Below are 72,089 nucleotides of genomic sequence, written 5' to 3' on the forward strand. Positions count from 1 at the left end.
GATCACCACATTGCAGACCGTGAGATCTCGCTGCTGCCAGCAGGAAGAATGTACAGGAGACGTTTAATTCTCAGCGCTTCGTTCAGGGACAGTTATTATCCTTCAGCCATCAGTTCTGGAACCGATGGTGATAACTTCACTCAACTTCACTTGCCCCGTCACTGAAAGGTTCCCACAACCTATAGATTCATCTTCAAGGACTCGCGATCTTCTGTTATCGACATTTCTTGCTTATTTATCAGTTATTTTAATTCTTTCATGTTGTATTTGCACAGTGTGTTGTCTCTTGCACACTGATCGAATATCCAGTTAGTGCCGTCTTCCATTGAGACTTTTATGGTTAATAATCTATTCTGGATATTTTGAGCATGCCCACGGGAAATTGAGTCACAGGATTGTTTATGGAGAGTTATATATCCTTATATTTGATTATACATTTACTTGGAATATTGAATTCACTTGCTTATACCATGGAGGCATAAATTAATCAGTAGACAAGAAAATTATTACCGACTGAATATTGTATTTACCAATCCTAATGTCTAAACATAATGTCTGTTGTATTTATTTGTCATTTTACAAACATTTTTCCCATTCATCCCCTTCCCGACCCCTAATTGTCCATGCTGTGTCCCTACTGCACACTGCGCATGCGTAGTTTCTGTCGCGCACAAATAGTAACGGCCCGGGTCAGCACCATGGTTTTTTCCCGGAACCGCCAAACCTCAAACAAATACACTATGTTGGCTATGAGTGCTCTAGAAACAACAAACGTAACACAAATAAACTTTTATGCATTAAATTTAATAAACTTAAATACTATTCATTCTCTAAATTGTTTATATGTGTTACTGGCGTATTGGTTATGGCAAATGCGTATATATGAGGTGAGTGTGTCTGTGTGTATGGATGGTGTATGTTCTGTGTTACAGGTATGCACCCCGACACCGTCCAGCAAAATGTGGTATCAAATGGGAAGAGATGTAACACGGTAAGTGTATTTTAATTCGAGGTTGTGAAATTATAGCAGTGTGGCCCAAGTCCAGTGACAGAGACTTCTAACACATTTATGGCCATGTTGCCCTTCTTCACTCCAAGAAAAACAAAAATATCCTACCTTGGCTGTCTTTATAACTGAAACACTCCATCCAGGCAATATTCCAGTTAAATGTCGGCAGAAAGGGATTGAACCTATGTCGGCCATGGTTGAATAGCTGAACAGACTCTTTGGGACGAATAGCCTTATTCTGCTCCTAAAATTATGGTCTGACTTTCCCTGCACCGGCTCCAGCACTATGACATATCTCAGCAACATGGTGATCAGAAACACAGGTCAGCTCTGACCATTCCTTTATGTAACCCCCTCACCGGGCTCGTCAGCTAATTCTAACAGCCACGGGAATCAATGGAGAGAAGGCCACCTTTCATAAACAGTATACGCCTATAGTCGGTATGATTTGGAGTTCAACCAAACAGGAACGTCGTGAATGAAACCTTGTTTTGAACGAATGCTGTGTAAATACTGCCCAAAAAACAAATATAGGTTGTGAAGAAATAACAGAACGTACAATGAATGAAATTATAAAGGAAGTACATTTACTAATTTCAACTTTATCAAACAATATTTAAAAGAAAGAAAAGAAAAAAAATGTAAAGGAGACCATTTCAGTTAGACCAGTCTAAATGTGCACACAACCATTGTAGCTCGTCTCTTCCAAAGCTTGGCATAACGATTTCTCTCGGCACCGAACCTACGATCTGCCTGGAAACACGCACCACATTCCGAACAAACTAGCTCTCTCTCCTTGGCCCTTCTTCTTTGAGCCCGTCATCTGCACAAAGCACCTCTTACAAAGAGTACACTCCCGCCCATGGAATTCTACGGAATCTCCTCTTCTCTTCCGCTCTGCAGCTCCAGCCAAAAGACCCCAAACCAGACTACCGTCAGTCATAAAACTCTCTCCGACCCAGCCAGTCTAGAACCTTCTGCAGATCCCACCATCCTGATCGGCTGACAGAACATTCCTAAGTTGAACACCAAGGCATCTTATCTTTAGCAGAAATCTAAACATTCCACCTGCAAGAAACACTGCTTTTGCAGAAAACTGCTAAAATGAAATACCCACGCATAACAGTAGAAATCCTAACCAGGACATTACATTGATAAATTTAGTGCATAACCACTTTGTTCTAATATTTAACAACCGATTGGCTACTTTAACAATGTGTCTACCTGAGCAACCACCTCCAAGAATCTTTGCACTTGCACGCATTGTCCTCGTCTTTCCTACAATTTCCTAAAACCCTATTATTAAAAATATCTTCTCTAACCTCTGTAATATTCCAAAATGCAAAGTGTCTTCTTCTAACCCTATCACCCATTTCTCATTCCATTTCCCCAACAATCAGGCTGTAACACAACAGCACCCTCCACGTCGCAATCAACAACTCCAACATCCTTCACGATATCTCCGAATTTACTGATTTTACCCCTACATCCACATCCAAATCATTGCAAATGATAAAGTCTGCATGTAGTAATACTGATTACTGGCATCCAATCACGAAAACCTGGATCCACCTCCTCTTATTTTGAAGCAATGATTTTATACAACATACAGGTTGTCCTGGTCAAGATGGATCACACTGCTTTGTGCAGAATGCAGTGACACGATCAATACTTTATTGCCTTTCCAAATAATCTATTTGATTGTGCAGGGCAAATCTTAAACCTGACAAAGGTCTATTGGTTATTTCTGATCAGTCCACGCTTTTCCAGATGATCCGTAATCCTCTCCCTCTAATCAATAGACAACCTGACATGAGTATCACTGATGTCCAGGTGGTTCAATCCTGAATGGAGAGCCAGTAATATAGCATCTGCTATACATCTGTGGGCAAATTGCAGCAGGACCAGGTCTTCGCTGAGCCAGGAGTCAATTCTAGTATTCATTAACCGTTCCAAGCTATTCACCAGAGTAGATGTGAGTGAAAGTGAGTGATGGTCGTTGAGGCGGCTCATTCTTTTATTTTTGGGCACCAGTATGAATGAGGCCTTTTTGAAGCGGTTGGGAACCTCTGATTACAGCAGTGAGAGATTGAAGATGTGCTTGACACTCCATCTGTTGGTTGACACAGATTTTGGGCGCCCTACCAGGTACAGCAAAGATGTTCTGACATCAGCTTCAGAGACAGATATCACAGGATTGCCGGGGGCTGGAAAATTTGGCAAGACTGTGTGAGCCAATTATGGAACGCCACTGGTTTTGTTAGCGGGTCAGAGTCAGCACGAACCATATTCCGTACCTCAGCTGAGGTCCAGGGCTTTAGAATTGGGGTTTCTCCCACCATAGTTCGGGGAAATGGACCGATATCTCCCCAGTAGAGCTATCTGTTGCCTCAGCTCTTATTCCCTTTGATTTTGTTGTCTGTTGCCTTCGAAAAGACGTTAATTCGGGGAACCATTCTGTTCCGGACCCTCGGTGTGCAAACAATAGGCAACGCAGAATAGGTGGGTGGTTGCGGCTACTTCAATGACCTGAGAGGTCCTGAGGTGGATCACACGGAGGAGGGGGAGGAGCAGAAGCAGCCGGTAACTGTGGGTGCAGACTGTTGGCGGGTCCTGGAGCCGCGGCCGTCGGTGTCCTGGGTTTTTTTGTCAGAAGTAGTTTCTTTCTTACGTTTTGTTTTAGGTTGTTGGTGCTGTTTGGCCACTTGTTCCCATTTATTAAAACACCACATCATATAATCAAGGTACCATGTAGGATCTGCGCTAGCTGAATCAGTCGTCTCCTTCCAATATTTTAATTTTTTCCGGTCAAAAGACCCTCTATAAGGCTAATCCCCCTAATCCCAACCGTAGAAATCACTAGAAAATGTAACCGAGGCCCTGCTGTCCACTGTTTCCAAAAAAACCTTATCTGCGGGTGATCCCAGGGGGAACCAGCGGTCACCCAGCAATTTCTTTGTCTTCTTGTACTTTTCGATTTTCTTCATTGTGGTGTCATTTACTGGTATTTTCATTTTCGGACCACACAGGTATCACTTCTGAGGCACTGTTCTCAGGAGCGATTAAATTAGATTAGATTAGATTATGAGGACAGTCAGTCCTCGTTTATCGTCATTTAGAAATGCATGCATTAAGAAATGATACAATGTTCCTCCAGTATGATATCACAGAAACGCAAGACATACCAGGACTAAAACTGACCAGATAATTATAACATGTAGTTACAACAGTAATACCGTAATTTGAATACGGTATAAAACTACCGTAAATAGCACTGAATAAAAGTACCTTTTCACAACAAGCCCTGCGGCTGGAGGAGGGTGGTTAGCAATTTGCTCGCGTCTTGCTGTTATGTTTTAATAATACTTGGTTTTCCACACTCCCTTTTATCTTTTCCACATTTTCTGTTCTCTTCTACCAGAACGACCCAGCTGGTGACGTAGCGGCGGCAGCGTCGGACTTGGGGACCTAGCTCCAGCCGGCTCCCCTGCACGCTTTCCATCCGTGCTGGGCTACGAGCTGGTGATCTCTTTGGAGACTCACCCGGCAGAAGGCAATGGCAAACCTCTGCTGTGACTTGCTTCGCACGCGGTTCCCCTCTACCTCAGAGAGGCGTGGAGGGAAATTGTCCACTAACCGGAGAAACTCCGAATGTAACTTGCCTTTCCTTTTTCTACCAGAACATTCAGCGGTCACACATTTTCATTAACCCTCAAAATTTCCTCTCACCCATTTTCCAGTGTTGCCTTCAGCTGTTCCTTTCGATTTCTCCTCCCATAATCCCAGCTCAACAAGACAGCTCCTCTCTGTGTCCGATCTCAGGAGTGTGTGGGACAGTGCAGAATGAACAAGGATCTGTGTTTTACTCGTAACTTCTTCCGGTTAAGATGGTGCTGGTGAACCTCTGCGATCTCTGGTTGGCAGCTAACGAAACAATGACAGCGACTAAATACTTTGTTAACCACACTTTTAGCAAACGATCATCGCAGTAGTCTGTAACTTCCCTTTGGGATTGGAGGCATTTCGATGTGGCGGAACCGAGGCAAGGCGAGGCGGCAGACCCGTTGCCGAGAGCGTGGGAAATCAAGAAAATTCAGGCACGGGCCGAATCGAAACTGCATGGTCCAAGCACCAGACATGACTGAGCACGATCTGCGGACGGAGATTTACAGACCGAATCAATGCCGTGGGGTCAGGCACCAGACACAACTAAGCATGATCTTTGGATGGAGATTTACAGGAGAATTGAAGTGGTGAGTCCAGCGTATCCAAGAGACAGAGCCGGTTGTTCAGATGGCGATTTAACCACTGGGCCAGATAGAAAAGGTCAGGTTGTTGAGGCCGGAGGCAAGGCTTGGGCTGCCTCAGATCGCTGCTCAAAGCGGCAGAACCCGATGTTGGGATGGAGAGTTACGCACCGAGGGTGTCAGAAAGGTCTGGGTGACGGGGACCGAGGTGAGGTACGGGCTGATTAAGATCGCTGCTCCACAATGTTTACATGGCTCTACACTAAAGTATGGGACTCTCTTGCAGACCTCAGTTCAAAAACACGACTGGCTTGCAGTTACTGTTTACATGATGGATTGTTTCTATTGCACATTGAGTATTCAACGGTCTTTTTTCATATTGGTGTGTTTGTTTTTGTGTTTCTTTGTCTCGTGGCTGCCTGTCAGGAGATGAATCTGGAGGTTCTATAATGTATGCACATTTTGATAAACTGTACTTTGTACTTTGAACTTTAATTGGGGATAGAGTCAGGGATACAGGGTGATGGGGAGAGGGGTTTCTGTGGGAAGGTGTGAGGGAGTTGGATTAACATCAATTGAGATACAGTCAGCGATACAGGGCACTGTGGGAGTGTGGTTACCAAGTGACAGTGTGAAGGAACTTGTTTAACATCAGTGGAGATACAGCTGGTGACATTGTTGGCTGTGATTTAAGGGGAGTGATGTGAGGATGATTGGAACTGCAAGTGTGGGAATGGGATTAATTCTGTAATCCTTTCTCTCCATCCCCCTCCCCCTTTATGATGGGGAGTTTTATCTGGCCTGTGGTGAGAGGGAGTGGATCCATCGATTCCTTGTCACTGGGAGTGTGAGGATGGGATTAATCACAGAATCGTTTCTCCTCCTCAGATTCAGATCAGAAATCATCACCCAAACTTTGGATGATTGCCACCGGGATACTCAATGTGTTCCCTTTCCTATATATTCTATATTCGCAAACGCTGGGACAAATACAAGGGAAAGAATTCCGGAACGTGTACGTCTGACGGTCGGTGTCTCCCCACACCCCCAGAAACAGATTAAGTACTGTCACACACTGGCTGTATAATTGCCGTTGTGACACTCAGTCTGATCGTTGTGTGCCTTGTGCCGTATATACATCTTCACCGTATAATCTGCGGAAAGGCATCAAGAAGGGATACTTATGGTGATAGGGAGGAGGAGGGAAGGGGCGGTGGGAATGGGGAGGGGGAAGGGCTGAGGGAGCAGGGAGGGAGAGGCTGTGAGCGCTGGGAGGAGGAGGGGCGGGGAGAGATAATCGGCCCCGCTAAGGACAGGTACCAGACAGTAGATCTGTAGCACAGTGGTAGGCTGGCAGCGGTGGCAGAATTGAGGCCTTTCCCTTACTGAAGACCTCTGCCAAATCCTTGTAGCCGGAAGAGATTTCTACCAGTTTGGGAGCTGCAATTGCCCCCGAACCTTTCTCCGAAGGTGATCTTGAGACTCTGTCGGTGTGAGGGTGATTTGCCAGACCCCAGGGTTTCACCCATAGGTTCACAAGAGTCTCTAATGAAAATAGCGGCCGATGCACCTTCTAAATCCTCTTCCATCTCCTCAGACATCGGCAACGAGGCGCGCCAAATGGTCCTTGTGCTCCTGGGACTGGGCTCCAAGGGTCTCCGTTTTGAAGCCTTCCCCTTAGACGGGACCTGGCAACTGGAGCCCTTTGGCTTAACCGATAGAGTTCCATACTGCTTGGGCAACTCATTGTTTGCTCCTGAACTAGAGATCTCAATGATAGAGAAACTAATGTCCTCCGCATGATCCGCTATCTTCATCCGCAAGACCATCTGCAAGTCTGCTGCCGGATCTGCCCGGAACGAAGCGGACGGTCGTCCAAGACAGTTGCGATCATGGGCTGACTCAACACAAGCAGCTGTACGCTGAGCCGATGGGCTATGCGCAAGTCCAGGAAATTTCCCGCTGCTCCAGAGTCCAAAATAAAACATTCACCTCTCGTTGGTTCATACCCCAGGAGATCTCCGCCGTCAGCGTGACTCCAAAATCGGTGAGTTGGCAGGCAGTGGTTGCTACTGCCCCCGTCCTCCCGACATTGGGCGGTCTGAACAGCTCTTCTGACAGCTGTTGTCTCGGACATTCGGCCCGCAGGCGATCTGCTTCCCCTCAGTAATGGCAGCAGCCTCGACTCCATCACCGGAACGTCTCTTCGGTGGAGACTATTATGCGGCCGATTTGCATGAGCTGGACTGGATCCTGAGCAGGAGACGGGCTGGTAACGCTCCGAGATCGGGGGATGGAACAACGATGCATTGAGTCCGGGCTTGAGCTAGCCCTCTTCGACCTGCTGATGTTGTCCCACTTACCCTCTGCCAGACGATTGAATTGCTCGATTCGAATCTCTAAGTCCTGGACTGGTTCTCCCACGGCAAGGGCATCCATCAGTTCATCTTGGAGTCCCTGTCGGTACAGCCTGGTCAAGGCCTTCCCGTTCCAGCCTCTCCCTTGGGCCAAGGTCCGAAATTCAATCGCGTAGTCGCCTGCTGAGCTGTTGAGATTAAGCCGCCTGGGACTGTACTCGCTGGAATTCAGAAGAACGAGAGGAGATCTTATAGAAACATACAGAATTATGAAAGGGGTAGGTAAGATTAGAGGCCAGAAAGTTGTTTTCACTGGTAGGTGAGACTAGAACTAGGGGATATAGCCTCAAGATTCGGGGGGGGGGCGGGCGAAGTAGATTTAGGACCCAGTTCAGGGGGAACTGCTTTTCCCAGAAGGTGGTGAATCTGTGGAATTCTCTGCCCAGTGAAGCAGTGGGGGCTGCCTCAGTAAATACACTTCAGACAAGGCTGGAAAGATTTTTGGATAGTAGGGGAATTAAGGGTTCAGGGGAAAAGGCAGGTAGGTGGAGATGAGTCCATTGCCAGAGCAGCCATGATCTTATTGAATGGCGGAGTAATCTCCACGGGTCAGGTGGTCTACTACAGTTCCTATTTATTCTGTTCTTATGTTCTTCTACCTTGTCCAATCTTCATCAGGTGCTCCAAGGCCGAGCTGGCTCCGGGGAAGTGTTGAGCACCTAAACCTTGCAGATAATCAACCCTGATGCACCGCAAGGATGTGTGCTTAGCCATTACACTACCCTCCATGACTCTGTGGGTAGGCACAACTCAAACGACATCTATAAATTTGCCGACAACACTGCTATTGTAGGTAAATTTCAGATGGTGACGAGGAGGTGTACAGGAGCAAGACATCCGCAGGTTGAGTGGTGTCACAGAAATAAGGTCGCACTCTACTTCAATAAGACCAAGGACTTGATAGTGGAATTCAGAAAGGGGAACACATACCATTCTCATCGAGGGATTAGCAGTGGGAAGAGTGAGCAGTTTCAGATTCCTGAGCGGCAACCTCTCTGAGGCCCAAATTATTGATGCAGTTACAAAGAAGGCATGACGGCGGCTTTATTTCATCAGGAGATGCTTTGCTGCGGCGTAGACACGGGAGGGGGAGTTGGGGGGGGAGGCTTTGGGGTTCTAACATTTAACTGTCATTCATTCTTTGGGGCATTGCTGTGTTTTTGTGGATGGTTCCGAAGAAAAAGTTTTTCAGGATGTATATTGTATATATTTCTCTGACATTTAATGTACCTTTGAAACCTTTGAGTTTGAGGAAATTTGGTATACCAGCAAAGACACCTGCCAATTTCTGTAGACATACCTCGGAAAGCATTTCAACTGGTTATATCACCATCTGATATGGAGATTCCGCTGCACAGGATGGGAAAAAGCGGCGGCGAGTTGTAAACTCATCCAGCTCCATTATGGACACTCACCTCCACAGCATCTACGACATCTGGCAAAGGCAGCGTCCATTACTGTCGACCCCTCCACTCGGGACATACCCTCTTCTCGTTGCTACCATGAAGCAGGATGTGCAGGGGTCTGAAGACACGCCCTCAACGTTTCAGGAACAGATTCTTACCCTCCGCCATCAGATTTCTGACTGGACAAGAATCTTACGAACTCTTCCTTCAGTTAGTCCTGACGAAGGGTCTCGGCCTGAAACGTCGACTGTACCTCTTCCTAGAGATGCTGCCTGGCCTGCTGCGTTCACCAGCAACTTTGATGGGTGTTGTTGTTTGCGTTTTAAAATCCAGGAACTCACTATTTTCCCCTCTTTTTCGCGAGTGATTTAATAATTATTGTAATTAGTTTTATAACGTATTGCATTGTACTGCTGCCGCAAAACTACAAATTACGCAATGATATTAAAACTGATTCTGATTGTATGTCTGTAGGTCCGGTCCCTGACCGCGGATTTCCTGCAAACCCGACCGCCACACGGAGCTGGTCCTCAGACTGCTGGACGACGATTGTGGTGGAGTGAGGGTTGAGATAGGAGTGAGGGCGACAAAGCGGGTGGAAATAGTTTGAGCAAACAGGCGGGTAGAGAGATTTAAAAAGTCTGTGGGTAAAGATACAACGGGTCGATGTGTCAAACAGACAGAGTGTCGTCTCACTGAATTCCTATATTTTCCCTTTCGGAAGTGGCGGGCCGGGTGTAACCGGAAATTTCTTCCTGTTTTTCCCCGAGATTCTCCGAAACTCCAGATCCACAAAACGCCCTCACGATGTGGATGGTCTCGTCCCTGCTCTGTGTTGTCGCCTGGGTCGCTCGTGTGAGTACGGTCAGATTGTGGTGATCGATAGTGATTAGAGAACAGGGAGATCTTCCAGCTTCTCCCTTCTCCCGTGTGTTCAGAGTTCTGTCTCTCGCTCTCCTCTCTCCCTCTGTGTTCAGAGTTCTGTCCCTCCCTCATCACTCCCCCCTCTCCTCTGTGTTCAGAGTTCTGTCTCTCCCTCTCCTCTCTCCCTCTGTGATGAGAACTCTGTTTATCTCTTTCCGCTCACCACTGTCGCCTCTCCCTTCTCCCCTCTCCCCTCTATTCTTAGCTCTGTCTATCCCACTCCACTCACCGCTCTCCTCTCTATCAGAGCTGTACCACTTTCCCCTTGCCCCTCTCCCCTCTCCCCTCGCCCCTCTCCCCTTGCCCCTCGCCCCTCTCCCTTCTCCTCTGTGTTCAGAGCTCTATCACTTTCCTCTTGCCCCTCTCCCCTCTCCCCTCTCCCGTCTCCCCTCTCCCCTCTCCACTCGCCCCTCGCCCCTCGCCCCCTCCCCTCGCCCCTCTGCCCTGTGTTCAGAGCTCTGACTATTACTCACCACTCTGCCCTCTGCTCTCTCCCTTCTCCCTCTCCCCAGTGTTCAGTACTCCGTCTGTCCATTTCCTTCTCCCCTCTATTCAGAACCCCGTCTCCCCCTCCCTGTCTCCCTTTCCCCACTCCCCTCTCCCTCTATCGTGTTTACAGAACCGTCTATCCCTATCTCTCCCGTGTTCAGTGCTCCCCCTCTGCACCCTCCCCCGTCTCCACCTCCCCTCCACCTCCTCTTCCCTCTCCCCTTCCCCTCTCCCCTTCCCCTCTCCCTCTCCCCTCCCCGCTCTCCTTCCCCCTCCCCTTCCCCTCCCCTTCCCCTCTCCCACTCCCCCTCCCCTTCCCCCTCTCCTTCCCCCTCCCCTCTTCTCCCCTCCCCTTCCCCTACCCTTCTCACCCACCCTTCTACCACAACCCCCACTCCCCTTTTCACTCTTCCCTCCCCTCTCTCCCACCCTCACTACCCCACCTCTCTCCCCTTCCCCTCTCCTCCTCTCCATCTCCAACCCCCTTTCCCCCTCCATACCACCTCTCCCTCCCCTTCCCCCTCTTCCCCTCCCCTTCTCACCTTCCCCTACCCTCACCTCACTCCCCTTTTCACTTTTCCCTCCTCTCTCTCCCACCCCCACTACCCCACCTCTCTCCCCTTCCCCTCTCCTCTCCTCCTCCCCATCTCCAACCCCCTTTTCCCCTCCATACCACCTCTCCCTCCCCTTTTCCCTCTTCCCCATCTTCTTCCCCCACTTCCCCCTCCCCTTCCCCTCTCCCCTCCCTTCTTCTCCCCTCCCCCTCCCCTCTTCCCCCTCCCCTTCTCACCCTCCCCTCTACCCCCACCCCACTCCCATTTTCACTCTTCCCTCTCCTCTCCCCCACCCCCACTACCCTACCTCTCTCCCCTTCCCCTCTCCTCTCCTCCTCCCCCTACAACCTCACTGTCCCCCTCCACACCCCCTCTTCCCCGTCCTCTCTGGTTAGATCTCTGTTTATCCCGCTCCCTATTCCCTGTGTTCAGAGCTCTGTCTACCTCTCTTCATAACTCAGAGCCTACCTTTACCTTTCGCTCTCTCTCCCTTTGTCCATGTAGACAGAAATGATTTTGATCAAACTCTAGAGTTGGAGGGAAGTTTTCCACATGGTGCAAACGCTGTGAGAATAATTGTGCTGTGAATGTCACAGCGCTTCCTTCCTGATTGTGTTCTGTTTGTCAAGAGGCCAAGCATACAGTTGCAGACGGAGGTGTTGTGTCTCATTTCTAGGAGTTTGGAGATGATTTTCCTTGGAATTGTGGAATAGAGGATGGATCTGTGTTTGTTAAACAATTGCCTAAGATAGGTGTCTTTACTACACATGGAGGCCACTGTGGGGACAGGGTGAAGACTCCCTCTGGATGGTACAAACATTGTTTCTGTGAACTGCAGTGAGGCGGAGAACTCCATGCCACAGTGAGAAGGAGATGATCTGTCCAGCTGGCTGGAGATGGTTTGTCCAGCTGGCCAGGGAGGCTATGGGATGTGGAGGGGAACCTGCAGTTGGTGGTGTTCTCCTGTGCTGCTGCTCTTATCCGTCCTGGTGGGAGAGGTGACAGGTTTGCAAGGTCCTGTCACAGTAGCTTGGGTGAGTGACTACAGTAGATTTTGCAGATGGTGCACACTGCACAGGATTGTGATATTATGGTTACCTGGCTGACTGGCAGCTCAGTGTTCTGGGGTACAGATGCTACTGGTATGACCATGGTAGAGGTAAGAGAGGAACGAGAGATGTAATATCGATTAGGGAGAACATCACAAAACTGCATAAGCTTCAGGAGCAGAATTAGGCCATTTGGTCTGTTGAGTCTGCTCTGTCATTCAATCACATTTCTCCTGTCTTCACACTGAAACTCGTAACCCCTTACCAATCAAGAACCAATTGATCTCTCACTTAAATACACTCAATAACTTCACCACCACAGACCTCCCTGGCAACAAATTCCACAGATTGACCACCATCTGTGAATAAGGAGATTCGTCCATCATTTCCTCATTCTCCTTTGCTTCTTTTCTCGTGTCATATTCCAGTAGTCCAATATCCTCTCTTGCCTAGTTCTTAACCTTTTTATGCCCCATAAAACGTTTGGAATCTTCTTTTATTGTCTACTGTGGTATTTCATCTTCTCCTCTTGTACAGCTATTTAGGTTGTTGACTGTTGGGTTTTACCCTTTTCCCAAACCTCTGACTTAACACAAATCTTTGCCATATTGTAATGCCTTCTCTTTTGCTGTTATGCCGCCTGTGACTTCCCTTGTCAGCCACCATTTCCTCATCCTCCCCTTTGTGTTCTTCTTCTTACTTGGGATGAAATTCTGCTTTCTCCCAGAAACTCCTGCCTTTGCTGCTTCGTTCTTTTTCGTGCTGGGACCCATCAGACCATAAGATATAGAAGCAGAAGGAGGCCATTCGGCCCATTGAGTCTGTTCTGCTATTCAATCATGGGCTGATCCAATTCCTCCAGTTTCCACATTCCTCTACCTTCTCCCCATACCCTTTGATGTCCTGGCTAATCAAGATCCTATCTGTCTCTGCCTTCAATGCACCCAATGACTTGGCTTCCACAGCCACTTGTGGCAACAAATTCCAAAGATTTACCACCCTCTGACTAAAGTTATTTCTCCACACCTCTGTTCTAAATGGGTGTCCTTTAGTCCTGAAGTCATGCAATCTTTTCCTAGACTCCCCTACCATGGGAAATCATATCTGATCTGTTCAGGCCTTTTAACATTCAAAATGTTTCTATGAGATTCCCCCTCATTCTCTTGAACTCCAGGGAATACAGCCCAAGAGCTGCCAGATGTTTCTCATACAATAACACTTTCATTCCTGGAATCATTCTTGTGAATCTTCTCTGAACCCTCTCCAATGTCAGTATATCCTTCCTAAAATATGGAGCGCAAAACTGCAACCAATACTCCAAGTCCTTTCCTGCCTATCACTTCCCTGCTTCCCCTCCCCCACCCTTTTATCTTTCCCCTTACTGGTTTGTCACCTGGAACCTACCAGCCTTCACCTTCCCATCCTCCCCCCACCTTCTTTATAGGGCCTCTGCTCCTTCCCTCTTCAGTCCTGATGAAGGGTTCCAGCCCAAAACATTGACTGATCGTTTCCATGGATGCTGCCCGACCTGCTGAGTTCCTCCAGCGTGTTGTGAGTGAATACTTGAAGTGTGGTCTCATGAGTGCCTTATGGAGCTTCAACATCACATCCCTGCTCTTATATTCTATAACTCTAGAAATGAATGTCAACATTGCATTCGCCTTCTTCACCACTGAATCAACCTGGAGGTTAAACTTTAGGGTATCCTGCACAAGGACTCCCAAGTCCCTTTGCATCTCTGCATTTAGAGTTCACTTCCCACTTAAATAATAGTCTCCCTGTTTATTTCTTCCACCAAGTGATTGTATTTCATTTGCTGCTTCTTTGCCCATTTCCCTAAATTATCTACTTCTCTCTGCAGGCTCTCTGTTTCCTCAACACTACCCGCTCCTCCATCTATCTTTGTATCATCAATTCCCTCCAATCGACTCTGGCCAGCTCCTCTCTCATGCCTCTGTAGTTATCCTTGCTCATCACAAGGAGATGTTGGCCAGGTTAGAACTTTATTCAGATCATAGGAGACTGAGACATGATCTTTTAGAGAGCTATGAAATCGTGGGGCACTGATAGGGTGTATATATTCTGCTTTTCTATCTCTTGGGAGAAAAAGCACATGAGAAAGGCAGTGTTTCTCACATGCCTTTTGTACCCTCATGCTGATTGCTATTCTGCAGCCTGTACATGTCCCTTCAGGGTCTTGTGACCTTTGAAGTTCATCAACTCCATCCACAAACGTTCTTAATCTATGGATCCTCTCATCAATCTGTTTTATGGGTTTATTTCATTCTTTTTACCAAATCATCCCTCTGCCCAGCAACCTGCCTTTTTGATGGGATGAATATCATTGGATGTTTAGCTCCCAGCTCTGACCCTCTTTCAGCCACATCTCCATAGTGCCCACAAGCTCGTAGCCACCAGTTTTGATCATGGTAATACTTGGAGAGTCCATTTCTGGAGGGTCAGCCAGTGAGGCTATACATATACAACTTAGAAATAATAGTGGATGATCACTTTGAGGGATGTACTGTGCTGTAGGTGCCAGTAATCAGTGGGAATTAGAGAAGTTACAGATAGCTGTAGGAATAATAGGGTTATTACAGGTCCCTGATGGAGACTTGGACTGCAATAGTACCAGGGTATTGAATGGGATGGAATTAGTTGCGTGTCCAGTAAGGCCCTCTGAAGAAATATGCAGATGATCCTCAAGGTTCAAAGTAAATTTATCATCTCAGTACATATATGTCACCAGACACAATCCTGAGATTTGTTTTCATGCAGGGAAGCTCAGTAAATCCAAGAAACATAACAGAATCAATGAAAGATCACACTCAACAGGATGGACAAACAATAAATGTGCAAAAGACAACAAAGTGCAAAAAATGAAATAAAATAATAAATAAATAAATAGCAATAAATATCAGAAGTACAAGGTGAAGAGTCCTTGAAAGTGAGCCCTTAGTTTGTGGGACAAGTTCAGTGATGGAGCGAGTAAACTTCAATGAAGTTATCAGCTCTGTTTCAAGAGCCTGGTGGTTGAAGGTAATAACTTTACCTGAACCTGGCTGTGTGGGTCCTGAGTCTCCTGAACCTGGAATATGCCTTGAGGACTACAGGGCATGTAGGAGTGCACTTACAAAGCTGATTAGGAGTGCAAAATGACATGGAGTCATAGAGAAATACTGCACAGAAATCGGCCCTTTGGCCCATCTATTCGATTGCACTATTTAAACTGCCCGCTCCCATCAACCTGTTCTGGGATCAGAGACCTCCTTACCACTCCCATCCAAACTTCATTTAAATGTTGAAATCAAACTTGCACACACCAGCTCATTCAAGACTCTCACAACCCTCTGAATGAAGAAGTTTCCCCTCATGTTAGAACCATAGAACCATAGAAACTACAGCACAGAAACAGGCCCTTTGGCCCTTCTTGGCTGTGCCGAACCATTTTCTGCCTAGTCCCACTGACCATATGTTCACCATACACTTTCCACCTTTCCCCCTCAACCTATGACCTCTGGTTGTGGTCCCACCCAAACTCAGTGGAAAACACCTGCTTTCATTTACTCTATCCCTTATAACTCTGTTTACCTTGATCAAATTTCCTCGGCATCATCTACATTCCAAGGAATAAATTCCTAATTTTATTTGATCTTTCCATGTAACTCAGATCCTCCAGAACTGGCAACAACCTTGTAAATTTTCTCTGTACTCTCTCAGCCTTTTTCATCTTTCCTGTAGGTTAGTGACCAGAACTGCACACTATACTCCAAATTAGGCCTCACCAACGTCCTATACAACTTCAACATAACATCTCATCTCCTGTACTTAATATTTTGATTTATGAAGGCCAATGTGCCAAAAGCTTTCTTCATGATCCTATCAATGTGTGAGGCCACTTTCAATGAATTATGGGCCTGTATTCCCAGATCCCTTGGTTCCACCACACCCCTCAGCGCCCAACTGTTCACAGTGTAAGAGCTACCCTGGTTGCTCCTACTAAAATGCAACACCTTGATCTTGTCTGCATTAATTTCCATCAGCTGTTTTTCATCCTATTTTTCCAGCTGGTCCAGATCTCACTGAAAGCCATGATAGTCTTTCTCACTGTCCGCAACACCCCCAATCTTGGTGTCATCTGTAAATCTGCTGATCCAGTTAAGCACATTGTTATCCATGGACCCAGCACTGTTCTCTGTGGTACTCCACTAGTCACTGGTCTCCAGTCAGAGACACAACTATCTGCTACCACTATCTGGCTTCTTCGGCAAAACCGATGTCTAATCCAATTTACTACCTCAAATTGATGCTTAAAAACCGAACCTTCTTGACCATGCTGCCATGTGGGACCTTGTCAAATGCTTTGCTGAAGTCCATGTGGAGAACATCCACTGCCTTGCCTTCATCCACGTTCCTGGCAACTTCCTCAAAAAACCCTATAAGATTTTTTTCGACATGACCTGCCATGCAAGAGACAAAGCAGTCTATCCTTAATTAGTTCATGTCTTTCCAAATACTCATATATGCAGTCCCTTAGAATATCTTCCAGTCACTTTCCCACTGACGTCAGACTCACCAGCCTATAATCTCCTGGTTTATTTTTAGAGCCTTTCTTAAATTACGTGACTCCCTCACCCTAGGAAGCATCCTCTCCACATCCTGTGGTTGTGGAGTCTAAAACCGGAGGACACAGCATTTCAGCTGAATTCCAGTGAGTGGAGGCCCAGAGCCATCAAACACTTCAGTTACGACAAGCGCTTCAAAACTGCTCACAATACTCCAAGTGAGGCCTCAGCAGTGTTTTATAAAGCCTCAACATTATATCCTTGTTTTTATATTCGGGTCCTCGGCAATGAGTGCTAACATTACACTTGCCTTCCTCACCCACTGACTCAACCTGCAAATTAACCTGCCAATGCACTCTCAAGTCCCTTTGCACCTCAGAATTTTCAAATTTACTCTCCATTCAGAAAATAATCTGCACTTTTATTTTTTGTACCAAAGTGCATAGCCATACATTTTCCAACACTGTATTCCATTTGCCACTCCTTTGCCCATTCTCACAATCTGTCTGTCACTCTGTAGCTTCTTTGCTTCCTCTAAACTACCCGCCCTTCGACCTACCTTCATATCGTCTGCAAACTTTGCAACAAAGCCTTCAATTCCATCATCCAAATCATTGACATATAATGGAAAAGAATCAGTCTCAACATAGACCACTGTAGAACATCACTAGTCACTGGCAACCAACCAGAAAAGACTCCTTTTATTCCCACTCTTTGCCTCCTGCCAGACAACCATTTCCCTGTAATACTATGGGCTCGGAGCTTGTTAAGCAGCCTCACGTGTGACACCATCTGAAATTCCAAGTACACAACAGCGCCCAATTCTTCTTTACTTTTATCTATTTTGCTTGTTATTTCTTCAAAGAACTCTTTAGCAATTGTTAGAAAAGATTTCCCCTTGAGGAAACCATGCTGACTGCTGCCTATTTTATCATGTCCCTCCAAATACCCCAAAATGACATCCTTAACAATCAACTCAAACATCTTCCCAGCCACTGAGGTCAGACTAACTAGCCCATAATTTCCTTTCTACTACCTCCCTCCCTTCTTGAAGAGTGGAGTGACATTTGCAATTTTCCAGTCCCCCTGAACAATGCCAGAATCTCTTGATTCTTGAAAGATTGTTACCAACATCTTCACAATCCAGGTGACTTACCAATCTTCAAACCTTTCAGTTTCCCAAGAACCTTGTCCTTAGGAATGGCAACTTCATACAATACAGCTTCCCAACATTCTTGAACTGCCAGCATTCTGCTAGTGTATTCCACAGTAAAGGCTGATGCAAAATAGTTATTCCATTCATCTGCCATTTCCTTGTCAACACATTACTACCTGTCCCGCATTATTTTGCAGTGGTCCAATTTCTACTCGCACCTCAATTTTGCACTTTGAATATCTAAAGAAACTTTTGGTCTTTAATATTGTTGGCTGGCTTACATTCATATTCCCTCTTTTCCTTCTTTATGAATTTTTGTTTGCCTTCTGTTAGTTTTAAAAATCTTCCCAATCCACTAACTCTTTATATGTCATGGTCCGGATCAGGGTCCCTTTAAATTTAGTTTGTTTATGTTATGATCCAGACCATTGGTTCCCTGTTTTCCCGTGTCCCTTGACTTTGGTGATTAAAGGCAATTAACACTCGGCTGAACTGGTAGTTTACATTCTCTGGATTTCAGCCATTCGGTGCGGGAGCATCTGCAAAGTCATCCAAGGAACGGTGTACCAATGTCACCTGGCTGGAACAAGCCTAGTCTCTGCCGAAGCGAGTGCCGGTAATTCGCCTCTCCTCACTGGAGCAACCCTGTCCAGTTACCTCACTAAAGCGAGCCTGCAAAGTTTCCTCACCGAGGTGGGTCCGTCAGTTAACCCGCCGGAGGGAATCAAGAACCACTATCTACTGTTTCTGGGTCGAGTCGAGAGCTCGCCACTACCCGCAGGCTCCAAGTCATGTCCTGGCTCCGGGGGCATTCAAGCACCAAGTCAAGAGCTGGTCCTGGCGGCATTCAAGCACCAAATCAAGTCCTGTCCCTGGCGGCATCCCAGTTTTCAGTCAAGTCCTGGCCCTGGCCGTCTGTGATTCCTGTCCTCCCCCCTTGTTTGAATCCCTTCTGTGCCCCTCTCGCCTCTAGCCCTCATATGCAGCCCCCACCATCACTTCGGTCTAGTTCCATCACCGGAGCTAGATAGGTACTGTCTGGTGCTCAATTGTGTTGGTCTTGTCTTGTCTGGTCCTCACCTCCGTGGGGGTAAGTCAGGCCATCTTGCCGTTGTCCCGCGGAGGGTCATTAGTCCCGGCGCTATGTCCTGTGCCCAAGGAGGGGTCCCGTCTCTCTGTTCTGTGTGCGAGTCCCGGCCCTACGTCCTGTACCCAAGGAGGGGTCCCGGCTCTCTGTTCTGTATGTGTCCATGGTTCTATGTACCTGCTCTCCCAAGACCGAGGCTCTGTTTTCCATGTTCCTCCTCTCCCTAGCCCATGTCATGTCCATGTCTGGTTCTGGGGTGTGAGCCCGAGGCAAGACCCAGGTACTGGGTCCTTGCCCAGTCTCGGGCTCGGAGTCTATACCCTAGCCTCTTCATGTCTCCTCTACTTCTGGGAGCCGATTCCAAGTCCAAGCCCAGACCCTGTTTCCCAGCCCAGTCATTGTCCTGAGTCCTTGTCCTGTTCGCTACTCCTGCTCCTGCCTAGCGCTCCTGGTATCAAACAATAAACTAAATCTAAGTAACCTCACAAGATGTGTCTTGCACTTGGGTCCACCCATGCTCCCAATCCCCCGCCATTGTGACAGAATGCTCCCGCCAAACATGTACCCAGCAGACACAAACTGTTTTTCCAAACTCTTGTCAGCCTGAAAGTCAAGATGTTGTTCTGTTTTGCCCGCCGGCCAAACACCCTCCACCCACCCGGGTCATCGATAATACAGGCAAATCTGTTGGTCGCCTGGAGGCTCCCATTGGGAGGTGGGTACTGTCATGGTCCGGATCGGGGTCCCTTTAAATTTAGCTTGTTTATGTTACGATCTGGACTGATAATTCCCTGTTTTCCCGTGTCCCTCGACTTTGGTGATTAGAGGCAATTAACACTCGGCTGAACCGGTAGTTTATAGTCTCCGGATTTCAGCCGTTTGGTGCCGGAGCATCTGCAATGTCATCCGGGGTATGATCTGCCGATGTCATCTGGCTGGAGCAAGCCTAGTCTCTGCCGAAGCGAGTGCCGGTAATTTGCCTCTCCTCACTGGAGCATCCCTGTCCAGTTACCTCACCAAAGCGAGCCTGTAAAGTTTCCTCACCAAGGTGGGTCTGTCAGTTAACCTGCGGGAGGGAATCAAGAACCGTTGTCTACTGTTCCCAGGTCGAGTCAAGAGCTCGCCACTACCCGCAGGCTCCAAGTCAAGTCCTGGCTCTGGGGGCATTCAAGCACCAAGTCAAGTCCTGTACCTAGCAGCATTCAAGCACCAAGTCAAGTCCTGGCCCTGGCGGCTTCCCAGTTCTGAGTCAAGTCCTGGTCCTGGTGGTCTGTGATTCCTGTCCTACCCCTTGTCTGAATCCCTTCTGTGCCCCTCTCGCCTCTAGCCCTCGTATGCAGCCCCCGCCTGCACTTCAGTCTAGTTCCATCACCGGAGCTAGATAGGTACTGCCTGGTGTTCATTCGTATTGGTCTTGTCTTGTCCTCGCCTCCGTGGGGTAAGTCAGGCCGTCTTGCCTTTGCCCCACGGGGAGTCATGTCTTGTCTTGTCCTCACCTCCGTGGGGGTAAGTCAGGCGGTCTTGCTGTTGCCCCGTGGAGGGTCATTAGTCCCGGCACTATGTCCTGTAACCAAGGAGGGGTCCCGGCTCTCTGTTCTGTGTATGTGTCCATGGTTCCATGTACCTGCCCTCCCAAGACCGAGGCTCTGTTTTCCATGTTCCTCCTCTCCCTAGCCCATGTCATGTCCATGCCTGGTTCTGGGGTGCAAGCCCGAGGCAAGACCCAGTTACTGGGTCCTTGCCCAGTCTCAGGCTCAGAGTCCATACCCTAGCCTCTTCATGTCTCCTCTAGTTCTGGGAGCCGATTTCGAGTCCAAGCCCAGACCCTTGGTCCCAGCCTAGTCGTAGTCCTGAGTCCTTGTCCTGTTCACTACTCCTGCTCCTGCCTAGCTCTCCTGGTATCGAACAATAAACTAAATCTAAGTAACCTCACAAGATGTGTCTAGCATTTGGGTCCACCCTTGCTCCCAATCCCCCGCCATTGTGACATTATAATTTTTACTTCTTCGTTGGGATGTATATATCCTGCACCTTACAAATTGCTCCAGAAATTCCAGTCATTGCTGCTCTACAATAATTGCTGGTAGCATTCAATTTTGGTCAGCTCTTTTCCCATGCCTCTGTAATTCCCTTTACTCCACTGTGATGACAATACAGCAATCTTTATCTCTTCCTGCTCAAATTACATGGTGAATTCTATCATATATGGTCACTTGTCCCAAAGTGTTCCTTTACCTTAAGCCCTCTTTTCAGTACTGGTTCATTGCACAGCATCCAATCCAGAATAGCTGATCCCCTCGTGGGCTCAACCATGAGCTGCCCTAAAACCAGATCTCATACTTATTCCAGAAACTCCCCCTCTTGGGATCCAGCAGCAACTTGATTTTCCCAATCTACCTGCACATTGAAATCCTCCATGACAATTGTAATGCTGCCCTTTTGACATGCATTTTCTGGCTGCTGTTGTACTTTGTCAACAACATCTTTACTTCTGTTTGGGATTCTGTCGATAACTCCCATCACTATCTTTTTACCCTTGTAGTTCCTTAATTCAACCCAAAACGATTTTACACATTCTGATCCTATGTCATCTCTTTCTAATGATTTGATTTTATTTTTTACCAACAGAGCTACACCACCCCTCTGCCTGTCTGCTTTCATTTTGATACCTGAACAGCCACACTCTGATTGAGGAACAGTTCCTTCCCCTCCACCATCAGATTTCTGAACCATGAACCCAGTAACAATACCTTGCTATTCCTCTTTGTCATGGTTTATTATTTGTAATTTAGTGTAATTGTTGTTTCGTGGCAACCTTGCACTGGACAACAGATTTCACAACATTGGTCAGTGATAATAAACCGGATTCGTGGCGGATGTTCGATTGAGCAGCTGGTGCATATCACAAATCCTGCTTATGGAACCACTGACACAAGGCAGACAATCTCTAAAGAGGATTAATAATAGTTGGGTGACAAATCTTGTGAAGACACTGCAAAAAGGTGGCAATGGCAAACAAGTTTAGTAGAAAATTTGTCTAGAGTAGTCATTGTCAAGACCACGATTGTCCATGTTAGATGAAACAGAACATAATGAATGAATGAATAAACCTGAATTTGATTCTGACCACAGTGTGCACCACTTGCCACCCGAGGTCCCTCCACGGAGAGACCTTCACTGAGAGTCTCATCTCCCACCAGATGGCACAGCAGATCATCAGGCAGGAATGGTTTGCAGACAAGGATAAGGAATGGTAGCGTCTGTAGGAGCAGACCGTACCAAATCTACTTCCACACACCACAGAATGGTAAAGAGGCGACTTGTGTTTTATTTGGGATCTCTCCTACGGAGAAGGTATGACATGTACAAAAGGGATGGGTTACACCTGAAGCTGAAGGGGACCAATATCTTTTCAGGTTTGTTGTCTGGGAATTAAGCTAATTTGGCAGGGGGATGGGAGCCAGAGTGATAGCACTGAGGATGGGGAGGTTGGTTTACAAATGGAGGCAGTGAGTAGTGAGACTACTAGCAAGGAGAGGCTGATGATTGGACAAAATTGTAGTCAACGGGTTGAGTTGCAAATCCTGGGAAGTTCCACACCCTGGGCCTCTGTACCTCCATTTGCAACTGGATCCTCAGCTTTCTAACAAGAAGACACGATGTGTGCAGATTGGAAATAACATCTCTACTTCGCTGACAATCAACACTGGCACATCTCAGCGATGCGTGCTTACTCTGCACCAATGACCATGTAGCTAGGCACAGCTCAACTGTCATCTATCAATTTGCTGATGATACAACCATTGTTCGTCGAAACTCAGGTGGTGATGAGCGGGCGTAGTGGAGCATCTAGTTGAGTGATGTTGCCATAACTAACTTGCACTCAACATGAGTAAGACCAAGGAACTGATTGTGGACTTTAGCAAGGGCAAGGCGAGGGAATAAATACTCCTCAGGAAGTGATCACAAGTGAAAACAGTGAGTAATTTTAAGTTCCTGGGTGTCAATATCACTGAGGACCGAACCTGGACATAAAATATTGACACAGCTATAATGACCGACTCAGGTTGGAGGAACCACTCCTTCTATTCCACCTGGGTAGTCTCCAACCTGATGGCATGAACATTGACTTCTCTAACTTCTGTTAATGCCCCACCTCCCCCTCGTACCCCAGCCCTTATTTATTTATTTATTTTCCCTCTTTTTGTTTTCCCACCTCTCTTTTTTCTCCCTCTGTCCCTCTCACTGTAACTCCTTGCCCATCCTCTGGGTACCCCTTCCCCTTTCTTTCTCCCTAGGCCTCCTCTCCCATGATCCTCTCCCTTCGCCAGCCTCTTATCCCTTATGCCAATCACCTGTCCAGCTCTTGGCTCTATCCCTCCCCCTCCTGTCTTCTCCTATCATTTTGAACCTCCCTCTCCCAGTCCCACTCCCACTTTCAAATCTCTTACTAACTCTTCTTTCAGTTAGTCCTGACGAAGGGTCTCGGCCCGAAACGTCAACTGAACCTCTTCCTAGAGATGCTGCCTGGCCTGCTACGTTCACCAGCATTTTTTGTGTGTGTTGCGATAATGAACAACAGCTATATTTCATTATGAGTTTGAGAATATTTGTTTTGTCTGCGAAAAGAGTTGAAAATTTCTACAGATGTCCCATGGGAAGCTTCGTATACATATTATACATTCTATATTTATATTTAATGCAATTTAGTTTCTTTTTCTCTATCATCATGTATTGCATTGTCCTGCTAACTCAAACTTATCAAATTTCACGACCCATGCCGGTGATAATAAACCTGATTCTGATTCTGAATATTAAAAGACCTAAACCGATGGACTTGGAGAGGATGTTTCATATAGGGGCTGTGTCTTCGACCACAGGGCACAGCCTCAAAACACAATGATGCCCCTTTGAAACAGAAATGCCCCTGTGAAACAGAAATGCCCCTCCTCTTCCCTTTCTCCCATTGCCCTCTCTTCTCTCTGATCAGATACCTTCTTCCCCAGCCTGTTTCCTTCAGAAACATAGAAACATTGAAAATAGGTGCAGGAGTAGGCCATTTGGCCCTTCGAGCCTGCACCGCCATTCAGTATGATCATGGCTGATCATCCAACTCTGAACCATGTGCCTGCCTTCTCTCCATACCCACTGATCCCTTTACCTACAAGGGCCATATCTAACTCCCTCTTAAATATAGGCAATGAACTGGCCTCAACTGTTTCCTGTGGCAGAGAATTCCACAGATTCACCACTCTCTGTGTGAAGACGTTTTTCCTCATCTCGGTCTTAAAAGGCTTCCCCTTTATCCTCAAACTGTGATCCCTCGTTCTGGACTTCCCCAACATCGGGAACAATCTTCCTACATCTAGCCTGTCCAATCCCTTTAGAATTCTATACGTTTCAATAAGATCCCCCCTCAATCTTATAAATTCCAGAGAGTATAAGCCTAGTTGATCTAGTCTTTCATCAAATGAAAGTCCTGCCGTCCCAGGAATCAATCTGGTGAACCTTCATTGTACTCCCTCTATGGCAAGAATGTCTTTCCTCAGATTAGGGGACAAAAACTGCACACAATACTACAGGTGCGGTCTCACCAAGGCCTTGTACAACTGCTGTAGTACCTCCCTGCTCCTGTACTCGAATCCTCTTGCTATGAATGCCAGCGTACCAGTCGCCTTTTTCACCGCCTGCTGTACCTGCATGCCCACTTTCAATGACTGGTGTATAATGACACCCAGGTCTCGTTGCATCTCCCCTTTTCCTAATCGGCCACCATTCAGATAATAATCTGTTTTCCTGTTCTTGCCTTCAAAGTGGATAACCTCACATTTATCCACATTAAATTGCATCTGTCATGAATTTGCCCACTCACCTAACCTATCCAAGTCACCCTGCATCCTCTTAGCATCCTCCTTGCAGCTAACACTGCCGCCCAACTTCATGTCATCCACAAACTTGGAGATGCTGCATTTAATTCCCTCGTCTAAGTCATCAATATAGGTTGTAAACAACTGGGATCCCAGCACCGAGCCTTGCGGTACCCAACTAGTCACTGCCTGCCATTCTGAAAAGGTCCCGTTTATTCCCAGTCTTTGCTTCCTGTTTGCCAACCAATTCTCTATCCACATCAATACCTTACTCCCAATACCATGTGCTTTAAGTTTGCACACTGATCTCCTGTGTGGGACCTTGCCAAAAGCCTTTTGAAAATTCAAATATACCACATCCACTCATGAAGGGTCTCAGCCCAAAACAATGACTATTCACTCTTTTTCCGTAGATACTGCCTGGCCTGTTGAGTTCCTCCAGCATTTTGTGAATGTTGTTTGGATTTCCAGCATCTGCAGATTTTCTCAGCTTTACCTTTCCCCACCCACGTGACTTCATCCACCATCTTCCAGCCAGATCTCCTTCCCCTCCCCCCACAGGAAGCTAGAACCAAAGATACTACATTTACTAAAAGTTGACAAACAGGTGATAATTCAAACAGAATCTCAAAAGGAAAGCTAAAAGAACAAGGAAAAGGACAATTAAAAAACAAAAGTTGTCGAGCTTAATCCGACAACGTCACTGTGAAGAACCAATGGTCAGGGTCAGCCGAGAGGACCAGTGCCACGGTTGACCTCTGCAGAAGCACAGTGTGGACGAGCTTCATTCTGTACATGACCTGTGCACTGGGAGTGGGTGAAGGGACAGTGTAGTCGGTGATTTCCCGTATTCCCTCATTGTTTTCACTCTCTCCAAACACTACAAACCTTTTCTCCAGACTGGAGCCCATTTGCCATGTCTCTGCCTCCCTGTCATGACAATCGATATCTGGCTGCAGGCTGCAACTCCCTTCCTCAGGGCCGGGTGTGGAGTGTCTTCACTCTGTTCCCCCGGTGGGCTCACTGTGTGATGTAGGAACTGTGTGCCAGGTTTCTCTCAGGGTCAGGAGCCAGATGATGGGCCGCATGGCCTGCTCCTGTAACTGTGATCCTCCTGGCTCTGATTCTACAGTTACTGAATTCACCTGCTGACTGTCTCCTCTTGTCTACTCAGCTGGGACTGGGGATTCCCCGACCACTGTGAACGGAACTTGGGGACAGTCGGTCTCTTTACATCCTGGGATCCCAGTCGGACCAGACATTGCTGAGCTTGTGTGGAGATGGTTGTCACCCAGGGTGAAGATAGTGACATATTCAAACAAGATCAGTGACTATTACGGATCTGAGGAATACAAGTGACGGATAACTCTTCATCCCGGGGACTTCAGTCTGGAAATCCGTGATCTACGGAGAGAGGACGCTGGTGATTATGAGGTGACTGTTACAGCAAGTTCAGGAGCACAGACTCAGAACAAAATGCGACTGGAGGTGTACGGTGAGTGAGACGCTGCGGAGGGTCCCGGGCTTCATCAGTTCCTGAAACACCCCCAATTAATAATCCTGTGTGTTCCCCTGTTTACTGAACCCCACTGACTGCCGGTGTCCAGAGCTGGGCTCACGGTCCCAGTGTAGTGGGGTTGAGACAGTGTGAATCTGGAGGACACACTCACCACATCCCCGGAGACTGGACCAGAGGCTGTGAAGCATCAAACTGCCAATGGGGAATCTCGTGACTCTGAGGCTGGAGGAGATGAGCAGATGGTGTGGGGGAACAGGAGATAGGACCTCTACTGTTTGTGATTTTTATTAACGACCTGGATGTGGGTGTAGAAGGATGGGTTGGCAAGTTTGCAGACGACACAAAGGTTGTTGGTGTTGTAGATAGCGTAGAGGATTGTCAAAGATTGCAGAGAGACATTGATAGGATGCAGAAGTGGGCTGGGAAGTGGCAGGTGGAGTTCAACCCAGAGAAGTGTGAGGTGGTACACTTTGGAAGGACAAACTCCAAGGGTGAGTACAAAGTAAATGGCAGGATACTTGGTAGTGTGGAGGAGCAGAGGGATCTTGGGGTACATATCCACAGATCCCTGAAAGTTGCCTCACAGGTGGATAGGGTAGTTAAGAAAGCTTATGGGGTGTTCGCTTTCATAAGTCGAGGGATAGAGTTTAAGCGTCGCGATGTAATGATGCAGCTCTATAAAACTCTGGTTAGGCCACACTTGGAGTATTGTGTCCAGTTCTGGTCACCTCACTATAGGAAGGATGTGGAAGCATTGGATAGGGTACAGAGGAGATTTACCAGGATGCTGCCTGGTTTAGAAAGTATGCATTATCATCAGAGATTAAGGGAGCTAGGGCTTTACTCTTTGGAGAGAAGGAGGATGAGAGGAGACATGATAGAGGTGTACAAGATAATAAGAGGAATAGATAGAGTGGATAGCCAGAGCCTCTTCCCCAGGGCACCACTGCTCAATACAAGAGGACATGGCTTTAAGGTAAGGGGTGGGAAGTTCAAGGGGGATATTAGAGGAAGGTATTTTACTCAGAGAGTGGTTGGTGTGTGGAATGCACTGCCTGAGTCAGTGGTGGAGGCATATGCACTAGTGAAGTTTACTAGACAGGTATATGGAGGAATCTAAGGTGGGGGCTTATATGGGAGGCAGGGTTTGAGGGTTGGCACAACATTGTGGGCTGAAGGGACTGTACTGTGCTGTACTATTCTATGTTCTATGTTCTAGGCCTAAGGTGTGGGAGGAACTTATGGATGGGCTGAACGGTCTATATCTGTGGGTCAGTTAAACAGATCCCTCTATATCCCCAGGTCAAAGGCCTGGTCTGTGATGTTCAGGGATCCCATTTTCAGAGGCACTGCTTGTTAATTCCCCAGACTGAGGTCTGAGCTCAGCAAGGTGTTTATTCCTCAGCCTTCATGCTGTGCTGTGCTGAGTGAGACCCTGTGTGTTCATTACACTGAATATAGTGTCCCAGTGAGTGACACAGTACATGGACACAACAGCACACTCACACACAGCAATATGGTTCCTGACTCACTCAAACAGTAATATCACATTCACAATAATCTCACTCAGCAACGTTTGTCTGAGAAATCTCCTCCACCCCAGGTTTAACGGGTCCCATTGGAGGGGGGAGAATGTCAGAACGTGGGGAATGGAACATCACAGGAACAGCTCCTCAGCTCATGATGTGCTGCCAAACTCATTGCTAATGGAACCCAGTTAAGCTAATCCCTTCTGACTGTTCGTGTTCCATATGCCTTTATTCTCTACACATTCATGCTTTTGCCTCTGCCACCACTCCAGACAGCCCATTTCAGGCTCCCACCACTCTGTGTGTGAAGAAAAACTTGTCCTGCACATCTCCTTTGAATTTACCCCTGTCACTGTAAATGCACAATCTCTGGTATTGGACACTTTTAATTGATTTTTAAAAATTTTATTGAGAAACACCAGGGAATAGTCCCTTCTGGGATTTGAACCACACTGCCCAGCAATCCCCTGATTGTAACCCGGCCTAATCACAGGACAATTTATAATGACCGATTAACCATCCAATCGGTACGTGTTTGGACTGTGGGAGGAAACCAGAGCATGCAGAGGAATCCCACGTGGACACAGGGAGAACGTACAAACTCCTTACGGGCAGCGGAAATTCAATCTGTTTCACTGATATTTTAAAGTGTTGTGCTAACCACAACGCTATCATGCCACCCCTGGGGAAAATTCCTGGCTTTACAGTACCAGTCAGAAGTGATTAGCTTCCACTTTATCTTGTCCTTAAAAATGCTATAAGCTTGTATCAGGTCTATCCTCAACCCCTGACACTGTGAGGAAACAACCAAAATTTGTCCAAACTTTTCCTCCAGCACATGCCCTGTAATCCAGGCACAAAGATGGTAAATGTTTGTTCCCTCTCCAAAGCCTCCACATTCTTCCTTTAACGGGGTGGCTGGAAATGAATGCAATACTCCAGATGCAGCCTTTTCAGAGTTTTTAAAGATGTAGCATAAGTTCCTGACTTTTGAACTCAGTGCCTCGACTGATGAGGACAAGCATGTAAAATCCCTTCTTTACCCCCCCCCCCCCGATCAACATGCAGCCACGTTTCCCCACCCACGTCTGCATCTGATCCATGTCCAGTTGCACATATTGGCACTCCCCTGCACCATCCACAACACCGACAGTCTTTATCTCATCTACAAACATCCTAACCCTCCCATCTGTATTTCTATCCAAGGAACAGTGAGTGGCCTTTCACCCACCTCGAGCTGACTCCCCACTCACTGAATTCGGGGTTGGTCTGACCCTGATCTCAGCTCCACTTCCCTGCCTCTTTCAAAGGTTCAGAATTTCAATTTAATGACAGAGAAATGTATACAATATATATCCTGAAATGCTTTTTCTTCGCAAAACATCCACAAAATCAGAGAAGTGTCCCAAGAAATGAACGACAGTTAAACATGAGAATCACTAAGATCCACCCCTCCAGCTCCCCATTCCAGCATGTAAGTGGTGGTGAGCAACAATCCCCCTATCCCTGACTCCTCTTCAGATTAAAATGCAAGAGAGAACCAGTAAATAAAACCCAAGCTGGGTTCACAGAAAACAAGTCATTACCAAGATGTAGTGATATCTAATTCCCAGTAAACACTCTCAATTTAATCCATGCAATTCCAGGCATACAGATGACAGGCAATGATGTTTAAAGATATCACTACCCTCAGTATTATATCCCTCTCAGCTTTGAACACAGTGAATCAGCACCTCTCTGGGGGAGAAAATTCCATAGGTTCCTGATCCTTGGAGAGGGGAAATCATTCCTCATCTCTGTCAGAAATTATGGTCTCTTATTCTAACCTGTACCCTTGTTCTAGATCCCACAGGAGGGGGAAACACCCTCCCAACACCCCCCTCACTCTGATTCCTGCTCCAGTCACTGAACTCACCTGCTGACTGCCTCCTCTTGTCTCCTCAGAATGGATGGGAACTGTGAAAGGAGCATGGGGAGAGATAGTGTCCTTAACTGCTGGGATCAATGTCGGGCCGGGCGTTTCTCGGGTGGTGTGGAGCTCAAAAGGAACCAGAAAAGCCGAATACAGAAGTGGAAACATTTCCTACTTCGGTGCTGATGAGTACAAGTGACGGATAACTCTTCATCCCAGGAAATTCAGTCTGGAAATCTGTGATCTACAGAGAGAGGATGCCGGTGATTATGATGTGGTAATTGCTGTGGGTTCTGGAGCTGAACTTAAGGCGAGAGTGCGACTGGAAGTGAATGGTGAGTGAGACACGGCGAGGGGCCTGGGTTATACCAGTTCCTGAAACATCCTAATTAATGGGTGACGGCAGATCCTGGCCATTCCAGTCTTTACTGAACCCCACTGCCTGATTGTCCATGTCCACGACTTCCTTTGGGATAGAGGTGGAGAGTTTGGGAGTAGGCTGAGTATCTGCAGTAACATTGACAGGTACACACAGCGGCCACTGTGTACCAGTGGTGGAGCTGAAATTCCCCCAGATGATAAGATAATTGCCACTGTCGATGGAGATGAAAAGAGTGGTCTCCTTGCAAAAGAATCATGGTTGCATCACCCTGATCTACAGAGGGGTTTGTATCCCAGGAATCTCCCCAGTCCCTCCTCTTCGGGATGGTGTCCTCCTTTGGACTGTGGCCATGACAGGGGAAGAAGGCGGCACCCTCCCGTAGTCAACTCCTCCCACACAGTGTGGTCCTTGGCACCCTGAAGGAGCCAACTTCCCCACCACATGGACCCTGCACCTCAGGGCAACCTCCACCTGGGAGGAAGGTCACCTCCTCCTCCTTCATTGAGGGATGCAGAGATTCCATCAAAGATGAAGTATCCACCTCTATCCCTTCTTACTCCTGTCCAGCTCCCCCAAGTCTCAGAGCAGGTGGTCTCTCTGAGATCAGCCCAGGGTTGAGGATAGGACCGGACCTGAGAAAACCACATTATCGGTGGATGCCAATGATGTACCTGTACGGTGAGAGGTGATTGGAAAGGGGACTGACGGTAATGGGTGTGTGTGAGAGGTGATTGGAAAGGGGACTGACGGTAATGGGTGTGTGAGAGTGGTGATTGGAAAGGGGACTGACGGTAATGGGTGTGTGAGAGTGGTGTTTGGAAAGGGGACTGACGGTAATGGGTGTGTGAGAGGTGATTGGAAAGGGGACTGATGGTAATGGGTGTGTGAGAGTGGTGTTTGGAAAGGGGACTGACGGTAATGGGTGTGTGAGAGTGGTGTTTGGAAAGGGGACTGACGGTAATGGGTGTGTGTGAGAGGTGATTAGAAAGGGGACTGATGGTAATGGGTGTGTCAGAGAGGCTTGCAAAGGGGACTGACGGTAATGTGGGTGTGTGAGAGGTGATTGGAAAGGGGACTGACAGTAATGGGTGTGTGAGAGGTGATTGGAAAGGGGACTGACGGTAATGGGTGTGTGAGAGTGGTGATTGGAAAGGGGACTGACGGTAATGGGTGTGTGAGAGTGGTGTTTGGAAAGGGGACTGACGGTAATGGGTGTGTGAGAGGTGATTGGAAAGGGGACTGATGGTAATGGGTGTGTGAGAGGTGATTGGAAAGGGGACTGATGGTAATGGGTGTGTGAGAGGTGATTGGAAAGGGGACTGACGGTAATGGGTGTGTGAGAGTGGTGTTTGGAAAGGGGACTGACGGTAATGGGTGTGTGAGAGGTGATTGGAAAGGGGACTGACGGTAATGGGTGTGTGAGAGTGGTGTTTGGAAAGGGGACTGACGGTAATGGGTGTGTGAGAGTGGTGTTTGGAAAGGGGACTGATGGTAATGGGTGTGTGTGAAAGGTGATTAGAAAGGGGACTGATGGTAATGGGTGTGTCAGAGAGGTTTGCAAAGGGGACTGACGGTAATGTGGGTGTGTGAGAGGTGATTGGAAAGGGGACTGACGGTAATGGGTGTGTGAGAGTGGTGTTTGGAAAGGGGACTGACGGTAATGGGTGTGTGAGAGTGGTGTTTGGAAAGGGGACTGACGGTAATGGGTGTGTGTGAGAGGTGATTAGAAAGGGGACTGATGGTAATGGGTGTGTGTGAGAGGTGATTAGAAAGGGGACTGATGGTAATGGGTGTGTCAAAGAGGTTTGCAAAGGGGACTGACGGTAATGTGGGTGTGTGAGAGGTGATTGGAAAGGGGACTGACGGTAATGGGTGTGTGAGAGGTGATTGGAAAGGGGACTGACGGTAATGGGTGTGTGAGAGGTGATTGGAAAGAGGACTGACGGTAATGGGTGTGTGAGAGGTGATTGGAAAGGGGACTGACGGTAATGGGTGTGTGAGAGTGGTGTTTGGAAAGGGGACTGACGGTAATGGGTGTGTGAGAGGTGATTGGAAAGGGGACTGACGGTAATGGGTGTGTGAGAGTGGTGTTTGGAAAGGGGACTGACGGTAATGGGTGTGTGAGAGTGGTGTTTGGAAAGGGGACTGATGGTAATGGGTGTGTGTGAGAGGTGATTGGAAAGGGGACTGATGGTAATGGGTGTGTGAGACGTTTGGAAAGGGGACTGATGGTAATGTATAAAGTATAAAAAATTGTACTCTGTGAAGAAACCAGAAGCCGAGAGAAGACGTACAGAGACTCCTTACAGAATGGTGCTGGAATTGAACTCTGAACAGCAGACGCACCCAAGGTGTTACAAGTGGCAGTGTGTGAATCTGACTTGCAAAGGCAGTGAACTGAACTCCACCCAAACCAGGTTCTGGTCTGAGCTCAACACTGGCCAGGTGGAGGCCACTGAGACTGGAGGTGTGTACTTGTTGTACATATAGATGGACAGTCAGACCCTGCTCCTCTTCCAGATCTCCAGGTGAAGGTGCTGAGTCAGGAAGAACATTTCACCAGATGTCCACAAAGTCCAAGGAGCCGACCAGTTCCCTCAACTTCTTCACAGATGTCTGGCCACAATGGAGACCGGAGCTATCCCCCTTTGGGGGTATAGTTGAAATTCCCCCTGATGATGATGCACTTGTTATGGTTGATAGATTCATTCCAAAATCTCGTGACCCTCTGAGTGAAGAAGTTTCCCTTCATTTTTGCCTTAAACTTCTAACCTTTCAACCTTAACCAATGATCTCTGGTGGGAGTCCTACCCAACGTCAGTGGAAAAAGCCTTTGTATTTACCCTATTATACCCTCATAATTTTGTATAGCTTTATTGTATCTCCTCCCAATTGTCTATGGTCTAAAGAAAACAGTTGTGATCTATTCAATCTTTCCTTATAACCCAGGTCCTCCCAACCCGGCAACAGCCTTGTAAATTTTCTCTTCACTCTTTCAACCCTGTTTACATCCTTCCTAGAGGTAGGTGACCAAAAGTCCATACAATACTCCAAATTAGGCCTCACCAATGTTTTATACAACTTCAACAGAACATCTCATCTTATGAAGGCCAATGTGCCAAAAGCCTTCTTTATGACCCATCTGTCTATGATGTCATTTTCAATGAATTACGTATCTGTATTCCCAGATCCCTTTGTTCTACCACAGTCCTCAGTGCCCTACCATTCACTGCGTAAGACCTGCTCTGATTGGTCCTACTGAAATGCCAAACCTCGTAGTTGTCTGCCTTAAGTTCCATCTACCATTTTTCGGTCCATTTTCCAGCTGATACAGATCCATGATATCTTTCCTCACTGTGCAATCCATGATATCTTTCCTCACTGTCCACTACACCCCCAAACTGTGTCATCCATGAATTTGCTGATCTAGTTATCCACATGATCATTTAGATCATTGATACAGATGGCAAACAACAAAGGACCCAGCATTGACACCACTAGTTACAGGCCTCTAGTCCGAGAGGCAACCCTCTTCTACCACTTTTTGGCTTCTTCCACAAAGCCAATGTCTAATCCAATTTACTCTCTCATCCTGAACACCAAGCAACAGAACCTTCTTGACCAAACTCCCATGTGAGACCTTGTCAGATGCCTTTCTAAAATCTATGTAGACAACATCCACTACCGTGCCTTCATCCACTTTCTTGGTAACTTCCTCGATAAAAACTTTACAAGATTAATTAGACATGACCTGCCACGAACAAAGCCATGCAGACTATCCTTAATCAGTCTATATCTATCCAATTACTGATATATCTGGTCCCTCAGAGCCTTTTTTAAACAGTGAAACACCATTGGCTATCCTCCAATCCTTTGGTATCTCTCCTATCGCTGAGGGTGATTTAAATATCTCTGCTAGACCCCTGGAAATTTCTGCACTTGGCTTCCACAGGATCCGAGGGAACACCTTGTCAGGTCCTGTGGATTTATCCACGCTGATTTGTCTCAGGGTGGCAAACACCTCCTGCTCTGTAATCTGTGGAGGATCCATGAAGTTGCCACTATGGCTCACTTCTGTAGACTCTGTATCCACCCCCCGAATAAATACAGATGCAAAGAATACACTTACGTGTCTATGCCCACCTGGACAAGCCAGCAAGCACTATGAGGGTCGTGTTTTTTGACTTTTCCAGTGCCTTCAGCACCATCCGCCCTGCTCTGCTGGGGGAGAAGCTGACAGCGATGCAGGTGGATGCTTCCCTTGTATCATGGATTCTTGATTACCTGACTGGCAGACCACAGTACGTGTGCTTGCAACACTATGTGTCTGACAGAGTGATCAGCAGCACTGGGGCTCCACAGGGGACTGTCTTGTCTCCTTTTCTCTTCACCATTTACACCTCGGACTTCAACTACTGCACAGAGTCTTGTCATCTTCAGAAGTTTTCTGATGACTCTGCCATAGTTGGATGCATCAGCAAGGGAGATGAGGTTGAGTTCAGGGCTACGGTAGGAAACTTTCTCACATGGTGTGAGCAGAATCATCTGCAGCTTAATGTGAAAAAGACTAAAGAGCTGGTGGTAGACCTGAGGAGAGCTAAGGTACTGGTGACCCCTGTTTCCATCCAGGGGGTCAGTGTGGACGTGGTGGAGGATTACAAATACCTGGGGATACGAATTGACAATAAACTGGACTGGTCAAAGAACACTGAGGCTATCTACAAGAAAGGTCAGAGCCGTCTCTATTTCCTGAGGAGACTGAGGTCCTTTAACATCTGCCGGACGATGCTGAAGGTGTTCTATGAGTCTGTGGTGGCTAGTGCTATCATGTTTGCTGTTGTGTGCTGGGGCAGTAGGCTGAGGGTAGCAGACACCAACAGAATCAACAAACTCATTTGTAAGGCCAGTGATGTTGTGGGGATGCAACTGGACTCTCTTACGGTGGTGTCTGAAAAGAGGATGCTGTCTAAGTTGCATGCCATCTTGGTCAATGTCTCCTATCCACTACATAAAGTACTGGGTGGGCACAGGAGTACATTCAGCCAGAGACTCATTCCACCGAGATGCAGCACAGAGTGTCATAGGAAGTCATTCCTGCCTGTGGCCAACAAACTTTACAACTCCTCCCTTGGAGGGTCAGACACCCTGAGCCAAGAGGCTGGTCCTGGACTTATTTCATAATTTACTGGCATGATTTACATATTACTATTTAACTATTTATGGTTCTATTACTATTTATTATTTATGGTGCAACTGTAATGAAAACCAATTTCCGCCGGGATCAATACAGTATGACTATGACTATGATTTCAGATCTCCCCCATCTGTTCTGGCTCCACATATGGACTACCATTCAGGTCTTCCAGCAGACCAATTTTGTCCCTAGCAATCTTTTTGCTCTTAACATACCTGTAGAATCCTTTAGGATTCTCCTTCACCTTGTCCGCTAGAGCAAATTCATACCTTCTTTTAGTCTTTCTAATTTCTTTCTTAAGTCTTCCCTTGCATTCCTTGTACTTCATAAGCACCTCATTTGTTCATACTTGCCTATGCCTGCTATATACCCCCTTTTATCTCTGAAACAGGGGCTCAAGATCTCTTGTAAACCAAAGTTCCCTACACGTGTTATCTTTACCTTTTATTCTCACAGGCACATAAAATCCCCGTATTCTCAAAATTTCATTTTTGAAGGCCTTCTACTTTCCAAGTACACCTTTGTCAGAAACAGCCTGTCCCAAACCACACTTGCCAGATAATTTCTGATACCATCAAAATTGGCCTTTCTCCAATTTAGGATTTCAACTCGCAGACCAGATCTATCTCTTGGTATCATACACAAAATGCTGGAGGAACTCAACAGGTCAGGCAGCACCTAAAGAAAACAGTACTGTCGACCCTGAGGGTCTCGGCCTGAAATGTCAACTGTACTCTTTTCCATAGATGCTGCCTGGCCGGCTAAGTTCCTCTAGCATTTTGTGGGTGTTGCTTGGATTTCCAGCATCAGCAGATTTTTTCTTGTTTGTGATTGGACTACCTCTTTGTATATTCACTTTGAAACGAGTGGCATTGTTGTCAATAGATGCAAAGTGTTCCTCTGCATAAACTTCTGTCATCTGCAGTGGCAGTACCAGAGGTTTTTTCTTGCTGGTGCTACGGAGGGGCTGAACGATTCACTGATGGTGCTGAGGGATGCACTGTATGGTAATATGTATTCGCAAGGCCAGACGCGTGGCGTTAAAAAGTCAGTTTCAAGCATTATGTGCCTACTATAAATGCCTCTGTTGATTCACAAGCGACAGCAATTGATAGATCTAATATAGAAGTGAACTGTGACAGTGTCAACAGCATCAGAGACAACCCAGGCTACACAGAGCATAAACAAACAAACCAACAGAGCATCCAACCCATGTGAATCACGCACCAATCCCGAAATCAGCCTCAAATGCGTGCTTTTCAACTGAAAAACACAAAACGAACCCACTGCTATTCGCATTACATAGACAGCAATGCTAGAAGATACACCGCTGGTAAAGTCAAATAAGGCAAACAACAGATGCAAGGCTTTACCAGGAGTTGGACAAATCGTACTCTGACCATGCAATACCTCAATTAATTCGGCTATTGAATTTAAACAAAAATCAGCGGAATCACCGCTTGAATGTCTAAGCAAAACCAGTAGGCTTAATAGCAGTAAGTGTAATATTTTAGGATTTACAGGAAACATAAGGACTATGGGGTATCCACCACAAAATAATAACAATAATCAGCATTAGTCTTGGCCCAAATTTTTAAAAATCAACGACACTCACCATTAATGTTTTCAGAGAAGTGAAATCCGTCTGTTGTTGTGATTGGTGGCGAAAGCATCAATGATTTTCTGGATGTCAAGTGTTTTGGTCCTCCGGCTGCTTATGGCCAACAGAGCCAAGTTGCTGTTCCGAGCATCGCTGTTGCTGTTCCTTAAGTAGTTTTTGAGGGGACTGGGGCAAGAGAAACTCCGTTTGCATGAGGCAGATGTCACAGGTAGAGTCAGTGATATGCAGATTAGTTTGTATAAATCTATGAATGCATTGCGGTAGGGTCTCATTAGAGCTAGAAACTCCACTGTGTCATTCACTGTCTGTCCTTGCTTTTGTTTTGTTTCCAGCAGACGCTGAACCTGATGTAGCTCTGAAGTCAGGTTCACTTCAGTCACTCCATAGTATTGGGCCATTGGCCAAAGACAATTTTTGTCTAGGAAGGACTTGGGACTCAATGCTGAGACTCCAGTCAGAACATTCCCAGTCTCAACTGAGAACTGTCTTTTCATTTCAGTCAGAAGTCTGTCTATAACTGGATAGAAACAGTGATTGCGAAGGTCATCAGAGGATGTGACAGGTGTGCGTTCAGTTTGGGACTCAACAACAAAATCATGTAGGTGGCGGGGTGGCTGGGCCTGTCTCCTTTCATGTGGTCTGCTCTGTATACCGGCCTTGACGCACAGGTCCCTAGATCTTGTCTGAATTTCACTCCATGATTCCTCTCCCCGTTTTGCTGAGAGTGCATCGATGGCAGACTGAGCCAAGTCCACAGCGGATGAAAGCTCCAAACTGGGAGATTGTAGCTGGTCTGACATGAACTTGGTGACTCGGAATAAATCCTCAAACAGAGTGAGAAGTAAAGCAAACTGCTCGCCAATCAGTCCATTTACAGCTCTGGTCTCCAGTTTCCTCCGTGCATTTGGTTGACCCATAATATCCTGTAGTGTAGCTAGAACGGCAGGGAGTGATTTCCTTATAGCCCACAAAGCTGTATACTGCCATGCCCAGCGTGTATCTGACAATTTCTTCAACTCCACGGGCTGTGCAGTTGATTCCAGTTCTCTCTGTATTTTCATGAAAAGATCGTGGGCAACAGAGTTTGAAAAGAAGTTGTAAAGCAGCTGCACAGTTTCAAAAAACTCGCCCGCCCGCTTGTGGTACATTGCTCACAACATCCACTAAAACAAGGTTAAGGCTGTGAGCATGGCAGTGTGTATATAATGCTTGCGGGACCTCTTTCCTGAACCTCTCTTGTACCCCTTTACTGCACCCGGACATCACTGCCACCCCGTCATAAAACTGACCTATACACATGTTCTAATCAATAACACACTGGGCGAGTGTCTGTTCAATGCTTTTAAGAAGCGACTCTGCGTCCAACCCTTCTGCTGGAGTGAAATGCAAGAATTCTTCAAGCACTGTTTTGTTATTCAAATACCGCACCACCACTGATACTTGCTCCTGTTTACTCAAGTCTTTACTTTCATCCATCATGTTGGCAAAATGTCCAGCCTCCTTGATTTCTGCACTTACTTGACAGCTGACCATATCTGCCACAATACTCATAATTTCATTTTGGATATCGTGATAGGTGTTTTTTCCATTTCCAGGATTGTCCTCTATATTTTTTTTTTGCTACGGTCTTATCAAACTTCCCAATTACACTGAGCAACTCAACACAGTTTCCCCTATTGCCAGATCCATCATTCTCCCAGTGTCCTTGCTGGGCAATGCCTTGGCACACAGTATAGCGTAGAGACTCAACCACTGCTCTCATGTACTCACGATTTTCTTGGACAATCTTTGCATATCCTTTATCAAGCATATTTCCCAATCTTGAACCGTCATATTTTCTCAATCTGAATTCGGCCCATGCCTCCATCGCAAACTTATGAGCTGCACTTACATGGTGGGTTTTGAAAGCTGTTGTAGCTTTCCGCCTGTTGCGGTAATCGGTGACAGTGAAGGTAGACTCAGAATGGAACCCATGTCCTCCACTCAGGAAACGCCTGCATGCAAAGTAGAATGTAACATGTTTTGTGATTGAATATTCCAGTCAGGAGTACAGGTCAAACCAGCCACGAATAAAACTTCTTTGCTGATTGCCGGACTGTTGCAAAGGGTACTTTTTCAATGCTGGCCAATGGGGCCCTTCCTCAGGCTGCTGGCTGACATCGCTAACAGTATTCCCACTCGCACCAAGAGCAGCTTCATCCACGTTCTCTTCTGAATCCCGCTCCATTTCTTGTTCCTCTACTTTGCCCTCACACTCCTTCGATGAACTGCTGTCGTCCTCATCCCCACTTACTTCTTTCTGCATGTCACTTTCAATTAAGACATGCTCAGGCTGAGACATCACTGATTCCTCTGGATGAGGTCGTTTTCTCACTAAAACTGGATCCATTTTTCACGTCGGCCAAAATAATGCACGTGCTAGGCCCAAGCTCGCTTGTAAAAGCACAATGTATGCGCGTGTCATCCGTTAGTCTTGCGAGACCACGGATCTGCGCCTGGATGTATACTATCAATCTCTCACATGAGTGAGAGTGAGTGATATCACCACCTTAAGTGATCTTAGATCAGCTTAACTGATCTGAGGACAGCAACAGCAAGACATTGACAACGAACGAATAAGCAGAAGTGTGGAGTGGACCTGACAGAGTTTATAACTTTATTGTTGCATGGGTGCTCTGGTAATTGGGGACGCTGTTTCACTAGATCAACTGGAGAAACAAGTTGTATTCAAAACTATACAGAGAAAGCAAAGCAGCTGCAGTTAATTTCTTGGTGGTGCTATGGTGGGGCTATTGCAATTTCTGCTGGGGCTATAGCCCCAGCTAGCACCACCTTAGCACTGCCCCTGGTTATCTGCCCTGTCTCATTTCCTAATAGCAGACTAAGTATCAACAACTCTCGTTGGGACTTCTACACACTGATGAAGGAACCTTTCCTGAACACATTTGACAAACTCTATCCCATCTCGTCCTTTTACAGTATGGGATTCCCAACCATTATGTGGAAAGTTAAAATCACCTACTACAAGAACCTTACGTTTCTGACAACAGTCTGCAAGCTCTCTATAAATTTGTTCCTCTAAATCCCACGGACTGTTGGCCATTCTGTAATTTAGCCCCATTAACATGGTCATTCCTTTTTGATTTCTCAGTTCGCCCATAAGGCCTCACAAGTCAAGTTCCCCAGTCAATCCTGATGGAGCTCTGCGGTGATATTCTCTCTGACTAGTAACGCCAGTCCTCCTCCTTTAATCCCTCCCACTCTGTCACATCTAAAACAATGGAACCCCGTAATATTGAGCTGCCAGTCTTGCCCCTCCTGCAATCATGTCTTCCTAATGGCTACAATGTCCTAATTACAGGTGTTCCACTGAGGGCCAGCAACATAATCCACTCGATTGTCAGGCTGAGCTTGGTCTAACCCTACTTTTCCAATGCTGTGACAGTTGCAAAAGAGACAACAACCTCAACCATTCCCTTTAAACAGACTTTGAGGTTCATGTTGGTGTGACCATAGTTTGTCTCCACACTCTTCCATAGCAGTTTGAACAGCGACTGTGCAATACGAATGAATGAAGCTGCAATGTCACTGGGTGTCCGATAATCACTCACTGGAGAAAGTGAGGTATCCATTGCATCCACAGTGGTGTAACTGTGGGAACGTCCCACCACCAGAAAGAATGATCTGTCCACCAGGTCCACAGTAGTATAACTGTGAGATCGTCCCACCATCAGAGAGAATGATCTGTCCCCCAGGCCCACAGTGGTCTAAGAATGGAATGGTACCACCACCGGTAAGAGATGTCCATCAGGTCCACAGTGGTAATTGTGGGAGGGTCTCACTACCAGAGAGAATGAGCTGTTTGCCAGGTCCATAGTGATGTAACTATGGAAACATCCCACCATCGGTGAGAATGGGATGACCATCAGGTCCACAGTGATGTAACTGTGGGAGTGTCCCACCACTGGTGAGAATGCGATGACCATTAGGTCCACAGTGGTAACTGTGGAAACATCCCACCACCAGTGAGAATGCGATGACCATTAGGCCCGCGGTGGTAACTGTGGATGGGTCCCACCAGTGGTGAGAATGCGATGACCATCAGGTCCACAGGCCTTAGGAGAGGCAACCACAGTACAATCCAGTAACACCAGTACAGGGGAGGAGAGATAAATTATGGTGGGGCAGGGAGTGGAAGTGTGGGTTGGGGGATCTGTTCCTGCTCTCCTGTGCTGGGTCTTTGACGTTGTGCGGCCTCTTCACCCAGGATTGTTGAGGCCTCACAAAAGCCCCTGATATAAAACTCAATTTTCTTCATGCAGAGAGGCCCGGCTGACTTGGGCTGTGCACTTTACCATCACACTCTTTCAGGGTCACACCCAGGTGATCTTCCAGCCTCTACCAACAGTATTTCATTCCACAGTCACCAATTTTAGAGTGTAAGGAACATTGTCATCTCCACCTACTACCCCCTCCCATCTTTCTCACCAGCATCAGTCAAAGGGAGACAGATCACCTCCCTCCATCTCCGCAGCAGATGCATATACCAACTGAGCGCAGATTCCTGCAACTAACTCAGGCTCTGCGAGTGGGTGATGGGTCAGTGTGAACGAAGCTTGCCTCTGTGTCTAATTTCTGTCCTGTGAGTGTGGGAGGACTGTGTCACCGTTTCACACTAGAAGCAGCCAGTCAGTCAGAGTGTGCTGGGGGAGAGGGGTTACTGAGGGTCTGAGTGAGGGTGCTGGACTAACATCATTGAGGATACAGTCAGAGACATTGGAGGCTACAATTGGAAGGGGCGATATGGAGTAGAGTGATGTGGGGCTGTTTGGAGCCGATGGAGATATTCAAGGGGAGCGGGGTGGTGGAGCAGAGTGTTGTGGGGTTGTTTAAAGAGGACTGAGGCACAGTGTTGCAGTGACAGGGAGTTTTCTCTGGCCTGTGGTGGGATGGGCTGGATCCATCGATTCCTTGTCACTGAGAGTGTGAGGATGGGATTAATGACAGAATCTTTTATCCTCCCCAGATCCAGATCTCAGAATATCATACAATGGTTGGAAGGTCGCCACCGTGATCCTCATCGTGATCGTCGTGATCCTCATTCTGTATCTGGTTTATAATAAATACTGCATAAAGCTGCGTGATTCTCGCTCACGTGGGAACAAAAGTAAGGGAAAGAAATCCGGTACAGCTGATGGTAGGTGTCTCCCCCACCCCCAAAAAATAACCCGGCACCAGAAACTCTGGCCAGGAACAGCAGCAGGAGGGGTTGGGTCTGCAGGCAAGTGTCTCCCATTCCGACCCTGAGGACATGGGATCCCACCTCAGAAATAAGGAGTCAGGCTGGGGCAAGAGTGTGAGGTTTGGGAGGAGGAGTTGAACTGGGTAGAGGGCTGTGGAGAGGAGTTGGGGGAAAGGAGTTAGCCACTGCACTCTGTCCCATCCACTCGGTAGGGACATCAGGGCTGAACAGTGGATCAGTCTGGGTTCTGGTATCCCCCCCCCCCCCCGAGGGAGACACCAAGCACAGACTCCTTTGAAAGAGACACAGATGCCAGCATCGCAGGAGGGTGTCCCCAGCTCACATGTAACCACTGAGGAAGACTGCAACACAAGCCACATCCTTCACCTGGACAGCTAGTACCTCTCCACAGACCCAGTTATTGGGTAATGGAGCCCACACCCAATGCAGAGTGAGGAGGTTGGGAGTGGGTTTCCATCCCAGTGGAACTTCTGTTCTTGTTCCACAGTCCCAGTGGGGTTGGACCCTCACTCTATCGAGAGGACAAGGAATCAGGTGCAGCATAGAAGCAAAGCAAAGGAGGCTTACAATATGGTGAAGTTTAATAGGAAGGTTTTAAGACCTAGTGGAGAACAATTTTAAAACCACTAAGGCAAAAAAGATGAAAGACAAGGGTAAATTATCCAATAATGTAAAAGAAAATTTCAACATCTCTAGCGAACTGCCTGCAAGGATATTGGTTCCCCTTGGATTCGGGTGCAACCCATCCCTTTGGAACAGGTCATAGATTCCCCAGCAGAGATCCCTTTGATCCAGAAATCTGATACCCTGCCCCCTGCACCATTTCTCAGGTGCACAGTTCTCTGCCCAATGATCCTATTTTGTACCAAGACTTCTGGATGCTGACCCTCTCCCTTTAGAATGCCATGGACTCAATCTGACATGTCTCTCACCATGGCACCTGGAGGCAACATATCATCCGGGTGTCTATTACGTCCACAGAAAACCTTCTGTACTTCTTTAACTTTGGAATCCCCTATCACTACTGCAGTCTCCTCCATTCCCTTCTGGGCCATAGCTCCAGAGACTAGAGACCTGGTCATGGTGGTACCTCCCCTGCCACTCCTCCCCCCCCCCCCCACTCCGGTAGGTCATCCCCTTCAACAGCATCCAACAAGGTATCATCATTATTGAGGGGAATGGCCACAGGGGTACTTTGTACTGGCTGCGCATTTCCCTGTCTTCTGACAGTCACCCAGTAACCTGCCTCCTGCAACTTGGGGGTTACCACCTCACTGTAGCTCCTATCATCACCTCTTCTGATTTCTGGATCATTGGGATCTCATCTGGGGAAGGATGACCTGTACAATAGGGGTGAATAACACATGAACCTTAGTAGATGGTTCGCTTGACCTAGGCAATTGGGAAGGTTTTAAAATCGATTAGAAAAGATAAAATTTCAGGATACTTGGAAGCAGGCGATGGAATAGGGTGAAGTTCGCACAATTTTGTTCTAATTCTTTGAGAAGGTAACAGGCCAGCTGAGAAAGGAGAGTAAGCTCCAGCAATTTACAAGTACTTTCACAAGGTATTTGACAAAATTACACTCATGAGGCTATTAAACAAGATAATACAAAATTTTGAAAGGGATAGATAAGATAGAAGTAGGAAAGTTGTTTCCATTGCTAGGTGAGATGAGAACTAGGGGATATTACCTCAAGATTCAGGGGAGAAGATTTAGGATGGAGATGAGGAGAAACTGTTTTTCCCAGGGAGTGGTGAATCTGTGGAATTCTCTGCCCAGGGAAGCAGTTGAGGCTTCCTCACAAGATATATTTAAGAAACAGTTAAATAGGTTTTTACACAGTAAGGGAATTAAGGGTTATGGGGAAAAGGCAGGTAGATGGAGATGAGTTTATGGACAGATCAGCCATGATCTTATTGAATGGTGGGGCAGGCTCGATGGGCTGGATGGCCGACTCCTGTTCCTATTTCTTATGTTCTTATGTTTTGAAGAGCCCATGGCATCATTGGTAAGGTACAGCATGGATAGAAGATTGTCTGACTGGCAGAAGTTAGAGAGAGTGGGGATATAAATGCTCTTTTTTGAACACCTGCCACAGACCAATGGAGCATCAAAGGGTTCTGGGCTGGGACGGCACCTTTTCACATTACACATGAATGGTCTCGATGAAGGAGCAGATGGCATTGTGGATATATCAGGATCAAGATAGCCGGAGGTGTCATACAGGCACAGAGTCGAGTCTGCTGCAGGACTTGGAGAGGTTGGGAGAATGGGCAAAGAAGACAATTTTTAGAAATGAGGGTTTATGCACTCTGAGAGGAAGAATAAAATTGTAGCCTGGAATGAAATGGACATACAATTCACGCTGAGTCAGTATTAAAGAAGGGGAATATATTGTCAGTACTTAGTTTGGAAAGGGTGTGGATATAATAGCAAGAACGAACTGCTGAGGCTTTATAAGGAGTTGCTTAGTCCCCATATGGAATATTGTGAACAATTTGGGTGCTGTATCTAAGGAAATATGTGCTGCCTCTGGAGAGGGTCCAGATAATGTTCACAAGAATAATTACAGGAGTGGAAGTCTTCAGGTATGAGGAGTGTTTGGCTGCTTTGGGCCTGAAAAGGATGGACCTCAGAAGGGTGATGGAAAGGATTCACTAAATTATAACAGATACCTAAACGCCTGGATGACATGAAGGTGCAGAGGATGTTTGTCAGTGGGAGAGTCCAGGACACAAGGGCACAGACTCAGAATAAAGAGATGTGCTTTTGGAACTGAGGTGAGAAGGGGTTTTTTTTCAGCCAGAGGCCAGGAATCTGGAATTTAAGGATGAGATTAAAAGGTTTTCAATTGGTAGAGTAGTTCAGGGTTACAGAGAAAAGGCAGGAGAGTGGGGCTGCATAAGGAACCAACCACAAATAAATGATGGAACAGGCTCAAAGGGCTAAATGTCTTAAAGTTCCTCTTATATTTTATGGTCTTACGGATCTGCAGTAAATTGTGCTGACCACACTCCTCGATCTTTTGACTCTCCATTTCCTGTTCCTTATCCTGCACACACCCGGTCACTGGGGTACACTGCCCTCACACCTGGTCACTCGGGTACACTGCCCCCAAACTCCCGGTCACTGGGGTACCCTATCCTCCCACACACCCCATCACTGGGTCACACTGTCCCCGCACACCCAGTCACTGGGTCGCACTGTCTCCACACACCCAGTCACTGGGTCGCACTGTCTCCACACACCCAGTCAGTCACTGGGTCACACTGTCCCCACACACCCAGTCACTGGGTCACACTGTCTCCACACACCCAGTCATTGTCCAACACAGACAGTCACTGGGTCACACTGTCCCCACACACCCAGTCATTGTCCCCCACACACAGTCACTGGGTCACACTGTCTCCACACACCCAATCACTAGGTCACACTGTCTCCACACACCCAGTCAGTCACTGGGTCACACTGTCCCCACACACCCAGTTACTAGGTCACACTGTCTCCGCACACCCAGTCAGTCACTGGATCACACTGTCCCCACACACCCAGTCACTGGGTCACACTGTCCCCACACTCCCAGTCATTGTCCAACACAGACAGTCACTGGGTCACACTGTCCCCACACACCCAGTCATTTTCCCACACACACAGTCACTGGGTTACACTGTCCCCACACATATAATTCATCGTCGTTGTCACTATCTCTCAAGGTCGAGGATGATGGTCTTTGTTCCATAAATAGTGAAGACGCCTGTGCGTGTATTTGTTTAACGTGTACTTGATGCTGCACTCCAAGAAGCACACGATACTTCACAAATCAACCAACTGATTCCAATGGCATGGAAACCACGACGGTTGGAGCTGATGGGTTTATTGCAGCCTTCATCCGCCTTCACAGCGGCTGAGTTCGAAGTAACTTCATCTGCCTGTTCCACTGTTGAGGTCTTAGTTGGAGTACTGGAGTACTCAGTAACACAGGGTTACTGGAGGACCCTGTACCCCTCATAACTGGTTACTGGTGTACAATGTTCCCTACACACCCACTCACCGGGATTTACTGTCCTCCACACACCCAATTGTGAGATGTGGTGGGGAGACTTTGACTTGTGTGGGTGTGATGTTTTGCGGGATATTGACCAGTGTGAGAGATAGAAGCAGAGTAACTAAAGTGAAGTTTATAGGACATGTCAGTGGAGATGGGAATGAGGAAGGGAGTCGGGGTGTTGTGATTTGTGGCAGTCGAGGTGACATTGCAGAGGATGTGTAGGGACCAGATGAGCATATCTTAGGTTGAGGGTCACTGGGAGATTCTGTGGAGAGAAGGCCAGGTATCAGTATCACGACTGGAAGCCCTTAACTCTGCTCTCTATCCCACAGGCCAAGGGGAGGGCCAGCCTTTGAAAGATCAAAAGAAGGAGCCTGCAACTAATGCCCCGGAATAGAACCCAGCTCACAGATACCCCCTCCATCGGGACAGCGAGTACCTCTCCAAACTCAATCACTGGGAAACGTTGCCCACACCCTCCTGGGTGTGTTAGGGGTTAGTCCTCCCCTCTACTGGAACCCCTGCCTTTGTTCAACAATTCCAAATTGCTTTATATACTGTGGGTTCTGCAGTGACTGGTGATAACCCCACTCCTGGATCTGGGATCCTCTCTACTGCACACAGGCCCGTGTCCACTACTCGTCCACCTGACTCTCCCTCCTTTTCCTCCCTGCTGCTCAGATCTAACACTGCCCACCTTTCCTCCTGACTCTAGTCCTCAGAATTTACAACTTTCTTGTCCTCTCCTGTGTCCCCACCCAAAGCCCTGTGCCTACATCATTCCCCAACATCCCCACACGTCCCCAGGTAGTCCCCACACTCTGTTATCACAGAATAACCCGTTCATGTTCTCACGTTTTATTTTCTCTTCCTCTAACCTACCTGGGTAAAATCAATAAGACCACAAGACGTTGGTGCAGAATCAGGCCATTCAGCCCATCGAGTCAGCTCCAATATTTGATCAAGGCTGGTCCATTTCCCTCTCAATCCCATTCTTCTGCCTTCTCCACATAATCTTCCATGCCCTGACTTATCAAGAATCCATCAACCTCAGCCTTGAATATACTCAATGATCTGGCCTCCAAAGCCACCAGTGGTAACAAATTCCACAGAAGGAATACCCTCTGGCTAAACAAATTCCTCCTCATCTCCTTTTCAAATAGACATCTCTGTATTCTGACATTGTGACCTCTAGTCCTGTACTCTCCCACAATCAGAAACATCCTCTCCACATCCAGTCTATCTAGTACTTTCAACATTCAATAGGTTAGAATGAGGTCCTCCCTCATTCTTCTAAATTTCAGTGAGTACTGTTCCAGAGCTATTGAATGCTGCTCATATGATCAGACTCTCAAGTCCAGAAACATTTTCTGAGCCTCCTCTGAACCCCCTCCAACATCAGCACATCTTTTCTTAGAAAAGTGCCTCCAACTGTTGACAATACTGCAAATGAGGCAAACCAGCCTCAGCTTTACATCCTTGTTTTTATATTCTAGTTCTCTTAAAATCAATGTTAACGTTGCAGATGCCTCCCTCACCACAAACTTAAACTGCAAGTTAAACTTTAGAGAATCCTGCACAAGGAATCACATGTCTCTAGGGTTTTGGCCTGAAACATCAATTGTACTCGTTTCCATAGATGAGTTCCTTCGATCACCAGCATCTGCAGAGTTACTCTTGTTTGTGGTTGTATTCCCTTTGCACTTTGGATTTATGAATTTTCTCTCCATTTAGAAAATAGTCTACCATTTTATTCCTCCTCCCAAAGTGCATGACCATTTAGATCCCGACACGATGTTCCATCTGGCACTTCTTTGCCCAGTCTCCTCATCTGTCCATCTTTCTGCAGCCCCTCTGCTTCTGCAACACTATCTGCCCCTCTAACTACCTTCATATCATCCACGAACTTGCCCACAAAGCCATCAGTCCCATCATCCAAATCATTGATATACAACGTGAAAAGAGTAAGTCCCAACATCGCTACCTGTTGGAACACAACTTGCCAGCAGCAGCCAATCAAAAATGTTCACTGTATTCCTACATTTTGTCTCCTAATTATCCAATGATCTTCCAATCCTCTGTCACCTCTTTCCAAGGATTTGATTTATTTTTTATCAACAGGGCCATGTTTCACCCTCTGCCAACCTGCCTATCATTTCAATACAATCTGTATCCATGGATGTTAAGCTCCTAACAATAACTTTCTTTCAGTTATGACTCAGTGATGCCCACAACATCATACCTGTCAAGCTCTAACGGTGCTACAAGACCATCTATCTTGTTTTGCATGCAGCGTGCATTCAAATATAACACCTTCAGTTAGCTGTTTTCCCTTTCATAAACTTGTCAGCCCCAGCTGATCAGTCACCCCGAGCTTCACAATGTACTGCAGCCCCACACTGTAACTTCCTGTTCCCCACCCACAATCCCTCCCGGGACATCCCTTCCAATTCTTATTGCCTGATTAACCATTGACATCCTGGAGGACAGTCCCAGAGCTTGGAGCCTGAGCAAAACCCAGGATGTCGGATGTCGTGAAGGGTCCTGTGAAGCCCCCGCCCCAAGATTCTGGGGCTGTGGACCGCCACATACTGCAAGAGGTTTATTGTTAATATTGTGCACTCCCTGCCAACATGAACCAGTGAAGGTTTCACCAGTGAAATCACGCTCAGTCTTTCAGCCCTAGAGATTGGTGATGAGGTATCGGGCAGAGGGCACATTTTTTATCTGTGCACTGTCAAATTTAATAGCTTGGCCAGCATCTGTGGAGAGTTAATGTTTCAGGTCACACACGTCTCTCTCCACAGATGCTGCCTGACTTGCCTCAGGCTTCCAGCAGTTCCTGATTTTCCTAGAGATTTCCAACTTGTACAATTGCTTTATATTTACTGCTTGAGATTGTCTACTTTATAATAAATTCTTATACAATATTTTCCCAGACCATTCTGTTGTTGGAGTTTGTTGGGCTGCAGCAGGTTTACTCAGATATGGATGGGTGCAGGGCCAGAGGGTGTTAGAGAGATGGATGGGTGGAAGGCCTGTAGGGGTTTTTACAGAGAGGTGGATAGGTATAGGAGCCAGAAGGGGTTTCACAGAGACGTGATGGGTGTTGGGGCCATAGGTTATGACCGAGAGATAAGATGGGTACAGGGCCAGAGGGGATTACAGGGAGATGGATGGGTGGAAAGACTGTTGCTGTCTGGGCCAAAGTGGGATTACTGAGAAATGAATGAATGAATGTTAGGGTTGGAGGGGTTACAGTGAAATGGATATTTATAGGGGCCGGAAGGGGTTGCAGAGAGATGGGTGGGTGCAGGGTCTGGAAGAGGTTGTAGAGAGATGAGTGGGTGTAGGGTCTGGAGGGGGTTACAGAGAGACGGATAGGTATAGGGGCCAGAGGGGGTTTCACGTAGGCGTAGGGGCCACAGCGTATTACCGAGAGATGGATGAGTGCAGCGGCCGGAGGGGATTACAGAGAGATGGATGGGATCCACGGGAAGGACACTGGAATTGAACACTGAACTCTGACGCTCTGTGAAGCTCCTCACATCCCACCCTTTCACTGACCAACACCCATATGGCACTCCCTGCCTCCCACCCCCACCCCTGAGATTACTGGGTCACTTCGGGGTTGGGGAGGAGACACTGAGGACAGATATTGACCCACAGCAGCACCCGTTTGCGTGTTGTCTTCCTTCTCGCACCCTGTTCCATTGCTTCCACTTTCCTTCCACCATTTCAATCCCTGTGGTGCCCTCAGCTCCTCGCTCCCCATCTCCACCGTGGATCGGAGACGCGCGGCGGCGGAAGTTAGCTCATGGCGTTCTGTAATCTGATTGGACAGCCCATGGACCAGCGCTCTAGGATTGGCCGAAGTGGTTGTGGAACAATCCAATTGAGCACCGTTATTACTGCACATCTGATTGCCCGTCGCCTGGCTGCCGTGTTTACCGATTGGCTGCTGGAATACCGCACTCCCTGATTGGGTCGGCTGGAGGCAGCGCAACACGCCGCTGACCGGACGGATCAGGAGCCGCCGGACTGGTTCGCTGATGTGACGGTGACGGTGACCGCAAAGCGACACCATGGAGCTGTCCCGGACTCTTCGGTTTGCCGTGTTCACGGGTGAAGGGGTCCGGGGAAGAGGGTGTATTCGCAGGACACCCTTCCTCCGGTCTGTGGGCGCACCCGTTCCTCTCAGACCGGGCCTTCCCCACAATCCCTCCACCCCCACCCCGTCTGTTAGATTCTTCATCTGTCAACAGGGGGAAAATAACTGGGCGAAGGCTGGGGAATAATAAAATAACGGAGGAATTAAACTAATATTGTTATGCCCATGTTAGTGGGAGACGTAGCCGAGAACCGCACATATTATTGGGAAGGGGGGTGTTGCCTTTTTAGAAACACAATGCGTATTACTGTACAGTAATTTTCCTTACTGTAGTGTTGCAGCTCCTGTGTATACTCAGGAAATGTGTGTTGAAGGAAAGACTATTGGCTTGTTTACTGTGTTACGCAGGACAGAGTTAAGGGAATCTACACAACAAGAGAAACACGAGAAAATTTGCAGATACTGGAGATTCAAAGCAGCACACAAAGTGCTGCCGGAACTCAGCACCTATAGAAAAGAGTAAACAGTCGACGTTACGGGCCCAGCCCTTCATCGGTACTGCACAGAAGGGCAAAATTTAGAATAAGAAGGTGGGGTGAGGTGAAAGGTGAAACTGGAAGGGGAAGGGGAGCGGGTGTAGTGAGGAAGAGCTCGGAAGGTGATTGCTGAAAGAGATAAACGGCTGGAGAAGTTTGCAATCTGATGATGATATACAGGTTGGAAGAGAAGGTGTGAGAGGGAAACAAGAATGGGGAGTAGTGAAGGAGAGGAGGAGTTGGCAATTATCGGAAGCTTGAGAAATCGATTTCATGCATCTGATACCCAGAATATCAAAATGTTGCTCCTCCGACCTGCGAGTGGCTTCATCCTTGGCAGTAGAGGCTACACTACAGAAAACGGGGGAACTGAAACTCCAGTTCTCATGTCGGAACGGATGACTAAGGTTTGAGTTCATACATAGAAACATAGAAAACCTACAGCATAATACAGGCCCTTCGACCCACAAAGCTGTGCCAAACATGTCCTTACCTTAGAACTATCTAGGGTTACCCATACTCTGTTTTTCTAAGCTCCATGTATCCATCCAGGAGTCTCTTAAAAGACCCTATCGTTTCCATCTCCACCACCGCCGGCAGCCCATTCCACGCACTCACCACTCTCTGAGTAAAATCTTACCCCTGACATCTCCTCTGTACCTACTTCCAAGCACCCTAAAACTATGCCCTCTCGTGCTAACCATCTCAGCCCTGGGAAAAAGCCTCTGACAATCCACACGATCAATGCCTCTCATTATCTTATACACCTCTATCAGGTCACCTCTCATCCTCCGTCACCCCAAGGAGAAAAGGCCAAATTCACTCAACCTATTCTCATAAGGCACGCTCCCCAATCCTGGCAATATCCTTTTAAATCTCCCCTGCACCCTTTCTATGGTTTCCACATCTTTCCTGTAGTGAGGCAACCAGAACTGAGCACAGTACTCCAAGTGGAGTCGAACCAAGTTCCTATATAGCTGCAACATTACCTCTCTGCTCTTAAACTCAATCCCACAGTTGATGAAGGCCAATGCACCGTATGCCTTCTTAACCACAGAGTCAACCTGCGCAGCAACTGTGAGTGTCCTATGGACTCGGACCACAAGATCCCTCTGATCCTCCACACTGCCAAGAGTTTTGTCATTTAATGCTATATTCTGCCATCATATTTGACCCACCGAAATGAACCACCTCACACTTATCTAGGTTGAACTGCATCTGCCATTTCTCAGGCCAGTTTTGCATCCTATCAATGTCCCGTTGTAACCTCTGATAGCCTTCCACACTATCCACAACACCCCCAATCTTTGTGTCATCAGCAAATTTACTAACCTATCCCCCCACTTCTTCATCCAGGTAATTTATAAAAGTAAGAAAGAGTAAGGGTCCCAGAACAGATCCCTGAGGCACACCACTGATGACCGACCTCCATGCAGAACATGACCCGTCTCCAACCACTCTTTGCCTTCTGTGGGCAAGCCATTTCTGGATCCACAAAGCAATGTCCCCTTAGATCCCAAGCCTCCTTACTTTCTCAATAAGCCTTGCATAGGGTACCTTATCAAATGTCTCACTGAAATCCATGTACACTACATCTACTGCTCTACCTTCATCAATATGTTTGTCACATCCTCAAAAAATTATATCAGGCTCGTAAGGCATGACCTGCCTTTGACAAAGCCATGCTGACTATTCCTAATCATATTATACCTCTCCAAATGTTCATAAATCCTGCCTCTCAGGATCTTCTCCATCAGCTTACCAACCACTGAAGTAAGATTCATTGGTCAAAAACCTTGAAACATAGAAACATAGAAAACCTACAGCACAATACAGGCCTTTCGGCCCACAAAGCTGTGTCGAACATGTCCCGACCTTAGAGATTGCTAGGCTTATCCATAGCCCTCTAGTTTTCTAAGCTCCTTGTACCTATCCAAAACTCTCTTAAAAGACCCTATCGTTTCTGCCTCCACCACCGTTGCTGGCGGCCCAATCCACGCACTCACCACTCTTTGAGTAAAAAACTTCCCCGTGATATCTCCTCTGTACCTACTCCCCAGCACCTTAAATCCCTGTGTCCTCTTGTGGCAACCATTTCAGCCCTGGGAAAAAGCCTTTGACTATCCATATGGTCAATGTCTCTCATCATCTGATACACCTCTTATCAGGTCACCTCTCATCCTCCGTCACTCCAAGGAGAAAAGTCCGAGTTCACTCAACCTGAACAAAGTATTTAAATTTCACAATAAATATAAAGAAATTTGGATAAAATATACTATCAACATTGCATCTAATGAAATGTGACAGCTAGATCATATTAAAGTGACAAGAAGTAAAATTCAACGTTTGCCTGACCGAAAGAGGAAATCTGGATGGACTTTTGCAGGCAGCGGTCTTAGTACGGTTGAAGAAACATATACGTGTTGAGTTGGAAAATTGAATATGTAAGTTAACAGAGGAAATGGAAAAGTTCACTGAAGAAGTGTAGAAAGAAAACAATGATAAAATACAAAATCAATATGGGGAGAAAGTAAAATGTCTAAAGACCAAGTCTTTGCATTAACTGAAGTGAACCGACTGAAAAAAAAGTAGGTACAGTAATAAAAGCAACACACATCAAAGTTGCTGGTGAACGCAGCAGGCCAGGCAGCATCTCTAGGAAGAGGTGCAGTCGACGTTTCAGGCCGAGACCCTTCGTCAGGACTAACTGAAGGAAGAGTGAGTAAGAGATTTGAAAGTGGGAGGGGGAGGGAGAGATCCAAAATGATAGGAGAAGACAGGAAGGGGAGGGATGGAGCCAAGAGCTGGACAGGTGATAGGCAAAAGGGATATGAGAGGATCATGGGACAGGAGGTCCGGGAAGAAAGACAAGGGGGGGGGAGGTGAACCCAGAGGATGGGAAAGGGGTATATTCAGAGGGATAGAGGGAGAAAAAGGAGAGTGAGAGAAAGAATGTGTGTATAAAAATAAGTAACAGATGGGGTACGAGGGGGAGGTGGGGCATTAGCGGAAGTTAGAGAAGTCGATGTTCATGCCAACTTCCGCTAATGCCCCACCTCCCCCTCGTACCCCATCTGTTACTTATTTTTATACACACATTCTTTCTCTCACTCTCCTTTTTCTCCCTCTGTCCCTCTGACTATACCCCTTGCCCATCCTCTGGGTTCCCCTCCCCCCGCACCCCGTCTTCTTCCCGGACCTCCTGTCCCATGATCTTCTCGTATCCCTTTTGCCAATCACCTGTCCAACTCTTGGCTCCATCCCTCCCCCTCCTGTCTTCTCCTATCATTTTGGATCCCCCCCTCCTCCTCCCACTTTCAAATCTCTTATTCACTCTTCCTTCAGTTAGTCCTGACGAAGGGTCTCGGCCTGAAACGTCGACTGCACCTCTTCCTAGAGATGCTGCCTGGCTTGCTGCGTTCACCAGCAACTTTGATGTGTGTTGCTTGAATTTACAGCATCTGCAGAATTCCTGTTGGTTATGTACAGTAATAAGTTTAATTGAATTAAAGTACATTTCATGGAGATTCAAGATATGTGAAGCATTAGCAGAAAACTGAACAGCGCCCTCTAGTGGTGGTGCTGCCAGTGACGCTCTCCTTGGGAAACACCCCTCTATGGGACAATCCTCCAATACAGCGCCACCATCCAAACTCCGTGCAATTACTGATGGACACAACATTGTCTCTCAGCGAGCGCTGGCGACTCAGGTTAGGATGACAACAACGAATCAAAAGGTTTAACTTCCATGTCACGACTTGCCCCAATAAAGACCAGGGATGTGGAGACTGAAGCTATGAATCTGAATCAGAATCAGGTTTAATAGCAACAGCATATGTCATAAAATTTGTTGTCTTTGCAGCAGCAGTACAATGCAATAGATAATAATAGAGAAAAAACTGTCAGTTACACTAACTAAATAGTTAAAGTAAATAAGTATTGTAAAATAAATATACATAAACAGTTGCGAGGTAGTGAAGGTAGTGAGTATGAAAGGATACAGATGTTTTTTTCATCAACTGCCTGAACAGGAAAAGATTGATAAATGATTCAGGGAAGGGGCACATCCGAAACAAGAGAGTTGGGCTGAATTTCAGCATATTAAGTCATTATAATACCTAAATATCTAAAAGAGTCTCTGACTTTAAAAGGAGTATTATCATATATAGAGACAGAATCATTTAAAGGAAACAATTCACTTTTACGAAAATTTATTTTATATCCTGAAAAACCTCCAAATTCATTAAATAATTTTGGCAAGGCAGGAATAGATTCGTCACGGTTAGATATATAAACGAATAAATCAGCAGCGTAAAGAGAGATCTTATGCATGGTCTCATTCACATAAATCCCATGGATAATTTTAGCCTCACGAAGAGCAATAGCAAGGGGTTCTAATCAAGGGGATCTTTATAAAGCCAATTTTGTTCCTTTAGGAGACTCTATGAAGTATTTATTTAGTAGATGGAGTCCACTTACATTTTCACTTGTTGGTTGTATTCATATAGTTAAAATGATGATTTTACCAACATTTATATTTATTTGAGAATATTCCTGTGTTTTTTGACTAGGAAGTTTTTTGATTGGATTGATTCTATTATTTTATCTTTTATTTGGAATAATAAAAGACCAAGAATTAGTAAATATCACTTACAAAAATTGAAAAAGGATGGAGGTCTTGCTTTGCCTAATGTAAGAATGTATTATTGGGCTGTTAATATGCAATACATGTCTTTTTGGTTATACTGGGTTGATAATTGTGATCGGCCAGTTTGGGTAGACCTGGAAATGAAAGTTGTAAAACAGTTTTATTTAACCTCGTTATTGGGAGCTGCTTTACCTGTGCAATTAGTTAAAGTTGTTAATTTAAACCTATATCCTGTGATTAAGTATTCTTTACAAATTTGGCTCCAGTTCTGCAATTTTTTAAATCTTAAAAAATTTAAACTTTGTGGTTTAATTTATCAAAATTACTTTTTAAGCCTTCTTTGAGTGATCCAATTTTTTTACTTTGGAAAAATAAAGGTATTAATTCTTTTTTGGATTTATTTAAAGAAGATAGATTGATGTCTTTTGAATAATTAATTGATAAATATTCTCTTTCATACTCACACTTTCTGTAATACCTTCAAGTTAGACATTTTTTACAAAAGTAGTTGTAATTTTCCCTACATATTGGAGGCTGACCTGTTAGATACTATTATGTGTATGAATCCTTCGATCAAAGGTTCTATTGGAAGAATTTATAATTTATTATTACAATGGGAGAAGCGTCCTTTATCTAATATTTCCATCTCTCTGTAATCCCCTCCGGCCGCTGCACTCACCCATCTCTCGGTAATACGCTGTGGCCCCTACGCCCGTCCCGTCTCTGTGAAACCCCTTCTGGCCCCTATACCTATCCATCTCTCTGTAACCCCCTTCAACCCTAACATTCATTCATTTCTCAGTAACCCCACTTTGGCCCAGACAGCACAGTCCTTCCATCAATCGATCTCTCTGTAACACCCTCTGGCTCCTATACCTATCCATATCTCTGTAACCCCTCCAGACCCTACACCCACTCATCTCTCTGCAACCCCTTCCGGCCTCTACACCCATCCATCTCCCTGTACTGCCCTCCAGCCCCTACACCCATTATATTTATGTAATCCCCTCCGGCCCCTATAAATATCCATCTCTCTGTAACTCCTCCAACCCTAACATTCATTCATTCATTTCTCAGTAAAAAAACCCCACAGGCCATCCATCCATCCATCCAAATCTGTGTAGCACCCTCTGGCCCTGTACCCATCCATATCTTAGAAAACTTGCTGCAGCCCAACAACAGCCAACAGCAGAATGGTTTGGGGAAATACTGTATTGGAGTTTATTATAAAGCAGACAATCTCACTTAGTAAATATAAAGCAATTGTACAAGCTGGAAATCTCTAGCAAAATCAGGAACTGCTGGAAGCCTGAGGCAGGTCAGGCAGCATCTGTGGAGAGAGACGTGTGTGACCTGAAACATTAACTCTCCACAGATACTGGCCAATCCACTAAATCCGACAATGCACAGTTAAAAAATATGCCCTCTGCCCAATACCCCATCAGCAGGCTCTCTGGCTGAAAGCGTGAACTGGTTCATGTTGGCAGGGAGTGCACAATATTAACAATAAACCACTTGCAGTGTGTGGCCGTCCACAGCCCCAGAATCATGGGAGGGGCTTCACAGGACCGCTCACAACATCCGACATCCTGGGTTTTGCACAGACTCCACCCTCGGCTCCAACCTCTGGGACTGTCCTTCAGGATGTCAATGGTTAATCGGGCAATGAGAATTGGAAGGGATGTCCCGGGAGGGATTGTGGGATGGGGAACAGGAAGTTACAGTGTGGGGGCCGCAGTACATTGTGAAGCTCAGTGTGACTGATCAGCTGGGGCTAACAAGTTTATCAAAGGGAAAACAGCTAACTGAAGGTGTTATATTTGAATGCACGCTGCATGCAAAATAAGATAGACGGTCTTGTAGCACAGTTAGAGATGACAGGTATGATGTTGTTGGCATCACTGAGTCATAACTGAAAGTTATTGTTGGGAGGTTAATATCCATGAATACACATTGTATTGAAATGACAGGCAGGTAGGCAGAGGGTGAAGCACAGCCTGTTGATAAAAAATAAATCATATCCTTGAAAAGAGGTGACATGGGATTGGAAGATCATTGGATAATTAGAAAGAGACAAGAAGTATGAATACAGTGAACATTTTTGATTGGCTGCTGCTGGCAAATTGTGTTCCAACAGGTAGCGATGTTGGGACTTATTCTTTTAACGTTGCGTATCAATGATTTCGATGATGGAATTGATGGCTTTGTGGGCAAGTTTGTGGATGATATGAAGGTAGTTAGAGGGGCAAATAGTGTTGCAGAGGCAGAGAGGCTGCAGAAAGATTTGGACAGATGAGGAGACTGGGCAAAGAAGTGCCAGATGAAACATTGTGTTGGGAACTAAGTGGTCATACACTTTGGGAGGAGGAATAAAACGGTAGACTATTTTCTAAACGGGGAGAAAATTCGTAAATGCAAAGTGCAAAGGGAATACAACCACAAACAAGAGTAACTCTGCAGATGCTGGTGATCGAAGGAACTCATCTATGGAAACGAGTACAATTGATGTTTCAGGCCAAAACCCTAGAGACATGTGATTCCTTGTGCAGGATTCTCTAAAGGCACTTCTCTAAGAAAAGATGTGCTGACATTGGAGAGGGTTCAGAGGAGGTTCAGAAAATGTTTCTGGACTTGAGAGTCTGATCATATGAGCAGCATTTGATAGCTCTGGAACAGTACTCACTGAAATTTAGAAGAATGAGGGAGGACCTCATTCTAACCTATTGAATGTTGAAAGTACTAGATAGACTGGATGTGGAGAGGATGTTTCTGATTGTGGGAGAGTACAGGACTAGAGGTCACAATGTCAGAATAGAGAGATGTCTATTTGAAAAGGAGATGAGGAGGAATTTCTTTAGCCAGAGGGTATTCCTTCTGTGGAATTTGTTACCATTGATGGCTTTGGAGGCCAGATCATTGAGTGTATTTAAGGCTGAGGTTGATAAGTCTGGGCATGAAAGATTATGTGGTGAAGGCAGAAGAATGGGATTGAGAGGGAAATGGACCAGCCTTGATCAAATATTGGAGCTGCTTGATGGGCTGAATAGCCTGATTCTGCACCAATGTCTTGTGGTCTGAATGACTTTACCCAGGTAGGTTAGGAGAAGAGTAAAAAGGTGAGAACATGAACAGAGCATTCTGTGATGACAGAGTGTGGGGACTACCTGGGGATGTGTGGGGATGCTGGGGAATGAAGTAGGCACAGGATTTCGAGTGGGGACACAGTAGAGGATACTGACAGAGGACAAGAAAGTTGTAGATTCTGAGGATAAGAGTCAGGAGGAAAGGTGGGCAGTGTTAGATCTGAGCAGCAGGGAGGAAAAGGAGGGAGAGTCAGGTGGACGAGTAGTGGACATGGGCCTGTGTGCAGTAGAAAGGATCCCAGATCCAGGAGTGGGGTTATTAGAACCCACAGTATATAAGGCAATTTGGAATTGTTGAACAAATGCAGGGGTTGCAGTAAAGGGGAGGACCACCCCCTACACACACCCTCTGTGCTTGCGGGGCCAGGAGGGTGTGGGCAACTTTTCCCAGTGATTGGGTTTGGAGAGGTACTTGCTGTCCTGATGGAGGGGGTATCTGTGAGCTGGGTTCTATTCCGGGGCATTAGTTGCAGGCTCCTTCTTTTGATCTTCCAAAGGCTGGGTCTCCACTTGGCCTGTGGGATAGAGAGCAGAGTTGAGGGCTTCCAGTCGTGATACTGATACCTGGCCTTCCCTCCACAGAATCTCCCAGTGACCCTCAACCTAAGATATGCTCATCTGGTCCCTACACATCCTCTGCAATGTCACCTCGACTGCCACAAATCACAACACCCCGACTCCCTTCCTCATTCCCATCTCCACTGACATGTCCCATAAACCTCACTTTAGTTGCTCTGCTTCTATCTCTCACACTGGTCAATATCCCGCAAAACATCACACCCACACAAGTCGAAGTCTCCCCACCACATCTCACAATTGGGTGTGTGAAGGACAGTAAATCCTGGTGAGTGGGTGTGTAGGGAACACTGTACACCAGTAACCAGTTATGAGGGGTACAGGGTACTCCAGTAACCACATGTATGGGAACAGTGTAACCCAGTGACTGGGTATGGGGACACTGTGACCCAGCGACGGGGTGTGTGGGGACACTGTGACCCAGCGACGGGGTGTGTGGGGGACAGTGTACCCCAGTGACTGGAAATGTGTGGGGGACAGTGTACTCCAGTGACCATGAGTGTGTGAGGTCAGTGTACCCCAGTGACTGGGAGTGTGTGGGGCCTGTGTACTCCAGTGACTGGGTGAGTGTAGGACAGAGTACCCAGTGACTGGGTGAGTGTAGGACAGAGTACCCAGTGACTGGATGTGTGTAGGACAGAGTACACCAGTGACTGGATGTGTGGGGATAATGAATCCCAGTGACTGTGTATTGGGGGGTACTCCAGTGACTAGGTGGGTGGGGGACAGTGTAACCCCAGTGACTGGGTGCGTGATGGGTTTAGCACCAGTTATATACCCAAATCGGGGTGAAAAGGAACAGGAAATGGGGTGTGCAAGATCGAGGAGTGTGGTCAGCACAATTTACTGCAGATCCATAAGACCATAAAATATAAGAGGAAATTTAAGACATTTAGCCCTTTGAGCCTGTTCCATCATTTATTTGTGGTTGGTTCCTTATGCAGCCCCATTCTCCTGCCTTTTCTCTGTAACCCTGAACTACTCTACCAATTGAAAACCTTTTAATCTCATCCTTAAATTCCAGATTCCTGGCCTCTGGCTGAAAAAAAATTCCTTCTCACCTCAGTTCCAAAAGCACATCTCTTTATTCTGAGTCTGTGCCCTTGTGTCCTGGACTCTCCCACTGACAAACATCCTCTGCACCTTCATGTCATCCAGGCATTTCAGTACCTGTTATGATTTAGTGAATCCTTTCCATCACCCTTCTGAGGTCCATCCTTTTCAGGCCCAAAGCTGCCAAGCACTCCTCATACATGAAGACTTCCACTCCTGTAATTATTCTTGTGAATATTATCTGGACCCTCTCCAGAGGCAGCACATATTTCCTTAGATACAGTACCCAAATTGTTCACAATATTCCATATGGGGTCTAAGCAACTCCTTACAAAGCCTCAGCAGTTCGTTCTTGCTATTATATCCACACCCTTCCAAACTAAATACTAACAATGTAGTTCCCTTCCTTAATACTGACTCAACGCAAATTGTCGGTCCATTTCGTTCCAGGCTACAATTTTATTCCTCCTCTCAGAGTGCATAAACCCTCATTTCTAAAAATTGTCTTCTTTGACTATTCTCCCAACCTCTCCAAGTCCTGCAGCAGACTCGACTCTGTGCCTCAGTGACACCAACTGTACCTCCGGGCTATCTTGATCCTGATATATCCACAATGCCATCTGCTCCTTCATCGAGACCATTCATGTGTAATGTGAAAAGGTGCCGTCCCAGCCCAGAACCCTTTGATACTCCATTGGTCTGTGGCAGGTGTTCAAAAAAGAGCATTTATATCCCCACTCTCTCTAACTTCTGCCAGTCAGACAATCTTCTATCCATGCTGTACCTTACCCACGATGCCATGGGCTCTTCAAAACATAAGAACATAAGAAATAGGAGCAGGAGTAGGCCATCCAGCCCATCGAGCCTGCCCCACCATTCAATAAGATCATGGCTGATCTGTTTGTAAACTCATCTCCATCTACCTGCCTTTTCCCCATAACCCTTAATTCCCTTACTGTGTAAAAACCTATCTAACTGTTTCTTAAATATATCTTGTGAGGAAGCCTCAACTGCTTCCCTGGGCAGACAATTCCACAGATTCACCACTCCCTGGGAAAAACAGTTTCTCCTCATCTCCATCCTAAATTTTCTCCCCTGAATCTTGAGGCAATGTCCCCTAATTCTCGTCTCACCAACCAATGGAAACAACTTTCCTACTTCTATCTTATCTATTGTTTTCAAAATTTTGTATTATCTTGTTTAATAGCCTCATGAGTGTAACTTTGTCAGATACCTTGTGAAAGTACTTGTAAATTGCTGGAGCTTACTCTCTTTTCTCTAGCTGGCCTGTTACGTTCTCAAATAATTAGAACAAAATTGTGCGAACTTCACCCTGTTTTATCGCCTGCTTCCAAGTATCCCGAAATTTCATCTGATATAATCTATTTTAAAACCTTCCCAATTGCCAAGGTCAAGCTAACTGTCTACTAGGGTTCAGGTGTTATTCAACCCTATTGTACAGTTCATCCTTCCCCAGAGCAGATCCCAATGATCCAGAAATCTGAAGAGGTGATGATAGGAGCTACAGTGGAGGTAGTAACCCCCAAGTTGCAGGAGGCAGGTAAGTGGGTGACTGTCAGAAGACAGGGAAATGTGCAGCCAGTACAAAGTACCCCTGTGGCCATTCCCCTCAATAATGATGATACCTTGTTGGATGCTGTTGAGGGGGATGACCTACCGGAGTGGGGGGAAGGGGTGACAGGGGAGGTACCACCATGACCAGGTCTCTAGACTCTGGAGCTAAGGCCCAGAAGGGAATGGAGGAGAAGACTGCAGTAGCAGTAGTGATCGGGGATTCCATAGTTAAAGAAGTGCACAAGTTATTCTGTGGACGTAATAGACACCGGGATGATATGTTGATTCCCAGGTGCCATGGTCAGTGACATCTCAGATCGAGTCCATGGCATTCTAAAGGGAGAGGGTCAGCATCCAGAAGTCTTGGTACAAAATAGGATCATTGGGCAGAGAACTGTGCACCTGAGAACTGGTGCAGGGGGCAGGGATCAGATTTCTGGATCAAAAAGATCTCTGCTGGGGAATCTATGACCTGTTCCAAAGGGATGGGTTGCACCCGAATCCAAGGGGAACCAATATCCTTGCAGGCAGTTCGCTAGAGATGTTGAAATTTTCTTCTACATTACTGGATAATTTACCCTTGTATTTAATCTTTTTTGCCTTATTGGTTTTAAAATTGTTCTCCACTCAGTCTTAAAAGCTTCCTACTAAACTTCACCATATTGTAAGCCTCCTTTGCTTTGCTTTTATGCTGCACCTGAATCCTTGTCCTCTCCATAGAGTGAGGGTCCAACCCCACTGGGACTGTGGAACAAGAATGGAAGTTCCACTGGGATGGAAACCCACTCCCAACCTCCTCACTCTGCATTGGGTGTGGGCTCCATTACCCAATAACTGGGTCTGTGGAGAGGTACTAGATGTCCAGGTGAAGGGAGTGGCTTGTGTTGCAGTCTTCCTCAGTGGCTACATGTGAGCCGGGGACACCCTCCTGCGATGCTGGCATCTGTGGTCTCTTTCAAGAGAGTCTGGGCTTGGTGTCTCACTTGGTGGGGGAGGGGGGATACCAGAACCCAGACTGATCCACTGTTCAGCCCTGATGTCCCCACCGAGTCAATGGGACAGAGTGCAGTCGCCAACTCCTTTCCCCCAACTCCTCTGCACATCCCTTTACCCAGTTCAAATCCTCCTCCAAAACCTCAGACTCTTGCCCCAGCCTGAACCTTATTCCTGAGGTGGGATCCCATGTCCTCAGGGTCGGAATGGGAGACACTTGCCTGCAGACCCAACCCCTCCTGCTGCTGTTCCTGGCCAGAGTTTCTGGTGCCGGGTTATTTTTTGGGGGTGGGGGAGACACCTACCGTCAGATGTACCGGATTTCTTTCCTTTACTTTAGTCCCCATGTGAGCGAGGTTCACGTGGTTTTTTGAAGAGTTTATAACAAACCAGATACAGAATGAACACAATGACGATCACGCTGAGGATCACGACAGCAATCTTCCAACCATTGTATGATGTTCTGAGATCTGGATCTGGGGAGGATAAAAGATTCTGTCATTAATCCCATCCTCACACTCCCAGTGACAAGGAATCGATGGATCCAGTCCATCCCACCACAGGCCAGAGAAAACTCCCTGTCACTGCAACACTGTGCCTCAGTCCTCTTTAAACAGCCCCACATCACTCTGCTCCCTCATCACTCCACTCCATATTGTCCCTTCCAATTGTAGTCTCCAATGTCTCTGACAGTATCCTCAATGATGTTAGTCCAGCACCCTCACTCAGACCCTCAGTAACCCCTCTCCCCCAGCACACTCTGACTGACTGGCTGCTTCTAGTACGAAACGGTGACACAGTCCTCCCACACTCACAGGACAGGAATTAGACACAGAGGCAAGCTCCGTTCGCACTGACCCATCACCCACTCGCAGAGCCTGAGTTAGTTGCAGGAATCTGCGCTCAGTCGGTATATGGAAGGCTGTGGAGATGCAGGGAGATGATCTGTCTCCCTTTGACTGATGCTGGTGGGAAAGAGGGGAGGGGGTAGTAGGTGGAGATGACAATGTTCTTTACACTCTAAAATTGGTGACTGTGGAATGAAATACTGTTGGTAGAGGCAGAAGATCACCTGGGTATGACCCTGAAAGAGTGTGATGGTAAAGTGCACAGCCCAGGTCAGCAGGGCCTCTCTGCATGAAGAAGATTGATTTTTATATCACAGGTTTTTGTGAGGCCTCAACAATCCTGGGTGAAGAGGCTGCACAACGTCAAAGACCCAGCACAGGACAGCAGGAACAGATCCCCCAACCCACACTTCCACTCCCTGCCCCACCATAATTTATCTCTCCTCCCCTGCTCCCCTGTGTTGTTGTTACTGGATTGTACTGTGGTTGTATCTCCTAAGGCCTGTGAACCTGATGGATATCTCAGTCTCACCAGTGGTGGGACACTCCCATAGTTACATCAGTGTGGACCTGATGGTCATCTCACTGTCATCAGTGGTGGGACACTCCCATAGTTATATCACTGTGGACCTGGAGAACAGCTCATTCTCTCTGATGGTGGGACACTCCCACAATTACCACTGTGGACCTGATGGATATCTCTCACCGGCGGTGGTATCATTCCATTGCTACAACACTGTGTGCCTGCTGGACAACTCATTGTCTCCAGTGGTGGGACGTTCCCAGTTAGACCACTGTGGGTATGGGGGACAGATCAGTCTTTCTGGTGGTGGGACGTTCCACCAGTTACACCACTGTGGATGCAATGGATACCTCACTTTCTCCAGTGAGTGATTATCGGACACCCAGTGACATTGCAGCTTCATTCATTCGTATTGCACAGTCGCTGTTCAAACTGCTATGGAAGAGTGTGGAGACAAACTATGGTCACACCAACATGAACCTCAAAGTCTGTTTAAAGGGAATGGTTGAGGTTGTTGTCTCTTTTGCAACTGTCACAGCTTTGGAAAAGTAGTGTTAGACCGAGCTCAGCCTGACAATCGAGTTGATTATGTTGCTTGCCCTCAGGGGAACACATGTAATTAGGACATTGTAGCCATTAGGAAGACATGATTGCAGGAGGGGCAAGACTGGCAGCTCAATATTACGGGGTTCCGTTGTTTTAGATGTGACAGAGTGGGAGGGATTAAAGGAGGAGGGCTGGCGTTACTAGTCAGAGAGAATATCACCGCAGAGCTCCATCAGGGTTGACTGGAGAACTTGACTAGTGAGGCGTTACGGGTGGAACTGAGAAATACAAAAAAAGAATGACCACGTTAGTGGGGCTAAATTACAAACAACCCAATAGTCCACAGGATTTAGAGGAACAAATTTATAGAGAGCTTGCAGACTGTTGCCAGAAACACAAGGTTGTTATAGTAGGTGATCTTAACTTTCCACAGATTGGCTGGGAATCCCATACCGTAAAAGGACGAGATGGGATAGAGTTTGTCAAATGTGTTCAGGAAAGTTTCCTTCATCAGTGTGTAGAAGTCCCAACGAGAGTTGCTGATATTAATTCTGCTATTAGGAAATGAGACAGGGCAGATGACAGAAGTTTGTGCAGAGGAACTCTTTGTATCTAGTGACGACAATGCCATTAGTTTCAAAGTGAATATACAAAGAGGTAGTCCAACCACAAACAAGAGAAAATCTGCAGATGCTAGAAATCCAAGCAACACCCACAAAATGCTAGAGGAACTTAGCCGGCCAGGCAGCATCTATGGAAAAGAGTACAGTTGACATTTCAGGCCGAGACCCTCAGGGTCGACGGTACTGTTTTCTTTAGGTGCTGCCTGACCTGTTGACTTCCTCCAGCATTTTGTCTATGATGCAGATAGATCTGGTCTGTGAATTGAGATCCTAAATTGGAGAAAGGCCAATTTTGATGGTATCAGAAATTATCTGGCAAGTGTGGTTTGGGACAGGCTGTTTCTAACAAAGGTGTACTTGGAAAGTAGAAGGCCTTTAAAAATGAAATTTTGAGAATACAGAGATTTTATGTGCCTGTGAGAATAAAAAGTTAAAGATAACACGTGTAGGGAACTTTGGTTTTCAAGAGATCTGGAGCCCCTGTTTCAGAGATAAAAGGGGGTATATAGCAGGCATAGGCAAGTATGAACAAATGAGGTGCTTATGAAACACAAGAAATGCAAAGGAAGACTTAAGAAAGAAATTAGAAAGACTAAAAGAAGGTTTGAAGTTGCTCTAGCAGACAAGGTGAAGGGGAATCCTAAAGGATTCTACAGGTATGTTAAGAGCAAAAGGATTGCTAGGGACAAAATTGGTCTGCTGGAAGACCTGAATGGTAGTCCATGTGTGGAGCCAGAACGGATGGGGAGATCTTAAATGCCTTCTTTGCATCTGTATTTACTCCGGAGATGGATACACAGTCTACAGTAGTGAGCCATAGTGGCAACTGCATGGATCCTCCACAGATTACAGAGCAGGAGGTGTTTGCCACCCTGAAACAAATCAGGGTGGATAAATCCGCATGACCCGATAAGCTGCTCCCTCGGATCCTATGGAAGCCAAGTGCAGAAATCTCCAGGGGTCTAGCAGAGATATTTAAATCACCCTCAGCGATAGGAGAGATACCAAAGGATTGGAGGATAGCCAATGTTGTTCCACTGTTTAAAAAAAGGCTGTAAGGGACCCAATATATAAGTAATTGGATAGATAGAAACATAGAAACATAGAGAACCTACAGCACAGTTCAGGCCTTTCGGCCCACAAAGTTGTGCCGAACCTGTCCTTACCTTAGAAATTACTAGGCTTACTTATAGCCCTCTATTTTTCTAAGCTCCATGTACCAAACCAAAAGTCTCTTCAATGACCCTATCGTATCCGCCTCCACCAATGTTGCCAGCAGCCCATTCCACGCACTCACCACTCTCTGATTAAAAACTTACCCCTGACATCTCACCTGTACATACTCCCCAGCACCTTAAACCTGTGTCCTCTTGGGGTAACCGTTTCAGCCCTAGAAAAAAAAACCTCTGACTATCCACACGATCAATGCCTCTCATCATCTTATACACTTCAATCACGTTACCTCTCATCCTCTGCCGCTCCGAGGAGAAACGGCTGAGTTCACTCAACCTATTCTCATAAGGCATGCTCCCCAATCCAGGCAACATGCTTGTAAATCTCCTCTGCACCCTTTCTATGGCTTCCACATCCTTCCTGTAGTGAGGTCACCAGAACTGAGCACAGTACTCCAAGTGGAGTCTGACCAGGGTCCTATATAGCTACAACATTACCTCTCGGCTCCTAAATTCAGTTCCATGATTGATGAAGGCCAATACGCTGTATGCCTTCTTAACCGCAGAGTCAACCTGCGCAGCTGCTTTGAGTGTCCCATGGACTCGGACACAAGATCCCTCTAATCCTCCACACTGCCAAGAGTCTTACCATTAATACTATATTCTGCCATCACATTTGACCGACCAAAATGAACCACTTCACACTTTTCTAGGTTGAACTCTATCTGCCACTTCTCAGCCCAGTTTTGCATCCTATCAATATCCCGCTCTAACCTCTGACAGCCCTCCACACTATCTACAGCACCTCCAACCTTTGTGTCATCAGCAAACTTACTAACCCATCCCTCCAATTCCTCATCCAATTAATTTATAAAAATCACGAAGAGTAAGGGTTCCAGAACAGATCCCTGAGGCAATCCTCTGGTGACAGACCTCCATGCAGAACTTCACCCATCTACAACCATACTTTGCCTTCTGTGGGCAAGCCAGTTCTGGATCGACAAAGCAATGTCCCCTTGGATCCCATGCCTAACCTGAGTCGCCAGGGCTCGCTGAGAGACAATGTTGTGTCCATCCAGTAATTGCAAGGAGTTTGGATGGTGGCGCTGTCTTGGAGGACTGTCCCGTAGAGGGGTGTTTCCCAAGGAGCAGCGTCACTGGCAGCATCGCCACTAGAGGTCGCTGCTCAGCTTTCTGCTAATGCTTCACTCTATATCTCCATCAAACGTACTTTAATTCAAATAGGCTTATTACATACTGTAGTTCATTTTCACTCAGTTCACTTCAGTTAGTGCAATGACTTGGTCTTTAGAAATTTTACTGTCTCCATCATACTGTTTTTGTATTTGATCAGTTTTCTTCTTCCACTTATTCAGTTAACTTTTCCATTTGCTCTGATAACTTACATGTTCATTTTTCCAACACACCACGTATTTGTTTCTTCAACTGCAATAAAACCGCTGACTGCTAATGTCAGTTTAATATGGTCTAGTTGTCACACTTTATTAGACTCAATATTGATAGTACATTTTATCTGGATTTCTTCATTTTTCTAGTGAAGTTTAAATACTTTGTTCGGGTATGAACTCAAACCTTAGTCATCCGTTTCCACATGACAAATGGAGATTCAGTTTCCCCTTTTTCTGTAGTGTAGCCTCTATTGCCAAAGATGAAGCCACGCTCACGTCGGAGGAGGAACACTTTGATATTCTGTCAGAGTAGCCTTCAACCAGATGGCATGAATATCGATTTCTCAAGCTTCCAATAATAGCCTTCTCCTCCTCTCCTTCACCACTCCCTATTCTTGTTTCCCTCTCACAACTTCTCTTCCAACCTGCATATCCTCATCAGTTTCGAACCTTCTCCGGCCCTTTATCTCTTTCAGCAATCACCTTCCCAGCTCTTCTTCACTACACCCATTCCCCCTCCCCCTTCCAGTTTCACCTTTCGCCTCTCCCCACTTTCTTATTTTAACTTTACCCCTTCTTTGCAGTCCCGATGGAGGACTGGGCCTGTAACGTCCACTGTTTACTCTTTTCTATAGATGCTGAGTTCCGTCAGCATTTTGTGTGCTGCTTTGGATATCCAGTATCTGCAAATTTTCTCGTGTTTCTCTTGTTTTGAAGATCCCCTTAATTTTGTCCTGCATAACGCAGTAAATAAGCCGATAGTCTTTTCTTCAACACGCATTTCTTGAGTATACACGTGGAACGCTCTGGTTCTGTCGGCTGCTTAAGTCTAGGGAAGACAATCTCCAACCCCAGCCAAACGTGTGACATTGAGGTGCGAGCCCACCCCGAAACACCCTATTTGTGTGGATGCGGCCCTATTACAAATCAGTACCACGAAGTACACAGTACACCGCACACAATTAAACAATTTAGCTTCATAATTCTTAATTTCACGAAAGGGCTGGTAAAGAAAAAAGCAAAGAAAGGGCCCATTTTAATCAAACAGCCTAATGTGCACAAGTTGGAGCTCACGGTTTCCTCTTCGCCGATCTCCCTTCAATCTCCCCGGGCTTCGTTGAATCATGGCCCCGCTGCGGATTGAGTCCTACGACCCCTTCTCTCCGGCGTCTTCTCCCTTCATCTCCCACCAAACCAAAGACCCAGCTCACGCCGGTGTCAGGCACACAACACGAAAACTCACTCCCTTCATTGGACGTCTCTCATTCCAAAACACCCGTTATCTCTAACCATAACCCAAACACTGCTTCTACAGAAAAACCATTACGTTAGCAGTGAACCCTTTCCCAGGGTGAGACACTCTCCCCCCACCGAAGTAAGTCTTGTTCTCAGGATATTGAGTTAATTTGCCACCCGTTCATACAAAGAACAAAGCTCAACCCAAGTGTAAATGGCAGTGACGCAGCTCCCCAAGGACATAGATGCCACATTCTGTTCCCCTGCTGCGACATAGGCCAGCTTATTTGGTTGTCTGCTCATTCTTTGAGACCGCTTTACCCTGTCATCTACTTCTTCAGGTTCAGACACTCCTTGGGATACTTCTGTCTACGTGGCGAGGCCTCCCCCAGTCTATCACTCGTGCCCTCCTGCAACTCGGACCTCTCTGAAACGTTGCTGAGCCCCGCTCCATCCTTTTCATGGTCCCGCTGAAATCCAGTCTGTCCACGGTAAGCACACCCCCACCCCCACCCGATTTCACCTGACTCAGCGTGAGAGACGTTGGGAATCTCTTCTTCAATCAATGGAAAGTTAGCAAAAGGCAGCATATACCACACCCCCATTTCCTCATCCTCCGAGTCTGTATTCCATTCAGCGGCGGGGCCGTTCTAATCTCTCCAGCTCTCTCCTTACAGGTTCCCATTGTGTGTGTGCTCTCTGACGGTCGTGGTCGACCATGGGTTTTGCGCCTCTGGTAGTCACTGTCCGACGCTATGAAGCGAAGCCTCTCCCGGGCGCAAACCAGGGCAGAGTTGATATGGAAATCCGTCTGTTGCCCATGCAGTGGGGCCCCCTCTCCATGCTGATGACAGGTCCAAAGGAACGACGAGAGTCGATGCAGTTTGGTGCCAGCAGCACAGCAGGAGTTGCCATGTCGGTGCTGGGTACAGCAGTCAGCCGCCTTCGGGACTCCGACTCCGAATTTTTCCTCGGGGTTTACTCCCAAAGCCTTTCCCATGAGCGGGTATAGCCGCAAGGCAGCGGAGGTTTGAAATCGGAGTTTTCCCTCTCCTGGGTGAGCTACCATCCGTGGCTAACGAGCCCCGTCTGCCCGGAGCAACTGGTTTGAAGGCGCCTTTGCCTCTTCTCCTGTCAGTGAGAACAGCTCCGCCGGGCATAAGAACTATGCCACACGTGAAGGCCAGGAGTCTGCACCAGCTCTGTAGCCCCATCACGATCCGCCCCACCGCCACGCGGGTTTATCAAAGTAGAACAGGTCCTCATGGTGAGACGATTTTTTGACTCGCGCGCTGTTTGGGGAGTTTGGCAATGGGAGGGATTCGGAGCCGAGAAGAGGTGCTGGTTGCCTGAAAGAGACATCTTGTATCCGACTTTCATCCGCGACTCCAATCACCGCCTCTCCGAACAGCCAGGGAGGGGGTTTTGTTATGAGATGTTTCCAACCATGACAGCTTCTGGGATTCAGACGCTAGAAGTCTGGCTACTGTCAGCAGTGATACACAAAATGCTGGAGGAACTCAGCAGGCCAGGCTGCATCTATGGAAAAGAGTATGTAGTATTCTGCAGTGTGTTGAAACTCTGACTAAACACCAGGTTAAACCGGAGCCAATGAAGACAGAGTCGTAGTAAGGTTAACCATTTACTGTGCACTCTTCCACATTAACGTCGTATGGTGAAAACTGTTGATAGAAAAATACAAATATATTCAGTACAGCGTCTGTTTCATTCTGGAGACCACCCGCTCTCTCTTCTTTTAGCAAGAGTCTCCGGCCGCCCCGAGTAGGGGGCGACGGGGTCGCGTCAAACCGCCGCCGGGCCCAAGCTGACACGCGCGCCGCCCCAACCGCGGCTTCCTTAACAGAAACCTCGTTAATATTTTTACTTCAAATACATTCATATGAATTTACGGCGTTGCTTCTATAATGTTTCTTTGTGGGTAGACACGGAGCTCTTCACGATCACGCTGCACGCGTGGCTCCCGCCTTCACACCTTCTCCGAACCAGAAGTTACACACAAGACGCGGCGAAACCGGAGGTGACGTCATCGCATGCCGCGATATACCATAGACAATGAATTTACTTTTGTTAAACTGTAACATAGTCATCAACCTTTAACTTTACCTAGAAAATAGTTACAAACAAATCATTTAAAACGTAGACCCAACAAAGTCAAATAAATGCCTTAAAGGCAACACAGAGTACAGTCAACGTTTCGGAAAGAGTTCCTTCAGCAGGCCTGGAGCAAAAGGCTGCGAAATAGATTTACAAGGTGCAGGGGGCGAGGGAGAGAAAGATAAAGTGATAGGTGAAACTGGAAGGGGGAGGGATGAAGTAAAGAGCTGGGAAGTTGATCGGTGAAAGAGATATAGGGCTGGAGATGGGCGAGTGTGACAGGGGAGAAAGGAAAGATGGGAGGAATACCAGAGGGAGGAGATGGATGGGCAGGGAGATAAGGTGAGAGAGGGTTATGAGGATGGGGAATGGTGAAAGTGAGGGGGTTACCGGAAGTTTGAGAAATTGACGTTCATGCCATCAGGTTGGAGGCTACTCAGACAGAATGTAAGGTGTCATTCCTCCAGCATAAGTGTGGCCTCATCACGACAGTGGAGGAGGCCATGAATGGACTTATCGGAATGGGAATGGGAAGTGGAATTAAAATGGATGGCCATTGGGAGATCGCGCTTTTTCTGGCGGAAGAGCGTAGGTGCTCGGTGAAATGGCCTACCAATCTATGTTGGGTCACACCAATATACAGGAGACCAGACTAGGAGCACTGGACACGGTATCTGACCCCAACACACGCAGAGCTGAAGTGTCCCCTCACCTGGAGGAACTGTTTAGGGCCCTGAATG

The 72,089-nt window shown here is 46.8% G+C and overlaps 1 long non-coding RNA gene across 1 annotated transcript; it reads left to right on the forward strand.

Moving 5' to 3' along the window:
* The first annotated feature begins 9,630 nt into the window (after positions 1 to 9,630).
* On the forward strand, positions 9,631 to 49,172 carry LOC140210147 (uncharacterized). Its single transcript, XR_011889166.1, has 5 exons — positions 9,631 to 9,934; positions 25,945 to 26,265; positions 29,763 to 30,065; positions 41,954 to 42,124; positions 46,575 to 49,172. It is a non-coding gene; the product is annotated as an uncharacterized lncRNA (long non-coding RNA).
* The last annotated feature ends 22,917 nt before the right edge of the window (positions 49,173 to 72,089 follow it).

This window comes from Mobula birostris, chromosome 14 (genome assembly GCF_030028105.1).
Source record: "Mobula birostris isolate sMobBir1 chromosome 14, sMobBir1.hap1, whole genome shotgun sequence".
NCBI lineage: Eukaryota > Metazoa > Chordata > Chondrichthyes > Myliobatiformes > Myliobatidae > Mobula > Mobula birostris.